A 70105-nucleotide genomic window follows, 5' to 3' on the forward strand; every position below is an offset into this window, starting at 1 on the left:
TAAAAGTCCCAAACAATATTCCAATGAAATTAGAAATTGTTAATTCTAGGTCATAAGTATGATGGTTCATCTTTAGCTGTTCTACCACCGAGAAACATAAGCGTTAACCTACTAAGAAAGGCTGAATCTGAATTGACTTGTCACATCAATCAACAATCACTATGCATCATCAAAATCTCCACCGAGAAGTGTCATCTAGCCTTCGAAATAAGGTGATGATTGTTGGCTTTAGGTCAATGAATAAGATGGTTCGTTTCAAACGGTTCTAATCGTGAAAAATAAAAGCAATACTCAGTCATGTTACCATACCAACTTAACAATGTGGTGGTATCCGCGGTAAGATTTTTGGGATATGACACCAAAAGTATACGTCCTCGAATTTACAGTACTACTAACCAACACTACGACACGAACTAAAAGGTCTTCACAGTTTCCTCGACACTCATAACAATCTAACAGTGAGATATCATCCCGCATTTCGATTCTAATGTCTACTTATGGAAGTGATCGAGAGGTGGTTAGTCAAAGGGTTTTCGTTTGCCTAGATAAGTGATAGGGTAAAAACAACAATCATGAGTTTACCGTCCTATTGCAAAGCTTATTCCTAAGCTTCCACGATCCTAATTTATTCGGCTCTAGCGAAGTAGTTCATTGATCCTAGGAGGATTTGATGATTGCTTTTTGGATTTCTACAACTCCCAGGATATGACAACTTACATTCGCAAGCCTATTCTCACCCATTTAATGAGTACAACTATAAAAGCAAAAATCTGGGAATAGCGTTGATTGAAAAATCTCAATGCTAGAAAAAGACCTTACTTAAGATCTACTTTCAAAAAAACTTCATCGACAGTTGATCTTCCTACTAAAGATCCAACATGAACACAAGTATGCTTGAAGATATTAGTGCTAATAGGGACCAAACAAATAATTATCCCTCAAATGATCTTCCGCAAAATGTTACTAAGAAATCAAGACTAACTAAGATTTCCAATCTCTAAATGATCAATACTAACGGAGGTAGGACAATGATAGAATTATTTGGTAATATCTCTGGTGATACATGATTATCAAAACATTTACTTAGGCCATCAACTTGCCTCACTTTTATACCTTTCCTCCACAAGGAAAATCTTCGTTTCAATTCTAAGGACAACCGCCAAAATGATTTTATAAAATGTCGTCAAGACCACAAAATTGTCCAAAACTGAAGAAAAGTTAACATATTTTTCCATATTCGACGAGGTGGCATCATTCGAACGTCAAACACAAAAACCAAGAGTGCTCACATCACGCGTGTGATGAACACAATACTGCCCAACATATGCTCTGATACCAGACTGACACACCCCGACCCAGAAAGTCCACTTGGACCCTGAATCGAGCTGTGCTGGCCGACACCTGGAAGGTGACGAAGCCATAAAATGTGATAGAGTGTAGAAAAAGTGAATAAATTTGAATCTAAAAGTGTCAAAGTACCAGAGTGCGCTATGAGTGGGAGCGAACCCATATCACACGCGATGTCAGAGCATAGGTAAGGTACAGTAGTGCGGGTAAGAATCATACCCTCAGAATTATCCATCAATACTAAGATTCGCCACAGATTCTTGTCGATACAAACTCAGCAGCTAAAACCTGGAGGGCACCAAACAGAAGGTGTGAGTAAGCAATAAAACCAAACTTCCCAAAGTTATTACCTCTCTAAAAGTAATGCCCCTAATTGTAAAACACGTATCGTTTTCCATAAGACAGTACAACATATATACATATATCCAAACCATACTCAGAAATGACCAAAACCACGGTTTGCCATCAACTCCACCATACATTAATAAGTAGGCCAAATGAACTAAATCAATACAAAGTGATATATCAGTCAGAGTCATCTAAAATGACGTGTACAACTTATCCATATCTCATCAATCATGGCTAGCATATAAGTCGGAATTACCTATAGTGACCTGTACGACTTATTCATATCTCATCAATCCTGGCTAGCATATAAGTCGGAGTCACCTATAGTGACCTGTACGACTTATCCATATCTCATCAATCCTGGCTAGCATATAAGTCGGAGTCACCTATAGTGACCTGTACGACTTATCCATATCTCATCAATCATGGCTAGCATATAAGTCGGAGTCACCTATAGTGACCTGTACGACTTATCCATATCTCATCAATCCTGGCTAGCCAATAGCTCAATAAGTATACCTGCACACGAGTCGGAACCACCTAAAGTGGTCTGTACGACAAGACTGGGTGTAAATAAATACGCTCAAGTGCTACGATCACGTGAAAACTGGGCGAATAATCGTGGGTCACCTACGAGTCGGAACCACCTAAAGTGGTCTGTACGACAGGACTGTGCACCTACCTTGAATCCAAGGTGAGCGTAAGGTGCGGGAGGTGAACATCACGTGAAGGACTGTGCCCTGGCCACGGGCGGGAGCACTAACACCGGGGTGCAGGTTTATGAGCTATACTATGTCTCAACACAATCGTACTCACTACCATCACTAACATCAACATATACTCACCTGAAGCTTACCTGGGTGTCTTGCGTCCACCTTTGCACTTGAAAGCATTCCCAATAATTATATGCAAGTAGTATACATATGGATATACCATGATGCAATCTAAAACTCAACCATGTTGTAGCATTTTCAATTATAAACAATACGGTGTGAAATGTACAATCAATAACGCTCTACTCCCGAACTACTTATTTTCAGGGATAATTATCCATAATAACCCAATTAACACTAATTAACTAACTAATTCACAAAACTAAAACTTGTCTTTATCAATTTCCTTCGCATTACTCAATTTCCCAAATAAGGCTTTTGTCTCAAACATTTTATGGCTGCATCTAACTTCTCGTTAGACTGCCTACGTACCCTAGACAGGGATCAAGCCGTTCGTAGTTCATATTGGTACTTCAAGCATTCACAATAATTATATATGAAAGTAACATGCCTAATCAATTTAAAAGTGTCGATAGAACTCTCAACAATATGTACGATAAAAAGGAAAATATGCACTCACCTGGAGTCCACGCTATGATTCTCTAGCGCACGCATCGAGGCGTACTGAATGATTGGCCCCTGCTACGAAGTCCAAAAGTGGACGGAAGATGGTCAATTTTGCCCACGAAGCCGGCTGGTGCCTAAAACTTCCCGACATCGATTCGTCGTCTACGGTGGTCCAACGGGGTCAAGGTTGGTTGGGTTTTGCTCCTGGGATGATGGGCTACAAAGCCCAAGTGGTGGCATCGGCCATTGCTTTGCCGATTTGCCGGAAAATCGAGAAGGGTGGCCGGAGCACCATTGATTTTCGTCAATTTTCGTGGCCTCAAACCGCCTCATACCATGTTAATCAAGGTGGTTCTTGGGTGGGTTTTGTAGAGGGGAATGAGAGCTTCAAGATGGTGGTGGTGGTATCGAAAAACTCCACCGGAGTTGGCCGGAATCGGCCTTGGAAAATGGATGGTCATGCATGTCGGGTCACGGTTTTGGGGGAGCTTTCCCATTTTTTTTTTTTTTTTCTTTTCTTCCTTCTTTTTGATTGGCTGCCAACTTTACTTCTTCTTTCCTCCCTCCATTTTCTGATTGGGTTTCCCCCACAAAGTGGGGATTTAATTTAAATAAACATTAAACCTTGAATAACCAATTTCGAACGTCCGTAACTATACCGTTATAATCCGGACTCGCAAACGGCTTTCGCCTCTGCGTTCACATCCACGAGTATTATGAGAATATGTTAAAAGAATAAGTCATACGTCTCTCTAGACGATGCTCAACATAAGTCAAAGCCCTTGCCTCTAGGGCAATTTAGTAAATTCACGCTTTTAAAATAAAATAAAAACGTAAAATTTGGAACGGGTTGTCACATCATCACTCTAATGTCCTTTATAATTAGGTATACAAACAGGGAAAACACTAGAATCATTTGTTATAAACCTTGTTTTGTTTTCCCTTCCATCTAGAGGAGAAATTGGATTTGCCATGAGACTAATAACTATTAATTAGGGAGTCTAAAAATTGCTCTTGAGGTTAAGTTAATTTTTGTTAAGATTCCATGAAATTATATGCACTATATATATATATATATATATATATATATATATATATATGTTTCAAAAGATTTAATATAAGATTATTTAAGAATAATCAAAACGGGTACTTAAAACCAGAGATACCGATTACTGATAAACTTTTGCAAAAATAAAAATACATTAAACAAAAACAAATATGTACCAATTAAACAACTAATTTCCATCACCCAACTCATAATTATATAGAATTATAATAACAAAAAGAAACAGATACTATATCTAGAAGCCAAATTCGTTATTTTGGGGTCCATTTTTTGTTTTTCAAAATCAAATAGTTTAATGAAGGATAATACTTGTGTTCCTCTTTGGGGGAATGAGCTCATTTCCCCACATGTGAATAAAGTATCTTCATTACAGAAATTTCATAATCGGAACCACTGAATTTTTTATTCTTCATCTGAAGATCATCCCTACAAAAAATCATTCAAATCGGAGTTCGTGTAATCATCCAAATGTACTAATAAATGGAGGGTTCATCATGAATATATTATTTGGTACCTACACTGTTAATTTATTTGATAAAGTCAGATAACTAAATGAACTCCGGTTCAAATTATTTTTTATAGGATGATCTTTAAATGAATCTTAAAGAATTGAAAGGTTCTGATTGTAAATTTTTTACAGTAAAGATACGTTATTTGCAAATGGAGGAATGAGTTTATCCTCAAAGCAGGAATGCAAGCATTATATATTAACAACATGATCTGTTGATTATAAATGATTTTATTACCAAATACCTTAAATGGTTTTCCTTTCTGTTATTCCAACTAACTTAGTATATGTTTGCATAAAAAATAAAAAATAAAAACTAAATATTATTGCCAAAATCTAAACCGTCTTTCAAATCCTTTCATCCAATGAATATTTTAATTTTTTTCTCCTAATACATGGCCCATTGGTAAGTTGAGCAGCAAATCGTGATTGAACAACCGAAAATTGATCAATTTTTTTTAATTCATGAGTCGGGGCATCCTAATTGGACTGCCGAACTTGAGCAGCAAATCTTTGGTATTCGTTTTTTCATGATAATGTCTTGCCTTGCCATTTGGACGGCGGTGACTCGACGTTTGCTATTCAAACTTTGCAATGCACTGATGAAGGTATAACATAAAAAGTACCAAATATCACTTAATATTACGGTCTAATTGTATTTCTCTTAACTTGTAAGTGAGAGATTTTAGATTCAATTTTCGCAGAAACGAATTTGAACCATATTATTATTAGCTTATTATGAGGCTTAACTTATTCCCCACTCTCTTAATGTAGATTATAATATTGTTTATTAAAAGAAAGTAACAAACAAATGTAAATAAATATAATTAATTAGGCTGAAAATATGCTAGTGATGGTTTGATTAGGATGTTATTAAAGCAAACAACAATTATTATTCATAACAACTTCTAACCCATAGTCCGCCCTTTGTTTCTGCTACCTGGTTTCTAAGCCTTCCCATTGTAATTCACATAGATTATTAGTCCCTACTCCCTATAGTTGCCGCTTTTCAGGAAAGATATAAATTGAGTTAAAAAAAACTTCACACATGAAGTCACCATTAACAAATGCATTTATGGGTTTAAAAAGTGATTAACAGACAGTTGTTCGTTGTTTTTCCATTTGTATTTGATGGAAGCAATTAATTAGTTATAAGGCAGAGTAAGGCGATGGTGATGGTGATGGTGATGGTGATGGGTCGTTTCACTCACTGCTAGCTCCCAGATTTCCTTCGCTGTTTTTGGCATATATTTTATTTGCTTGTTAGGTTTTGACACCTCACTGCGGTATATAGCTGCATTGATCCTCTCTGGCTTAGAGGTCTTGCTATTGGAAGAGTAGGTGGGTCTGTCAGTATCAAAGAAATTAGCAACTATGAAGTAACCCTAGTATTGACTATACTATATGTATATATAGTTTGAACAAAAATAAAGATAAAAATAAAAATAAAATAAACAAAAAAAAAAATTGGATCTATATATACAGATTCTTTAACAAAAAGGATCCTATTTTTTTTAAAAAAAAAAAAAAAAAAATAGGAACACCCTCTTAACCGTTAGATTTGGTTTTAATGAAATTGTGTGGTTGAGATTGTGCGGCCTATGATTTAATCTCAACCACATAATTTCATTAAAGTCAATTCAACGATCAAGAGGGTGTTCCCATTTTTTAAAAAAATAATGGGGATTCCTCTTGTTAAAGGATCCGTCTATATATGTGTGTGTGTGTGTGTGTGAAGATCTAGTTGATAATCTGAAACCAACGTTTCACAGCCCTAAGAGCATTTGCAGTCTTGGATGTATATACGTATGTACAGCATATAAATTTCGTTTTTGCGGGAAGCAAGTTTAAGGGATGAAAAATAACCATTTAGATCGAAAGGTGTAAAAAGCGATTTACAATTTACATTTTTTATATAAATTTAAATTTACATCTCATCAATTAGACCAAAAATCATATTTACGTCTCTTGAAAAAATAAATGAAATAATATATTTTTAACTTCTCAAATTTTGCATATTTTCATTGGAAATTTTCTAAGATTCACAAAACTGGGGAAGATCTAGTTGGAGAAATATGCTATAATTAGATTAGAATAAGGATACACTCCCTTTCACCGTAGAGAAAGCATAAAAAACCGTTTCAATCACGTGAAGAACTGTAGACTTTGATTCTTATATATAAAATATATTGTGTGATCCATTTCAGATTTTGCTTTAGTAAACCCCAAATGTAAATATATTGTTATTCTTTATTTGAAGGTCATTCTTGTTAAAAAAAAAAAAAAAAAAAAAAAAAAAAAAAAGGTCACATTTAAACTATTAAACCATTTAGTCGTTCTTGTAGAAAAAAAGTTAAATTTGAAACTATATTTTAAACCATTTAGTTATAGCAAAAAAAAAAAAAAAAAAAAACTAACATGATTATCAAGAAAACCAACAACTGTTAAATTGAGAGGTTCGAATTTGATGAGAAATTTTTTCAATATCTTTAAGAGACCAAAAAATTGCTAAAAGACAGTCGGGGAACTAGAAAGTACATTGCAGCGTGGGCATAAAGGGAATCCGCCGGATCAACTTATCTGAGGAACCCTTATAAGATCATCAAATAATTCAGGTCCTTTTAATGAAAGAGCTATTCACACTCCTCCATGCATTCACCTTTCACAGACGACGAATATCCAGGGAAACAGGATGTGAAGATTTGACAAGCTACCTCAGTCTTTCACTCAAAGCTCCATTTTTTTTTTTTTTTTTAAAACAAAGTTGAAATTTTACATTTCTTAACAAACTTTGTCGGATTCTAATATCAATGTGGTGAGATTTATCATTTTTTTTCATTAGAGTCTAATGTAATTAATGCTCTGAAATTGAATGTAATCAATTATCCTTGCATTATATACTTATAGTCCAGGTTAATTAAGATATTTATCCATGCATTTAAAACCATAACTGAAGTCCGGCCGGTCTCTCATTTGGCTAGAATGATCTGATTGATGCAAATATATGTGACAACTAGGGTTGGGCCACTTTGCTGGATTTAAGTATGGTTATGGGACGACAAGTAAGACACGATTAGATCCTTCGATTCCCAAAATCAACTATTACTGTTTTAAACAACCAAATCAATTCATGCTATTCTCGTATTAGCCATAGCTAGCTGAACACAGATAGAATAAGATGAAGAGGGAATTAGTTAAAGAATGATAGGAGCCACGTGGTTTGTAGTGGAGAGGGGGTTATTAGGGCATGTGAAATCCTCGTTTAAGTGCCCCCCACCACACCCAGCGAGCTATATATAAGCTAAAAATACATTAACAGTTGGGGGACAGTGAGAGGCCTGGTCCATGTTGACAACTAACATGATGCTCACGTTAGACCATTCCCAGGAGACATTGCCATGGACCATTTGCCCCCTTTTCTTCAATTACGTAGGTCCCTTTGTTAACCAAGCTTGATCATATGCAGAAGAAGAAGAACATAGCAGACTTAGAGAGAGAGAGAGAGAGAGAGAGAGAGAGAGAAAGAGAATTCTTAGAGAAGAAGTAATCTATTTGTTTTGATTATTTTCCTTAACTGTTTACATATACAACTAATGTTGCTTACAATATAAGCTAACTGTTTAACAAACTACTAAATGCTTGTCTAATCTTATGACACTTGTCAAGAGTATAGCCCTTAGATTGGTTACTCCTTACACCCTTAATTATTCATAATTTCGTAGTTCTTATATTAACTTGGGATACTCTTCTTCTCCTAGAATCTAAGGTTCAAAAAATTGTGGTCATTTACTGTTCGATATTAATCAAATCATAGAGCAGAAAGTGCGACAAAAAAGTTAAATGGTCACCTAACTACCATTGAATTAAGAGCAAACGGTGGGTGAACAGAATATGTCTGTGTGTTGATTTGTTACGTTCTAATCCATTTTTACATTTGCTTGTATATATCATCCATTTTATTATATGTTATAGTTTTATAATATTAACCATTTGAAGGTCAACGAAAGCAACGCATACCTGCCATGTGACTACACGAAGCAGAATGTACGTAATTCAACCCTAATGCGTAATGCGTACTTTGACACCAAAAAAATAAAAAAAAATAAAAAAACACCCTAGAGATGGCCAAACTGAATAGCCCAAGTCTTCTCCACAAATCAGAAAAGGAAAGAAAAAAAAGTGATCGAAGTTTTCTTGCTCTTGGGACCATCGACTTTAGCCAAAGTCATCAGCAATTGAAGGAGATGAACTGTTCTCAAAATTCAACTCGTTTTGATGTTAGATGCGTTGAGTGTAACCGCTTCAAAAGCACAACTTATCCGTTCATTGGCGCTCATAGTTGGGAAGTAAGGAATTGTTTTTAGGAGAAAAATTTATATGGATTATATTCACTGTCACTATAGCATTCTAGCTAGTTTAACAACGTAATGCCATGTAGAAAGAAAGTTACGTATGACATAATATTAGTGACTCAAGTTGTCATGGTGTGGCATTGAAACATATTCCATATAAGTTCTTGTTTATTGGGGTTCAGTTAATATATGAAATATTAATTTTTACTACTCATAATTTTTTTTTTTTTGGGTCAAAAGACAGATTTTATTAGAATCTAATTAGAATGTTTATATCGTCCGCTAAGATATTGAAAAGAAAATCACAATCAATAGAGTCCCATGTATGACAACCATCATACTTGTCAAATATAGAATTTATTAGATTCTAAGTCTGAGTTGTACTTCTCGATATGTGAATTCTGATAAGCACAACTCAGAACTCAGAATGGTTAATTAGTGCGTGCGTGTTATTGTGTACGGATGACTTTGCCGGCAAATTTGAGTTAATTAGATTCAAGTAATTAAGGCTGACTATTTCCGTTTTGACCATTGATTGCTACTTATCTAATTGGGTATGCATGACCGGAGCTAGTCAAATTAATCATCTGCTGTTGGTATAATCTAAATGTTGATCTTATCCCCATAAAATGTTGATTCAACTTATTGAGAAATTCAGGGAATCAAGGAAAAATATTTTCGGCTGCGAGAGGAGATCAAATTCACTTACACACATTCATGAATTAATAGTCCTCTTCATATATCTCAGTTACAACGTTAACGTATATATATGGTTAGCTAATTATCTCAGTTACAGGAGATCATATTCACAGTCATGAATCAGCTTCGTGTATATCTCAATAAAACCATACATAAATAGTTAGCTAATTATGTCAATCGAGTTAAATTTAAGATATACATATATATATATATATATGTGTATATATTTATGGATCTATCTCCTCCCATGCATGGCATGGACGTACGTACGTGTTCATACTCTTACCTTGCATGTGCATGCAATGTGATATACAGATATAATGGCGACAAGACAATTAATTATATGGTATGTGTGTCGCTACCCATTTTCATGCATGGTTCTCATTCTCTTCACCTGCATATAACCTGTATACGGTAGAACCTCAACTTGCTGTAAGGTTTTCAAGGGAATGTGAGTTATAATAAAACTATGATATCGAATATGTTATGAGAACTAGTTGGACTTATATTAATAACGGACTTACAAGTATTTTAATCATGATAAAATACATAAGAGGAAAATTATTAGAATTAAAGATAATGGAATAAGAGTTGGTTACAAACTCTTGAAACTACAAACACAATTGCTACCACGATAGGAGAAGTAGTTGTGATCTCCCGTAAACAATATAACTGCAGTATGGTCTCTCTTCTCGGACATGAGGTTTATATGCACTAGCCCTATCGAGAGCGAAACCATTATGAGTCCTAGAGAAGAGAAGATCGCTGCAAAAGTTTTGATACAGTAACTTTGCAATCCATTCAAAAGAGTTTGCGTTGGTTGCCTAATCTCATGGCTAATCCTCCAAGTAAGTCTTGCTTCCTGTATTTATATATTAATACTACATGTTGACAACGATATAATATATATAAATGTAGTCTTGTCTAGTGATCTAGTTGATCAAGTTCTACAAGTATCAAAATGCCAACACTGACATATGTTCACAATTACTGAGTGCATTTTGAACTACCGAGTTTTACCATCTTGAGGAGAATCATGTTCAGAGTATATCTCACTTACGTACGTTCCAGAATATACGATGGATTGCTAACTGATATTAGATCCTATGCTCTAAGATACAATAACCACATAGATTTCCACGTCATCAGGTATAAATAAATTAAAGGGTGACAATAGTTGTCAATTTTCCCTAATAGTTATAGGGAGGTTTGAAAGTAAAATAGAAAATGACCTGCACACTGATTTTCTTTTTCTCTTTCTCCGCACCCTGTTTATTCATATTCTTTGTTTTTTTTTTTTTTTTTTTTTTAATTTATTTATTCAATTTAAAGACTATATAAGGATGTACAAATGGACTAATATAAAGCGTGTGCCAAAATTATTTTTCAATTAGAGATGTGTGAATCATTTTAACGTTTTACTCGGATTAAAGGGATATACAAAACAAAAAAGGATTACGTGAAAGCAAAGAAGAAAGAATTAAAAAAAATAAAGGAATCAATTACGCCTCATTTAATATAGAAAAACAGGACTGAAATTAATATCCTACCTTTAAGTTGGCCATAATTTTTCATTTCTTTCAGAAAAATTTGTAACTGTACAATTGCTATTGATTTTGGGCACGCTTTTTTGTGCCTACTGAGGCCAATAGCCACCAGTTCTCTTTCATTTCTTTTACATACCTTAAAACTAGTGGTTTTTTCATTCCAATACAATCCTCTATGCCAAACAAGACGTTGTGTTTTTCTAAATCCAGTATACACTTTTGCCACTTTGAAGGTGTGTGAACATTAGAGTTAGGGTATTAACAAAAACTTTCAGAGTTATATGACTTTAATGCTAAGATATTTAGCTCACACATTAGGACTGTCATGAGTGTGGGATAGAATTATGATTCCCTAGTTGACATAATATTGGTCATCTTAGCTAAACAATAACAAAACTAGATAATAGTATTTTTATTAATATCAATCATGATGTATATGTATTCCTCTATGTCAATGTTGACTTATTTATCATAACTGACATGTCAATATATGGATTTCAACTAATTGTGACCCAGAAAGCAACCTATATATACACGGTTGACAAAAACAAATTAATCAGTAAGCATAGCTGGTATCATCCTTCATCCTCCTTGCTATATTATTAATTCACTCAAATCAAGTTATTCGAAGCGACACCCCCACTAGCAATAGCCTACATCTAACAAGAAGCAATTTATGATTTATGAACGCAGGACCACTTCATTTATGCTATATAGTCTCAGTCGTTCATGGTTCTTTCAGACCAGGTCAAGTTTTGTCTTGATAATTATTGGCCAAGTGGGTCACTGAAGGTAGCAGTCAAGCATGGAGTGTGCCTCAATTCTACATCAAAATGTCAAGTTTCATGAACAAGTTTTTTGTAATTATTTGCTATATAGCAGCAGAAATCCAAAGCATCCAAATAACCAGTAATCCCAGCGGCCCAGCCGAGTAATGCATGAGTTTTCTCCTTATTGCCTTTCAGATGGGGACTCTTCCAGCCAAGCTTTGAGAGTGAGAGTTGCTTACTTTGTTTTTTCCATTACGTCAATGTTTTGATAGCTGGCTAGCTAGATCGTACGTGTATATCCGCTCTTGTAATTTCTCTGACTTTGAAACAGGACTATTGCACGTTCTCCTCTTATGTAGATGAAGTACTGAATTAAAATTCGTGAACCAAAATTGTTGAATAACAAAAAAGAAATTGACATTGTATATCGAGCTATTACTCTCTAATTGGACATGTGTTGAAATAAGTTAATCTCACGCAGATGCTTTGGCTTCATTGAGGCATTTAACGGAGTCGAATCAACCTTTGGAGCCACTGGCTTTTGTCTGCGGTTGTTTCAACTTTTTGATACAACGATAATTTATATGGAAAGAGTGAGAAGTTTAGACTAAGACACACAATAATGGGTCAATCACAAGAATGTGATGTTGAACTAGCGTTGAACTGAAGAACTTTCAAGTGGAAGTGGAGAAGATAGCCACTAGAACATAGCGCTAGTGGCCTCTGTTTTCAGGTTTAATTTTGATCGTTTTGGAGATGTTGGTGCCCTAAGTTTATCTCGTAAGTTTCTCCTTCTAGAAAAGAGAGTTAAAAATAAATAAAAAATAAAAAAATAAAAAAATAAAAAAAAAGCCTTTGGGCTAATGATGATATGCTTGAAGTCCCCTTAATATACACTCTGGATTGCTGACGGGGGGACACTAGTATATGTTGTCTAGACTAGTAACCCTGAAATATATTCACAGGATAAGATCCCATAGACAACACTGGACCTCCATAATAATAAGTTTCCATTTCCTGCTCCTCAGGTGGTATGTTGAGGACGGTTGTTCCAGTTGGGAACTTGAAAGATGTTAACACTGATAACAAGATTCAATTTTCTTTGATATTCACCCATTCAATTTTCTGTACAAAGTAAAACTAAGGGGATATATTGAAACATCAAATTTGTTTAGCAACTAGATATCCAAGGCCCCCTATCATTTAAATCAAAATTAAACCATGCTATTGTCTTGCCATGAATATCATCATCTTGTATCTGCAAGAGATTAGAAACCTCAAGTGCTCGTATCGTAAAATGTTAAGGCCCGTTTGATAACCATTAGCATGCGATCACGTAGGCCCATTTGATGAGTTTTAGCACGCAATCATGTTGGTGTAAAGTAAAATGAAACATAAAGCACAAAAAACAAGGTTGATGGTGTTGGAAGTTTTTGAGTGGAAATTTCCTTTCATCTCATTTGTCCCACATTAGTCAAGTTGAGAAGTTTTACACACTTTATAACATCTTGTCCATCATACAAAGTGATTGGAAAGATGGACTATTTGGAGCAAATTTGGGCTTGAACCTTGGGTTTAGGCTTTGGGGAGTATTATGATTAATATATATTTAATTATCAAAAGATGGGCCTTGGGGTGTTATAATTTATATATATATATATAATATATTCAATAATTAATTTTTAAATTAATTTCAGATTTAATTTTAACAGACTCAATAATTAATTAATCTTTTTATATTTTAATAGACTCATCCTTTCAGATAAAATTTGAGAGCGTTTGAGAACGTATGAAAAAGTCTGAGAAAAAAATGAAGCCTCACACCCTTTGCATTGAACAATCGCCTCCCAAAAACATGCATGTTGCGAACATGCATATGATCACTATAAATACATGTATCTGCATATCATTCAAGCCACTAAAAATCATCTACCTTTCCATTCAAAGCATACCAAAAGAACCACAAAGATATTTGCTAGACTAGTTTTTCGATGTTGGAATCTTAACTTAGAAAGTGAAGCAAACGTCTATCGAACTAAAAACACAAAGTAGGAACGAAATCTTGTTTCAAGAACATTGCGGTATGCAAACCTTGATAATTGTTCTTACCTGTTTAAGATTAATTTTGTTTTGCTCATACTCTGCCAAAATATTAAGTTGCATTTGTTGTTTACTAATACATTCAAATTTATTTCTATATATAAAATTTGTCATTGATTGTTGATAAATATCCAACAGATGGTTGATGCTGCAGGGTTTCCATCTTAGTTGGATCTGCTTCTTTTGGATCTTCTTCGAAGTCATTGACAACAACATTTTCAAAACCTTCATCCTTAGACTTGCTCACAATGGTATCATGCATGTATTCCTTCTCCACCAGAAATAAACACTACAGTTGAGGGGTCATGAGGAGGTGCCACTTTCACAGAAACATCAGACTCAAGCACATGTAAAGGCATTTGAAGAGCAACTGGGGAAGTAGACCAAAAAACACAATCAATGAGTTTAGCTAACTCATAGTGCATGACCTTGCTCTTAAGAAACATTTTATGTTCCTGTGTTATGACTTAGCTAAACCAAAGAAGGCTACACATATCTACAAAGCGCAGAAACATAGATCTTCAAAATGAAAGAGGAAATTGTAGTAATGGTCACTCAACTTTAACCCAATTGGAGTAATGGTCCCTCAACTAAAAATCCATAAATATTGGTCCCTTAACTCATCAAAACGTGCAGCCATAGTTCTTTTCGTCAACTCTATTAAAACTTTTGTCAAAACGAATCACGTGCTATGCACGAGAGGTTGAATCAAGGGATAAATATGGAAAACCAGATGAGAAAAATTATAGCAATGGTCCCTCAACTTTAGCCTAATTGAAGAAATAGTCTCTCAACTTTAACCCAATTGGGGTAATGGTCCCTCAACTTTAATCTAATTGTAGTAATGGTCCTTCCGACATGACTTATTTTGACAGAATTATAACTAAGTTGACAAAAATGACCATAACACATTTTGATGAGTTAAAGGACCAATGATCAGGGATTTTTAGTTGAATGACCATTGCTACATGTGTAATTATGTCGTTTGGGATGCCCAAAAGTGAAATCCATTTCATATTTTCTGTAAAATTGCTCTCGCATCTGTACATTTCAAATCCTCCACATAATTCAACCAAAAGCATAAATGTACTTTTAGAATGTGTAGTGCCCTCAATCCTAGAGTCATCTTCTACACCAGCAGGTTCAGATTCAAATCTCTAGAAGTGAAGACACCATGGTTTAAGGCATTGTCAAAAAGTCCACATGTCCATTCAAGCAACCAAACAAGTCCATCTTCCTAATTAGCTCCTACAATGGCTTGATTTTTCTAGCCCTTTCTCTTTATGATGAACATTGGAAGTTTTATATCTTGATCCCTACAAATGGACTTTTCAAGAAGCTCCTTAAACCAGATTTTGGGTCGAAAAGAATTGATGAACTTTATAGTGATTTTGTCTGCAACTAAAGACTACAAGCTTGTTGTATGCGCCGGTTATTGGTATGACGAAGCAAAGAGGGAACCTACCTTGATGTTCTTAACAAAGCCAGTTCTTGGAAGAGAATTCAAGCCAACCTTAATAAAGAACTTGATGTCACAGGTGTTTTGTTAAATGAGGCACTTCATTGGAACTTGGACAACTATATCTATCATTGCTTCCAATTTGACAAAGAAACACCATGAAAATCCGTTTCCTACTTATGAGCACGAAGCCGATAATTCCGTCTGTTTCGCTTGCCACAGACCCTTTTTAGGATGGTAATTGTGTATAAAGTGTGTTAAGAACAATCATGTTGAATTTTGGATCATGAGAGAATATGAAGTGAACCATGTACTAAGTTCTTAAGTTTCTGGCTAATGAATATTTATTTCTCGTCTATATGGAAAGAGCTAGAGTTGTGGGCCACCATGTTGCGGATCTATTGGTAAGACTTGATCAGCGGGTTAAAAGGATACTTGACAACAATATCATTCGCAATGGCTAATATAGTCTCGAGCAAGTAAAATCTGTCGTTAATAAGTTTGATGGGACTTTACTTGATTTTAACGATCAAAAGACTTGATAAGATCTCATGATGCAAATATTCTCGATTGCTCTTGTTATTTATGTTCTTAATCAGAACCATTGATTTTTCCTTAATATTTATTAGTACAATACTTCTTTTTCTTCATATCGGTAATTAGTTTTAGAGTGTTTACTTTATGTTATTTTGTAATAATGCAGTAGCTATCAAAAATGTATCATCCACGTCATTGAGTCACTCCCTGTAAGTTTATGTTCATAGAACAATTTGCTCTTCTAGGTTTTCATTTATGACTGGAAGTGTGACAAACGTCCACATAAGTCAACACACAAAAACTAATTACCCAATGACTAAAAGAGAAATTTGTTATTTGAACATAAACATATCAAAAGAGTGACCCAATAACGTGAATAAAACCATTTCAATAGCTACTGCATCATTACAGAAAATGATAACTATATGTATGACACCAATCCAAGGAATAACAAGAACTAAACACACTAAAACTAATTACCAATTGAAAAATGAAAATATTGTTCTAAAAAAAGATTAAAGAAAACTCAATAGTTCTAATTACGAACATAAATAATGAGAACAAACGAGAATATTTACATTATACCATCATGTTAAGTCGAGATTATATTGGCTAGTGTGAACGATATTGCTTTCAAGTATTCATTCAACCCTCTGATCAAGCCTTACCAACAGATCCGCAATAGCATGGTGGCCCACAACTCTACCTCTTTTCATATAGACAGAACATAAATAAAAATTTGATTGTGTTATCAGTAGCATTAGCCACAAAATTAAAAAACTTAGTCTATGATTCACTCATTCATGTTCTCTCATGACCCAAAATTCAACGTAATCGTTCTTAAAGCCTTATACACACAAGTACCATTCAGAGCTCAAGTGGGGGAAATTGAAAGCATATCAACTTTGCTCTCATAACCAGGAAACATAATTTGATTTTCTCGATTCAACAAAGGTGATGACCCCTTAGCTTGGATCTATAAGGCCGAGCAGTTCTTCACATTCTATAACACTCATAACTCTTAGCATGTATTAACTACCTCATTCTATTTAGAAGGGGAGGTTTTACAATGGTCTCATTAAATGGATTGTGTCTATTCAACTCTATACTGGGATGATATCACTAAGGATTTGTGCAGGGAGTTTGGGGCATTGGAATTTGAAGACAGTGTCGAATCTCTTTGTAAATTGCCAGACAAGTACTCTTAAGGATTTTATCACTCAAATTGCACCGCATTAGTGATTCAGGTCCTAGTTTACTCAAAAGTTGTTTCTTAGAAGGGTTGAGAGAGTTGAAATTTGATGTTAAATTGTTAAAACATGTCATTGTGCATAAGGCAATTGCCATTGCTGTGTAACTTGATGCCAAACACATTGAGCTAAAAACACCTCAACCTAGACCATTTCCAGCCACTAAGCATCCATCTATTAGTACCACTCCTCCCTCCTGCACTGTACCTAGGGCTAGTAACTTGTTACATTATATGGAGCTTCGTGAGTGTGCTTTTTATGGCACCGCTACTAGGCAAACAGTTTAAACTATGAAAGTGGAAGGTATATTGCAAGTTTAACTTGTTACAATTCTTTTAGACTCATGTAGCACTCATAATTTCATTAACACCAAGTTATTGAAGCAATGTGGGCAACAAGCTCAATCTACATAGCCCTTTGAGGTCATGATAGTATATGGGGGGAAAGGTGAAAAGCTCTGGTTACTGCAAATCTATAGGTTTAAATATGGGTGAGTACAATTGATATACTGATCTATATTCATTACCCTTAAATGGTTGTGATATTGTCTTAGGTGTTCAATGGTTATCATCAATGTGTTTAGTGCTCTGGGACTTCTAGCTACTCATTATGATTCACAAAAGGAATCAACATTTTAAGTTGTCCAACAGTCCTCCAAAAGTCCCACTTATTCAAGAAATCTCTCTACAACATCTTGACAAGAAAATCTATAACTCCAATCTAGGTTTATTTTTGTACTGAAGGGAAGATAAAAAATTTGAGACATGTGACCTCAATTCATAGCAATTATAGGAATTGGAACACTTACTGGGAGATTTAAAGATTTTCTTTTTCTTTTTCTTTTTTTGCCCTCTAAGCCACCACCCTCTAGAGCTCATTACCATCATATTCCTTTTAGTGTTTGGAGCTAAACCCTCAAATATAAGGCCTTATCACTATGGGCATTTACAAAAATAGAGATAAATAAGGTTGTCCAAGAATTGTTAAATGCAGGATTCATAAGAGCAAGCCATATTCCTTTCTCCTTTCCAGTCTTACTAGTTAAGAAAAAAGTAGGTACATGGAGAATATGCATTGATTATAGGGAGTTGAATGCTCTCGCTACCAAGGACAAATACCACATTCCTTTGATGGATGATTTGTTGGATGAACGCTATGGTGCAGTTTACTTCTCTAACCTAAACTTAAGGTCTGGTTACATCAAATTCGTATGAAGTAAAAAGACATAAGCAAAACAGCTTTTAGAACTCATGAAGGATCCTGTGAGTTCTTGGTAATGCCTTTTAGGCTTTTTATTGCTCCTGCAACGTTCCAAATTTTGATGAATGACTTGTTTAAGCCTTATCACAAAAGATTTATCCTTGTTTTCTTTGATGATATCTCAATCATACAACAGAATCAACTCCACCTTGAGAAGTCTAAGTGCCTATTTAGTCATAGTAGTGTAGAATGCCTGGGGCACATTGTATCCAAGGATGGTGTTGCTACAAACCATCCAAACTTGAGGCAATTTAGGAGTGGCCTATACTAAGGAATGTCATAGAGTCAAGGGGTTTCTTTGGATTTACAGGATATTATAGGAAGTTTATACCAGGGTACGGTAAAATTTGCAACCTTTCTACAATCTTACCAAGAAAGATGGGTTTTGTTGGACATTGGAAGCCATTGTTTCTTTTGAAAAATTGAAAATATAATGGTATCCTTTCAGGTTTTAGCATTACCATATTTCTCTCATACTTTTGAAATAGAGTGTGATGCTTCTAGCAATGGTATTGGTGCAGTTCTACAACAAAATAGTAAGCCTATTGCATTCTCTAGTCAAGCTTTATGTCCTATGAACCAAGCTTTTTCCACTTATAAGAGGAATTCATTGCAACAGTACATGCAGTAAAAAAATGGCAGAACTATCTCCAAGGTAGGCATTTTGTGATTAAAATTGACCATAATAGCCTCAAATACTTCTTGGGGCAAATAGCTAATACACCCTTCCAACAAAAATGAGTTTTCAAGCTGTTGGGCTTTGATTATAAAATTCAATACAAGAGTAGTGTTAAGAATATTGTAGCACACTCTTTATCTAGAATACCCTGAGACAATCCAAGTTCCTCTTATGAAGTTCACATGTTCTTCTTTAGACTTGGCATCCATATCATATCCATACTTAGGGTGTTAGATAAGCTCAGAAGGTATAACAAGTACGATGATTAGATCACTGCAAAAACCACTAAGGTAATAAATGACATTCACAAAAGAACCTTCTATCCTGCACTTGAGAAATATTTTATTGACAATAGCTTCCTGTGTTATAAGATGATGGTAGTTTTGAGTTATTCTCCTCAATGGAGGTTTACAATCATGGAAGAGCATCACAACACTCCAATTGTAGGTCGTCAAGGAGTGGTTAAGAATTATCAGAAGATAAAATGGGTTTTTATTGGCAAGGAATAAAAAAAGACATTAGAAGTTTGGTAGTTGAACGTAATGTGTGCCAACAAAACAAGGTTGAAATAACCGCCCCTCTTGGATTACTACAACCATTGCCAATTCCACAAAAGGTATGGCCAGACATTATTATGGATTTTATAGTGGGTTTGCCTAATCACAAATAGAGATCATTCATTCTGGTGATTGGTTATTGATAGGTTGCCTAAGTATGCACACTTTATTTCTTTCTCACATCCATATAATGTGCCACTGTTGCCTACTCATTCATTGAAAATGTATTTAAACTTCATGGAATGCCAAGCTCAATTGTCAGTGGCAGATATCCAGTGTTTATAAGTACTTTTTGGAGAGAATTTTTCAAAATTCATGGCTCTCAATTATGTACAAGCTCTGGTTTTCATCCCTAGAATGATGGGCAAACTGAGGTCATGAATACATGCCTTGAAACCTACCTGAGATGTTTTGGAGGTGAACAACCAAGGAAATGAGTGTAGTGGTTACCATGGGTTGAATGGTGTTTTAACACTACTTACCATGCTTCTTTAAAGTGCATTCCATTTAAGTTAGTATATGGTCACCTTTTCTCATTGCTCTATATGAGTTGGGAATTACTTGAGTGGCTTCTATGGAACATGACTCTCATTGAAAGGGATGGATTGCTAACTGTTCTCAAAAGCAATTTGGAGTTGGCATAAAATCTAATGAAGGACAAGTAGATAAGAAAATGACTGATAGACATTTTGAAGTAGGTGACAAGGTGTACTTGAAGCTGATGCCTTATCAATTGCAGTCCTTAGCTAGCCATAATTATAAAAAACTACAAATTGGATTTTATTGTCCTTCTGTGTGTTTAGATAAAATTGGTACTGTGGCCTATAAACTTATGCTCCCAAAAGGTTCTAAGATCCATCCTATGTTCCATGTAAGTTTTCTTAAGAAGTAGGTTGGCTTTAATGTTGTTCCACATGTAGATTTGCCTATAGTTACAAAAGATGGACTGATTCATAATGTAATATTTTTGTAAAATAAGACAAAAACTAATTTTTTTTTTAATTAGTTTTTGTTTACTCACCAGTAAAAGTACAACAACACCACTGAGGATTGGTTGTTTGTCTTTTTTTCTCTTCTGTTTTTTATCGATTGATTCCATCAAGTATCTTGTTGTTTCCTTGGCCCAGTTGTATTGATTTATGTTATTGATGGAGTTGCAATTCTTAGCCAAACTCCAAGGGAGTTTCCCCGCTAAGCTCCCAAGCAGATTTGTATTGAGCAAATATAGAATTATAAGGCAGGCTGCATCTTGATCCCCTTTTGTTATCCCAATATCAAATGCAACTTGAATTGCTTGTGCAATTTCTCTTCTACTAATTCTTTGTCATTTCTGAGAAGTATTTATCAATAAATATGTTTTCTTTTGGCTTTGGGATTCTTAAGTCTCTTATTGACTGAAGGGCTTATATGCCTCAGTTTGGGATCCCAAATATGCGTTAGACATCATCAGCATTTACTTTGCAATATCTAGTTTTGAATTTCAACATTCTCTTTTCAATGTCAAACCAGTTCACTATATGTATAACATCTCAGTCTAATTTCTTCATTTGTAATTCACCTTTTAGGTAAGCTTTCACTAGTCTGTCAAAAGGTGACTTATATATGAATGCCAAGACTTCTGATTTTTCTTCAAGATTTGGCTTGAGCTCTTGTATTAGTTCTACAAAGGCCAAGAGATTCAGTCTTATTTGAGCATAGATCTCATCTGTTGCCCGACACTTTACGGCAGGATATTTTGGAGCAAATTTCTTTTTTAATGTAAAATGTTTTACTTTTGTCGTCATCTTCATAAAAAGAAAGTTAAACAATCGTGAGTATAATAAATTATCAAATAATAAGAAGTCATATAAATGACAAGCTAGATGCAAAGGGTGGATGCTTAGCACACAAGCTATATGCAGCATCACTTAGCACACAAGGTAGATGCAGCATCACTTAGCAAACAAGGTAGATGCAAAGTTGGTTGTTAACGCACAATATAGATGCATAATTGTGCAGAACCAATTTACAAATAGAAAGTAGAACCATAATTAATTTACAAAAATGCAACATCAATACAAAGTGCAGCATTAGTTCAAAGTGCAACATCGAAGCTAGAGGCTAATGTTTTTAGTCACAAAATTTGGACGCATATTCATTTTCTTTTTCAGATTTTTAAGAATCAATTTACAAGCAGAAAGTAGAACCAAAATTAATTTATAGAGTGCAGCATCAGCATAAAATGCAACATCAATTCAAAGTGCAGCATAGAAGCTAGACAGTTAATGTTTTTACTCACAAAATTTAGACTCATTTAGACCTGGCATTCGTGTCGTGTTTCCCGTGTTCATGTCGTTTTTGTGTCATACCTGATATCTTAATGGGTCGTGTCGTGTAACACTCGTTAAAATAAACGGGTAAAATGACCCGACCCGATAATATTAATGGGTAATATGACCCGACCCGTTACTCGTTAAAAAAAATATATTTTAAACCAATAAATAATTAAATAAAAAAAACATAATACTTTTTTTGAGTGAAAAAAAAGGTTGCACGCCCAAACTAATAACCCTAAACCATTCCTCAAATTTGATCTTCTACCAACATGTCAAATTGTGATAGACTGATAGTCTATAATGATAGATAATACGTACCATATTGTCACATCCAACCAAAACATAAAAACACATTTTTCTTTTAAGTATATATTTACATATCCAAAATAAGAGCATAATAAAAAAACATTAGAACATTACAAAATATCAAATGTTCAAAAGATTTGCAAAATTAAGGACATTGGAACATTAGAACATCTTGCACATTTTCTTCCAATCAAACCCTTCAATTTTCCTCAATCACCATGGGAAAAAGTATTGGAACTTTGGCTTGATATATTATCTTCAAGGGTTATATTGATGATGTTTTCATTGAGGTTTTCCACATTAGCACTCTCTTCCGCATAAACTAAACATAGAAAAATCAAACATTGTATGTAAACCATTCAAATTATGGGTACTAAAAATAATTATGAAAAGAAATAAAAAATAGTTCTATATTATATAAATGATATACTACCTCCTTTTCCAAAAAGCCAATCTCGTGTACACAGCAAAGCTGGAACCGTGTCTGGCAACAATGAAGTACGATATTGATCTAGCACTTTACCCCCAATATTAAAAGCAGATTCTGAATAGTTGAAATAGGAATTGTTAGCACATCTCGTGCTAACTGAGAAAGTATCGGATAATGAAAACACTCCATTTACCACCAAGAAAGAACATCTATATCTTGTCTTCTATCTAGTCTTTTATCATCCAAATACTTCTGTAATTCACCTTTTTCAACTGAGTTTGGACCATTGTAATTATTATCAAAATCCTACATCATAAAAATAAAAAATAAAAAAACATAAACATCATAAAAATTATGCATAACCCAATTTCTAATATAATATTAATAGTTTTTAAGTACTATGTATAAAAAGGAAAATACAAACTTTATGTTACCTCAAAGAGAGCATCTCCACCTTCTGTTTGATGATTAGGCGTCGAGTTCATTGGAATATTTGAATAATTAAGATGAGCAGATATTTCCGAGTACACATTAAAGAGAGCAGTCAATGTGGCATAAATATTTTTATATTCCATAGAATTCACGCCATAAAGCTTTGTGTAAGCCCAATCCACAAATGTAGCTTATAATGAGGATCCAAAATGATTGCAATTGACATAATCAAACTGTAATCTAACCAATACTTCTGAAACTTCAAGTGCATATAATTCCTCATCTTATTCATGAAACTATCACAGTCATCAATGGCTGCCTTAATTTGAAGCTGAATTACGAACACTTTAGGGAAGAATCAATTTGATGTGGGGTACTTTGTTCCAGAGAATAAGCATGTAACATCATAAAAGTACCTCAAAAACTTCGAAATTTTCACCACTTTATCCGACTCTTCAGAAGAAGGACAACTTTCAAAATTTGAATCACTCAATCATAAATTAATAAAAGCATATCGATAGAAAATGACACTATCTAGCATAAGATAGGTTGGGTTCCATCTAGTAGGGACATCTTGTCTCAAACCTCTCTTACTATCCAATATCCCTACTTGCCTAACACATTCTTGAAACTTTAGTTTCCTAGCCTCAAAACCCTTTACATACTTGATGTATTCACGAATTGTTACTACCGAAGAATCAATTTCTTTAAGTCCATCTTGGACTATCAAATTCAAAATATGAGCACAACAACGCACATGAAAGAAGTCACCGTTCATCAAGAGAAGACCTCTAATATTTAATTGATTCCTCAAAATGTTAACAAAACAAATATTTGAAGAAGAATTATCCAAGGTAATAGAAAATAACTTCTTCTCAATCCCCCACTCAGTTACCAACACACTTATTTTCTCACATAATGCAACACCGGTATGGAGAGGAGGCATGTGACAAAAACTTATAATCCTTTTATTCAATTTCCAATCATTGTGTACAAAGTGAGCAGTAAATACAAGATACCCATCAGTGCACTAAGATGACCATAAGTTTGATGTCAAACAAATTCTACCTTCAACCGAGCCTAACAAATTATGTAGTGCTTGTTTTTCAGTTTTGAATATCCTCAACACACAAGCTTTGACAGTATTTCGACATAGTAGCTTAATATTAAGAGATATATATGCAAAAAAAGCCTTAATTCCCTCATGTTCAACAAAATTAAAAGGAAGATTATGCTTGATGATTGCCTCTACTAATAAGCCACTAAATACCAGAGGATCAAACTTTTGGGAACACAATTAAGATGCCGACATAAACAATTCAACATTATTCTTTGCAAGGCATGTATTTAAATGTCTTTTCATATTTCATGTCCCATGATGACTATCATCTATCATTACTTTCTTACAATCTTTGCATTGAGCACGACATTTACTATCTTCAAAAATAGTATCCAATTTAGTAAAAGTGTTCCAAACAGGAAATCGAAGTTTTCGCTTACCTATATTGATTGTTCTAGCCTTTTTCTTTGCAAAACTTATATTTGTATTGTCTATACTTTCGCTTCCAAGATCTTTTTTTGTTCTCATTATAATCTCCACAGACTCCTCATCATTTACTGAATCTGAATCTTTAGCATTCATTGCTTCTGAAACAAAATGGGTATAAATTAATTAATAGCTTTTCAAACATGTAGGATATTATATTACTAACAATAACAATGGATATTACTAAGCAATAACGCATTCAGCATTAGACAAGATAATGTTCTGTGCAGCTGCTCCTTTGGCAGTGTCAAGGCTTAAAGGTAATGTTCGAAAGTTATTAAATCGATAAATTGAGCTTATTCTTTTCTCTGAGTCAAAATGGTCATACACACATGACATACCTTATTTCTTGAATCCAAATTAAAAAGAAGCAATGAAAGACAAAAAAATTCAAACAAAATGTATAAAAATAAAATAAAAATATATTACGATGAGGGAGATTAATCTGAAAGAAATTGGAATATGTAGAATTGGCTAAGCATTTAGTAGGCATACAAATTAAAAAGCAATAAAACTGGGGTTGAAGTTTTGCCAGAATTCCTCTTCCTAATAAATTATAATTAATTCATAATTAACCCGGACACTTAAAAACAATTTTCCAAGATTTAATTTCTATCCCTCATTTTCGTTAGGGTCACAACAATGATCCAAAATAGTACTCTCCAAAGCAGCCACTGCTTTCAATTCAGTTACATTTTTTTTCATTTCCATGAATGGAGGAATAAAGAGGAAGAAATACTTACGTAGAGAAATAAAGAGGAAGTAGCCGTACGAATGGAGGACGAGAAGATCGTGGCTGTCGAATTAAAGCTTTTTGGAAGAACAGACAACGGGAGAGAGGGGCTAGGAAGAACAGACGGCGCCGCGGCGGGTCAAGACTCGGGAGACACAGAAAGGGTTACGGGAGGGGAGAGAGAAAGGGATTAGAATTTACTATTTAGGGCTGGGCAGCCTAGGCTCAGTGGGCTGGCTTAGTGTTGTTAGTGACTTTTGTTTTTTTTTTTTGTTTTTGAAGACTACTAATGGCTTTTGTTTTGATTTGATCAGATCAGTAAGTCAGTGACCATTGAGTCACTGACCAGTCAAAGTCAGATGGAAATAATGGAAAATATAAGGGGTTTTTTGTCCAAAAAATTTCTAATAATATAAGTGAAATAGAATCCAACAGTACAGATTTACTCTCATTTATCTTACAGCTGTTATTTAAGTAAAATCTTTAATAGTTTTTTAATTAATGTAGAAGTATAAAAAATATAGAAAAATATATAAACGCTCGTAATAACAAGCTTTACCACTTTCGTGAAGAGCTTAACTTCGAAATTCGCCACTATAATCATATAAATTATAGATCAAAATATTTACGCTTCATTTTTCTCATCAAATTTTGTTTTTTCAAATTTTCTTTTTTGAAAACATGATCTATTAGAGGATGACAGAAGATGAACGGTTTGGATCGTTGATATTATGTTTAGAGTTTTACGGTTAGTGAAAATATTGCTTGATGTTTATAAAGTTTTTGCAGACTATATGACATCGACTCATATTTTAGTTAACCGTAAATTTCGAAACATAATATTAAAGATCTGAACCGTTCATCTTCTTACATCCACCAAATGATCATGTTTTCAAAAAAGAAAATTTTAAAAATGAAATTCAGTAATAAGAATAAGACGTAAATGACAATCGACGGTTAAATATAAATTTAAGGTTTATGGATTATAGTGTTGGATTTCAAAGCTAACCTCTTCTTGAAAGTTGTAAAGCTTGTCATTATGAGTGATTGTACGTTTTTTTTTTACATTTTTTACACTTCTACAATAATTATTATTAATTTTGTTAATTTTTCCCTCAAATAAAAAACATTATTCATGAGGATTTGGAGGATTTTAAAAATCTAAATGATAATGTAAGTGTAACCATTATCTACTCGTAAAGGAATAATGATGAATCACAAGTGTTTATATATTCTTTCACATTTTTCATACTTGTATGTATGTCTTCTTAGTTTATTTTAATTTTGGACAACAACATGTTAAGTAAAATTTATTATTCTAGGCTTCTTAAGGGTATTGAGGTGGGCCTGGCCCACGGTTTCCTTCTGGTAGGCCCGTTTGTCAAGACTGGCCCTATGATGCTAGTGGAGTTGGTTGACTCCTTGACTGCTGCTGGTCTTGTGGTCATCTTTTTAAAAGCACAACAAGTTATTACATGAACAAAAGAAAGATCCTTTGACCCAAGACTCAAACATACCTATTTCTTTTTTTAATTTTTTTCTTTTTATATTCTTTGGCACTTAATTAAATTAGAAAATAGGTTTTTTTTTTTTTTTTTTTTTTTTTTTAACAAACAATAGTAAGGGATAGAGAGGTGAGGCTAAGCCTCATACAGTCATACTAAGCCAACTATAATAATATGGTTCAACTTCGCCTTTAGCGAGAATTAAACACCTTTCACTTATAAATAAAGAAAAATACTATTAGATTGTACTACTAATACTAAGTGGCAGATTAGAAAATAGGGTTTTTTTTTTTTTTTGGGAAGACATTAGAAAATAGGTTTTGAATCGTAGCAAAAATGGTAGAGATCGCCATATCCATATGCATGCAGCATGCGCATGGTTTTATATTCAAGTGTGAGAACAAAGAAGCAGCATGTCTTAGAGAGAGAGAGAGAGTCATAACCCTTTGCTTGACAACCTATGGAATTTCCTCCTTCAAGGAAGGAGAGCTCCCTTATCCTAGTAATGATAATAAGGAACTCTCATAATAAAAATAAATAATGACAAAAACTTTTTTTTTTTTTTTAAACTTATATAGAATAATAATACAAAACTATATATTTAATATAGAATATATTGTATATATTAATATGACTATTGTATTTGATAATAAATCTTTTAGTAATTAAACTTTAAAATTATCAAAATAATTTTTTTTCTTAACGGGTCGAAATAGGTTACCCACATGTTACTCGCGTGTATACCCGTTATTAACGGGTCATCCGATAATGACCCGATAAGTTATCGTGTTGACCCGAAACCTGTTATTTTCGTGTCGTGTCAGAAACTGCCGGGTCTACTCATATTCATTTTCTTTTTCAGATGTTTAAGAATCAATTTACAAACAAAAAGTAGAACCAAAATTAATTTACAAAGTGCAGCATCAGTACCAAATGCAGCATCAGTTCAAAGTGCAGCATCGAAGCTAGACAGTTAATGTTTTTACTCACAAAATTTAGACGCATTTTCATTTTCTTTTTCAGATGTTTAAGAATCAGTATACATATAAACTAAAAAAGCCAGACTGAAACATCTAAAACACTGAAATTGTTTTTTCACGAACTGGAACACTGAATTTTTTGTAAAATCAATTCGATAATGCATGCATTTTTTACAGCTTTCTTTTGCAAAAACAAGTGCAAAAACACTTGATAATGCATCCAAAACTTTGATAATGCATTCGTTTGTGACAGAGTTTGAATTATAATCATGCAAAATGACGATTTTGAGTAGTAGAAAAACATTTGAAACACTGATCTTTCTAAAAATCTGGCTGAACTTTGTGAATCACTTGCTGAAAATCCAGCTTGAAAGTGTTGAAAATTTGAAATGATAGGCTTAGAGAAGAGGAACGCTAGTATTGAATAAGGGAAAAGGAGAAGGAACTGGTTAGTTTTTATGATTTTTATCATGTAGTGCTTAACGTGACCGTTTATTAACGGTTATAGTCGAGTGGCATATACCGTAATTTTAGTCGGTCCGTTTCTTTCTGGGTTGGGCTTGGTTTTCTGTTACTGGGTTTTTTGTCCCTCTTTGTAATGTTTTAAAAGGTGTGGAGTTGTGTGAAATATGGCATATATTTGTGTCTTTGTAAGTAAGGCTCCATATTTTCTATACAGCCCCGTGTATTCGTTTTTTGTTTATATTCTAAAGTTTCTGTGGTAATTACGTACAGATGGTAGTGCTTTGGTCAATTCATGATATCTTCTTTTTTATGATGCACAGGGCTTAACCACAGTGCCAAAAATTTGCTGGAATCAATTGTGTTACTATAAATTACCTTTATTGATAACAGTACAAAATATCTTCTGCAAACTATTATTTCAATTATTGGTAAAGATTAGAATACAAAAATGCATGCTAAATGTACCTATAACGGTGTTTAATTGTTAGAGAAAGAAAATTATGACAAATTTTTCTTTTTTAATTTTCAAGTTGTTAAAAAATTGTAGACAGGTAAAAAAAGAGTAAATGGGTGAAAAGGGGTAAAGGGGTTAAAAACGGTTAAATGGATACGCGGTTATGGGTATAGATATAACCTTTAGGCAATTACCCAATGGGTAAACGGTTATGCAGGTAAGAATTTAAACAGTTATGGGTAAATAACTGCGGTTACCCACCAGCCATAACTGTTGCCCATCCCTAGTCATGTGTGAAATGAAGAGAGAAAGTTTTTTTCTTGTTACAGCCAAGGTCCAAGAACAGTAGAGTCATTGGTGGTCTTCCATGTGTTCCTCTTTGTTTGAAATTAGATATTTTTTCTTGGTTCAAAGTTTTTGCACAATACATATGCACAACCATGGTGGTTTTCTCTCTTCCACCACTTGCCCAGACCATTGTGTAGTCCTCCGAGGTCCTCACAGGCCCTTCTTCGAACTTTTGGGTGGTCTTGAGACCACCCAAATCCATGAAAGGATGCCCCCTAGTTGTGGATCTCACACTATATCAAACTTCACTAATTGTAACAGTCTATTTTTGAAGTTGAACCTCATAGGTTATCCTTACAAAATATTAGTCAAATCGGGAATATTTAAGGCATCTAATTGAGTTTAAAGAAATTGACGAATATTATGTTTCAAGAAACATTGAAATTTATCATGACGGGTAAATAGGCAAATGATTTCGGATTGAATTGAATTTTTGCATGCATGATCTATGAATCGAGACATACAAAATAGACGGTTTAGATAGTTGAAATTCGATGTGAAGTGAGTCCCACGACTGATCCCTAAATAGAGATCCCTCCTCTTAAAGGATTGTGTATCTGCAATCAATTCTCATGATTTAATTAAAGAGTGGGTTACAATGTAGTTGCAACCCTACCAACAGATTTAATTAGATGTCTACCCATCTCACTACATATTTTTGTATATCTGAATAACAAACGGTTAGGACTAGTATGTGCAGTTTTTCTTCAATAATCCAGACTACTCAATTGTACAAAAAATGAATGGTCATGATTAAATTGACAAAATATTATTCAATCGAATGGATATAAAACCGGATTACCAAGTAGTCTGGACTATTAAAGAACTTACACTTGTATGTGACAACTTCTTTTCAAATGATTACAACCCGAAGAAGGAACTCTTCTCATTCTCTCATCTTTAAGGCCATATCCAACCGAATGGGCTATGTTTAGCCCTCGTCTAGATTATAGCTCTGCAAGACATTATTTTGTAACAAAACAGTGTCAGGCCATATTTATATACCATCTCCAACCAAATGAGGCTATTTTTTAGTTTCCTCAATAATTTATTATTTTAAGTTTGTTCTTTGGTTTTATTGGTTAATTGAATTAAACTACTATATTAAAATAAGGTTTCCAGACATATTTTGAGTGCCACTTGAAAATTATTGAAAAAATTAAAGGAAAGATTATTGTAAGAGGTAAGATAGGGGTGTGTATGAAAAGAGTTTCTAAGGTGAATAGAATTTGAAGAATTGAATAAAATGAGATAAGATTGTATGGAATGGTGAAAATGATGTGAAAAATGGTGTATGAATGTCTTAGTATTTACAGGAAAAAATTAGAATTTTTAATTTTTTTTTAAATTTCAACTTAAAAATAAATAAAAAATCCAACTGGGCCCAACTGAATGGGCTGACTAAGGATAGCCAACCTGCTGGCTATATGGTTAGATTTTGGCCCGGTGAGTCCTAAGGTTTTTTGGCTTAAACCTCCATCGAATATGAGTTTTGTGTCAAAAAAGACTATCATTTAGCTTGTGACCCTATAGTCGATCAAGTTGGAGATGGCCTAAAGTCTCCAAGACAAGGTGTGCTAATGTAATCGCTTTGGTCGTTTCCTTGCAAGTCGATTCATTTTATGAATATTTTGAAAGTAGCATGAGTTGTTGCATGGAACTGAATACAATTGTCCTAACTCTACGCTTTTGGAATTGACATGTTAGATGAACCAATTCTCTTGTAATTTGCAAAGCTTTCGCCACCTTCTGAAAACATGCATTGCCGACAGAGACCTCTTTACAGGCAAAGCCCTCCACGCACTCTACGTCAAGTCCCTCCTTCCTCCTTCCACATACCTTTCCAACCACTTCATCCTCCTTTACTCCAAATGCGGCCGTCTCTCCGCCGCTCGCAGCGCCTTCGACCACACCCAGGACCCCAATGTCTTCTCCTTCAACGCTATCATTAATGCTTACGCGAAAGAGTCGCACACCCACATTGCACACCACCTGTTTGATAAAATTCCTCTGCCGGACTTGGTCTCTTATAACACTCTCATTTCTGCTTATGCCGATAGGGGGGAGACTGAGCCGGCGTTGAGCTTGTTCGCTGGGATGAGAAGAATGGGCCTCGACATGGATGGATTTACCTTCTCTGCTGTGATCACGGGTTGTGGTGATGATGTCGGTTTGCTTAGGCAATTGCATTGTGTGGTGGTGTCGGGTGGCTTTGATTCATATGTTTCGGTGAACAATTCGCTTGTAACTTACTATAGTAAAAATGGGTTTCTGGAGGAGGCGAAACAGGTGTTCTTGGTGATGGGAGAGGTGAGAGATGAAGTGTCTTGGAATTCGATGATTGTGGCATATGGCCAGCACCGCCAAGGGTTGAAAGCGCTGGGGTTGTTTCAGGAAATGGTAAGGAGGGGGTTCGATGTCGACATGTTTACATTGGCTAGTGTTTTGACTGCATTTACGTGTGTGGAAGACTTGTTGGGTGGACTTCAGTTTCATGCTAAGTTGATCAAAACTGGTTTCCACCAAAATTCCCATGTTGGGAGTGGCTTAATTGATTTGTATTCAAAGTGTGCTGGTGGCATGGCAGAATGTGGGAAAGTGTTTCAAGAGATCCCTTTTCCAGATTTGGTTCTTTGGAACACGATAATTTCTGGGTATTCTCAAAATGATGAGTTCTCTGAAGACGCTCTTCATTGTTTCCGGAAAATGCAACGTGTTGGTCACAGCCCTGATGATTGCAGCTTCGTCTGTGTGATTAGTGCATGCTCTAATTTGTCATCCCCCTCTCAGGGAAAGCAGATTCATGCCTTAGAAATCAAATCTGAAATCCCTTCAAATAAAATTTCGGTGAATAATGCTCTTGTTGCAATGTACTCGAAATGCGGAAATCTTCATGATGCAAGAAGGTTATTTGATAGAATGCCAGAGCATAACACTGTCTCTTTAAATTCAATGATTGCAGGTTATGCACAGCATGGGATTGGAATAGAATCACTACAGCTTTTTGAACATATGCTTCAGATGGATATTGTTCCTACACGAGTAACCTTTATCTCTGTCCTTTCTGCTTGTGCTCACACTGGAAAAGTAGAAGAGGGTCAGAAGTATTTCTATATGATGAAGGAGAAGTTTGGGATTGAACCAGAAGCAGAGCACTATTCATGCATGATTGATCTTTTAGGTCGAGCAGGCAAACTGGGTGAAGCTGAGAGATTCATCGAGACGATGCCATTCTGCCCTGGCTCCATTGGCTGGGCTACATTACTCGGTGCCTGTAGAACACATGGAAATATTGAACTAGCAGTAAAGGCATCCAATCAGCTTCTTCAGCTGGAACCTCTAAATGCTGCTCCATACGTGGTGCTGTCTAATATGTTTGCTAGAGCAGGCAAATGGGAAGAGGTATCAACAATTAGAAAGCATATGCGGGACAGAGGAGTGAAGAAGAAACCAGGTTGTAGTTGGATCGAGGTGAATAAGAGGGTACATGTTTTTGTGGCTGAAGAAATTTCCCACCCGATGATCAAAGAAATTCATGAATACTTGGGGCAGATGTCGAGGAAGATGAAGCAAGCGGGGTATGTGCCTGATTTAAGATGGACCTTGGTAAAGGACGATGAATCGGTGCAAGGAGAGAGGGAGATTAGGTTAGGGCATCACAGTGAAAAGCTAGCGGTTGCATTTGGGTTGCTCTCGACGAGAGAGGGAGAGCCTTTACTTGTGGTGAAGAACCTGAGGATTTGTGGGGACTGCCACAATGCAATCAAGTTTATCTCTGCCATTGCTGGGAGAGAAATCACTGTGAGAGATGCCCACAGGTTTCATTGCTTTAAGGACGGACATTGCTCTTGTGGGGATTATTGGTGACAATGTGTGAACACCAGTTCTCTTGCTCCAGAAGATGGAAGTTCCGGCTTCTCCAAACACGATGTCATTGAATTTTCTTACAAAGCGACTTAGCGTATCAATAGAGGATGATTCTTGGGCCAGATTTTTACGAGATAGAAAGTTACATTCAGAGTCAAGGTCTTTTTGGAAGGGATTCCGTATCCCCTTTTTCGGGTTAAATGTAGCAACAATTGTGGTTACTTCTACTTGTACTGGAATTACTTTAATTTTTCGCTACCACCACATTGTATTTGTCATTACAGTTACATTCTTATACAGCTATACAACGGACCAGTATTCAAGCCAGACTAACGAAATTGCTAGTACGGAAATCAAATTCCCGGATACAATCATTTTATATCAAACGGAATACAGATTAGTTGGAGGCCGAATCCAAATCACCCTATGTATTCAATCAACTATGTCAATCAATAGCGACAACTATATCCTTCACAACAAAAGTTGATGTCCTTAACGACGTGTCTTAAAAAAAAAAATAAAAAAAAAACCCAAAAACGAAAATTAACCCAGTAGAGGGGTTGTTTTTATACGACAGCTAAAACAAAATTTCCCTTTATCAGCCAATGTTGCATACCAAAACTTCTGAATAAATGATGCTCTGATACGTATTAGTGGTATGAGTTAAGGTGAAACAATTGGCAGCTTGGCTGGTAAGATTCCTTTGATGTGGCCTGCTCGAACTTCTTGGTGGCAGCTTCGTTTTCTTCTAAACTGGTCTGGACAAAATAGCGTATCCACCAAGAGGAGCTCCGCATTTTGGCCTAAAAGAAAAACAAAGATATATTGGTCATAAGGTCAATCGGGCAATAAAATGTCACGACTAAACAACCCAAAACAGAACAGAACTTATGTACGTGGAACAATTATTAAAGATCGTTGCAATAACTCAAAAACCAAAGTGATCATGAATGCTCTCTCTCCAACATCTCCTTTAATTATTTCAAGTTAGAAAGAAGGATCAGGTCACTGCTTCATCTATCCGCTTCATTTACCAAAAAATAACCATGCGCTTGGATAGGATCATGCGTAAAATTTTAAACTCAAGCAAATAATAAGCATAACGAGTAATGAACATCCAATACAAACGGTGAGTGACAACATCCTATAGAGTAGTAGTCCAACAGTTATAAAGTAAGCATGGTGACATTATACAGGCAGCATATGATCACTTACTGGACGTCCGAATTTGGATAGCTCAGAAACCTTTGCTTTCTGTTGTCCAGGGAAACCTAAACATGAAAGTAAATGGCAATGAAATTAGAAATTATTATTACCAAAAGTAAAAGATCAACAAATGTTTATTAGTATCTACGGGAATATAAAAAATAAAAAAGTTAAAGAACATTGAGTCAACAGTAAATCATTATGGTCAGAAACACTTTGGTGTCAATGTATTTCTGATCCAGTATCTTTACTAGAATCTAAAGACAAGGGATGTAGAAAAGTTAATATGTTGACCGGGGATGTTCATGTGTCTCCAAGAGTACAACTGCTAAAAATCTCTAAATTCGTTGTGAGTCATAGCACCAACCAAACAGGGAATACTAGAGGGGACCAAATGAATGTGAATCTTTTGACAAATTTATTACATGAAAATCTAATCAGTTATGAACACAAATTCCTACTACCAAACTATATGAAGATTTTATAACGTTAACACAGAACATGCAAAAGGAACTATAAAGGTAAGTACCTGCAAAAATAACAAGACCATCAGAAGACACCCTTGCCAATTCTGGAAGAGTCCTGTTCAGATATTTCGGAGAAAGGTAATCTAAAGCATCTGACACAATCACAAGAGAAAAAGACTTTGCTTTATAGGGTAAAGGGAACTTTATATCGGCCACCCGCACAATGCCTTTGTGCACAAGACTCCTGCAAGTCCTATCAGCATCCTCTATCTCATATGGTTCCACACCCCATGCTTCTGTTTCCTCATCTTTCAACAATGCAGATACAACTGAACAAGTATCCGGGCCAATATGCAAAACTTTGTGCATGCTGCCACTATACGCTTTCTTTAGGAAAGGTATTGCTCTCTGAACTTCTAGCGTGCATGAGAAGTCACCTGATTATAGAAGCAGATGGCAAAATGCTATTATTACAAGTGTGTGAGAGGTAATTGCTAAACACTTGTAAAAAATACAAAAATCATCAAAGAAAAGAAGCGCACTTCACGCCAACGAATAAAGTCCAAAGTCAGAAGTGATAACATGTACAACACAAAGTGAAAAGACCAGCAGAAAAGGCCCCAAACTCACCTTCAATCCTACTAACTATGTTGGCACCCCCGTGGACACCTGAATTTTAAGAACAAACATTTCAATCAGCGCATTCATGTGTAAGTATCAAAATCTTAAAAATAGAAAGCAATTAAATTCCAAGAATCAACGACCTCTATATAATGATTGCATAGCTAGCAGATCAAAATTAACAAATTCACATCATTAAATGTAAATGGGGTAGTTAATAACTTAATACATTCAATATAACACAAACCTGATCCCTTGTAAATATAGCCGATAAGAAGAATGGCTCCCTGAAAATTCAACCAAAACCCAACAAAAAAACACAATTACAACGCGAAAATCGTAATCATTCGCATTCTTCATCATAATTTAAACATGATTTTCTGAACAATGTAGGAGCTACCCACTGAACAGAAACTTAATTACAATGAATTGGCATACAAGGAAATAGAAAAATCGAATCGGAAAAAAAAAAAAAAAAGTTACCAGCGAAAATCGTAATCATTCGCATTCTTCATCATAATTTAAACATGATTTTCTGAACAATGTAGGAGCTACCCACTGAACAGAAACTTAATTACAATGAATTGGCATACAAGGAAATAGAAAAATCGAATCGGAAAAAAAAAAAAAAAAGTTACCACGACTACAAGGCCAATGGATAACAAAGGCGACGACTTCGATTTAGAATTGAAGGCTCCCGAAAACGGAAAGCTCCCATTGCGGCGCGTGGTTCCCACCGCCCTCCTCGACATGAATGCTGCTTCTTTAGAAGGAAACGAATCCGAAAATTACTGCACAAAGACAACATTAATTAAACATTGTAGATTAGATCCATGTCCACTATTATGAACGTGAATCGAATCTCGAGTTCCAATTCGTTTAGGTTATTCTCACATTTTCCCGCGAAACAAACAGAAAGTCGAATTTTGCAAAATGGTGGAGAAATTGAATTGGATTTTGGAGTTACCTCAGATTCAGATCGACGAACGAGAGCAGCACACTGGGGATTTGATCAGCGGTAATGGCTTTGGATCTTAGATCTGCGGATTCTTTTTCTTTCGGAAAACAAAATTGTTTTGCTTTTGGCTGGAGAGAGAGAGAGAGAGTAGGAAGTGAGTGGGAATGTATCTAAATTTTATATGGCTGTATGGCACGCGGCATTGGCATCGTGTGTCGGCGGGGATCTTGTTTCTGTGCCAGCAAATGGTTAAGGATACCTTTGACCTTTTATTCTAAAAAATTTACAATATGGATTTGTTTACGTTAATTTGAGCGATATTTTAATTTAATATAATTATGAAATGGAACTTTGGATTTAGTTGTGAATTCAGATTAAACTGCCTACGTATCTCTAAGATTAAAGAATAAAATCACTAGTATAGTTTTAGAGGAGGAGTGGTGATGTGTGCAACATTATGAACCATCCTTGACGACTAACCTATGACAATACGTGTAGAAAATGCTTCTCCATGTCTATGCATATACGAACAACGTGTATGAGAGAATATGAGACAATTCCTTGGTAAATAGTATTGGATCATAATTGACTTTTTGGATGATTAAAGACACACAGAGATAAATTAGGGTATTTGTAGAAATCTTGAGATAGAGCAATCCCAAGTCAGGCAATAGACTATATAAGAAGGAAGTTAAGATAAGATATTCAATCCTCTTAGGATTATGATTACATTGCTTAATCTCTAAGTAATCCTAATTTGACTTGAATTAGACTTCCTTACTTGGGAGACAAGTAATATTCTTTAATTGGCTTCAAGCTAATGGAGTCGTGCCGGACTACCATGACCTGTAGAAGTCCAATATGGAATACCTATATAGCTCTGATCTCACTTTGAGGGTTTTCCGATCATTCTAACCACCTTGGTCAACATTTTGGGTGAACCAAAATTCATTCATTTTCTACTATACTAGCCTTTGAACTTGAAACCTTTAGGATCAATGGTAAGGAAAATTACCACAAGATTGGAAGAAGACTAGTATACTTTGAGGTAAATGACAACATCTCAAAACCACGCTTGACTTAACCACATATATATATATATATATATATATATGTCAACAAATATGAATAGTTTTTTTGTGATCTTATGGTTGCAAAACTTACAAATGCTTGAAAACCATGAAACTAATGGATCCCAAAAGAATATGGGATACAAAAATGACGTTCAAAAAGCAACATATAAACCTACTTGTAGATCATTTGGAGTTGAAGTTTGTTTTTAATTAAAGTCTAGATGATGCAATGTGAGTCATTGGAACATAGTCCATGTGCATCACTTAGATTTTGTTTTAGTGAGTTATATAGCTCATGCCATGTGTAAGAATCTCATAGGGTGATTTATTTGGATGGTTGGATTTGTTTGCTGTTGATGTAAGATAGAGAATGCTCTCACTTTTTAAAGTTAACATTTACTCATACACTTCGTGTGAAGAATCAATGAATCATCATCATACACTTCGTGTGAAGAATCAATGAATCATCATATTCTGTTAATTCTCTATGCACGTGGTTTCAGACTAGATCTTACCTAGAATTTCCAATGAAAACACCTTGAAGGGCTCTTGGGATATTTTGCAATAAGAATTCAAAGGAGACAAACAAGTTAGAACTGTAAAATTGCAAGTTTGTAGTTTCTTTGATAGGGTTTGAACAAAAGTTTGATGGGCATGCTAAGAACTCCATTGAAAATACATTCTAGACTAAATGTAACTTACAAGCATCTCAAATCTAGTGGGCCTTCTAGAAATCAAACAATTCAGAAGAACTGGTAGAACAAGGGAAAGAAGTGGGATAATAAGTCTAACTTTGTTTACAAGCAAACTGCTACTCAAGACAAAACCAAGTTTGCATTATGGAAAATGTTGGTTTGAATGAAAACCCAAATGCATAAATTGTGGGAAGTTTGGCCATATGCCTAGAGATTGCAATTGGAAAAAAAGGCATACAGAAGTTGAACTATGCCAATCAACTTGAGGATACTGGAACACTTTTCTATGTCTGCAATGTTGTGACTGAGATAAAAGTGAACATCTACTGGTACATTGACATTGGGTGTAGCAACCATATGACAAAAGATGAAGTTTGTTGATCAATGTGAAGAGAAATCTCACTTCCAATGTGAAAATGGGAATTAGAGATATTGTAAAAGTTGCTAGAAGAGGCACTCTACTGATTGAAACCAAACTTCACAAAAAAAAACACATTCAAGAAATGATGCTTGTTCCTAGATTAAAAGAAAATCTACTCAGTGTTGGTCAAATGATAAAGCATGGCTACTATTTGTTGTTTGGAGGAAATGTAGTGAATGCTTTTATGGGTGTTTTTTAGATAATATTGTGGTTAGAGTAAAAATGAGTGGAAATATATGCTTTCCTCTAAAAATGATGCCTGTAATTCAAACGGTATTGAGAGCTAGTATGACACATTGCTTTTAAACTTGGCACAAAGGTCACTTAAATGATATGAGTCTCAGATTGCTTCAAAAGCAAGAAATAGTTCATGGATTACCACAATTGGAGAAATGAAAAGGGTGTATGTGAAGGGTGCATGCTTGGCAAGCAACACAGAAATACATTCCCAACTGAATCCACATGGAGAGCTAAGTTCCCTCTAAAATTGGTTCACACAGACATTTGTGGACCAATGCAAATTGAATCAAATTATGAAAATAAATATTTCTTGATGTAAAGATGACTATTGTGGGAGGATAAAATCTGGCTTCGACTCACGAGCAATACCAATCATCCAAGGAGAAAGTGTTGTGAAAGGTAAAAAGCCCACAAGAAATATACGGACACAAGGGAACGTGCCTAGATAACTACCCCACTATGGAGAAAAAGTGGGAAAGGGCGACAGGTCGTGGCACTTGTTCCCAAAACATGCAGTCATATAACGGATGACCATTAAAGAAGTAGGGAAGAAGGACTGGTCGTGGTGCTTGATCCTTAAGCATGCAATCCTATAAATAGGGAGAGGAGCCAAAGAACAATGTACGTGAGGATAACCTGAGAGAATCCAGAGAAGTGAAATTAATCTACTAACTTGAGCATCCGAGTATCTTTCACAGGTACCTCGCCAGGGCAAGCCACGAAAGAGGAAGATTATTTTAGGACACCTCAAAGAAGGATTCGGCGAACGTGAGGATTGTGATTAACATATCTATGGAGGTATTTCTTCTCGTAGGAAATCTCGCTCCAACAGTTGGCGCCGTTTGTGGAAACGAAACAAAATCGAGCTACAAACATAATTGGATCCGCACAAGAAGTTCTGAATCATTCCGAAGATGCAGGGACTCGATCGGTATATGCAAGGTCTCAATCCCAAGGTAGTGAACCCAGTCTCGCCATGGAACAATTTAGAAGGCTAACAAGGGAATTACGTGAAACAAAAAAGACAGCAAAGGAGGCATTGAAGAAGACTGAAGCGAGAAACGCAGTAGAAGATGTAACCGGCACGAAGATACAGCGTGCAAAAGAGGAAGATAAGGAAGGTAGCTCTTGTAGCGTGCCATCCAGTAACCGTGTTGAAGTGACGAAAAATCAGGGCGAAAGGGGATCACAGGGGAAAAAGATCGAAAAAGGTAAAAGATGTAGATTTGTGAGAACAAATTGAGAAAATTGTGAAGGGATACAAGCCACAGACCCCGGCGAAGCTTGCCTTAGAAGCTGCAAGAGGGATTCGCAAATCGCCGTTCATAGAAGACATCCTGAAAGCTAAAAAACCTGCCAAGTTCACCCAACCAAAGTTTAGGCTATTGGAAGGCGCGACTGATCTCGTCGAACACATTTACCACTTTCAACAACAAATGACACTTGAAGGCCCTAAATCCACTTGTCAGTCTTCGTTCGTAAATCACCTCGTCCCTAAATCCACTTGTCAGTCCACTTTCGTAAATCCTCGTTCGAAAATCCTCGTGGGAAGATGTCAACCCTCATAACAAAGCAAGGACTTCAATAAATTTACCTTCATTAAGTTTATTCTTAGAAAAAGCAAATTCCACAAATTTGGCCTCAGTAAAAAGTGCTTCAAATTTAGCTTAGCTTAACGAGTGTAGTTTCAAGGCCCCATGAGATTGAAAAACTCAGTTTTCCCCTCTTTCACATGAGTAAAAAAGGGAAAAATAGGGCACTGGGAGGATAAAATCTGATTTTGACTCACGGGCAATACCAATTATCCAAGGAGAAAATGGTGTGAAAGGTAAAAAGCCCACAAGAAATATATAGACGCAAGGGAACATGCCTAGATAACTATCCCACTATGGAGAAGAAGTGGGAGAGAGCGATAGGTCGTGGCACTTGTTCCTAAAGCATGTGGTCATATAACAGATGACCACTAAGGAAATGAGGAAGGAGGACTGGTCGTGGTGCTTAATCATCAAGCATGCAATCCTATAAATAGGGAGAGGAGCCAAAGAATAAGGTACGTGAGGATAACCTGAGAGAATCCAGAGAAGAGAAATTGATCGACTGACTTGAGCGTCGGAGTATCTTTCGCAGGTACCCCACCTGGGCAAGCCACGGAAGAGGAAGATTATTTTGGGACACCTCAAAGAAGGATTCGGCGAACGTGAGGATTGCAATCAACATATCTATGGAGGTATTTCTTCTCATAGGAAATCTCGCTCCAACAACTACCCAAGAATGACATGTGTCTATTTCGTGAGACACAAGTCAAATGTCTTTCAGTGCTTCAAGAATTTCAAAGCAATGACAGAATTGCAATGTAGCTACAAAGTGAAGTGTCTCCGAAGTGATAGAGCTAGAGAGTTCATGTCAACTGATTTTATAAGGTTCTACAATGAAATAGGAATTCAAGGGAAATTGACAATAAGATATACGCCGGAGCAAGATGATGTTGTTGAAAGGAAAAGCAAAATTGTGTGGAAATGGCAAAGCCAATGCTGCGTTAGAAAAATCTATCATACCAGTTTTGGGCAGAAGCTATAAACACAACAATATATCTTCTCAATAGGTGTCTCACTAAGGCACTTGACAAGATGACTTCCTTTGAAGCCTGTAGTGGAAGAAAACCAAAAATTAGCCATCTCAAAAGAAGAAAACCAAAAATTAGCCGTCTCAAAATCTTTGGTTCTTTGTGCTATACAGTGGCGGATCTAGGATTTTAAACTCGGGGGGTCCCAATAATAAAGGTTAAAAAATTTATAGACAAAAATAACATTGAAAAGTTAAATATAATACATTTTATTCAAAAATCATTTGCATAACAATATTACAAGCTATAAAATCCTAATTCAAGCGTCCACGACGAGGTTTCATGGTCTGAAAATGTTCCATGATAGCTTCATTACCAATACATGAAAAAACATCTTTCTCAATGTAAACAACTAAGTTGTCACTCAACCATTGATCTCCCATTTTGTTGCGAAGTGGACCCTTAATGATATTCATAGCGGAAAATGCCCTCTCCACTGAAGCAGTTGCAACCGGTAAAACCAAAGCCAACTGAACAAGCAAATATACATATGCAAATGTTCGATGCAACCCTTTCTCCACCATTTTCTTAGCAAGCTCATTAATTCCCCGCAATTGAGAAAAATCATTATCAGAACGCACAAAATGAATGTAAATATCAAGTTGATCTTGAAGTGCCGATCTATCTCGATCCGTGAAATCTTTAGGATACATATGAGCAAGGCGAACAAGCTTCTCTTTATCAAAAGCTACAAATGAATCATTCGGACTCAAGCATGCCAAGCAAATAAGCAATTCGGTATTACCTTCAGCGAAGCGATCATCTAATTCTGTAAGTTGGAAATCAATGACCTCGAAAAAGAGCTCCACTTTGTAATGATGATGATTGGTCTTTTTTAGAGCCTTACGCAATGACTTCCCTTGAATGACATATAAATCATCCATATTAGGCACCTCAATTTCATGTTCAACACAAAATGATGATACTTTATCAACCAAAAGATCAAAATTTTCATCATTCCTCATGCAACGTAGTTGTTCTTTACATGTCTTGACTAAAGCCATTGCATTCACAATCTCTTGATCTTTTTTTTGCAATGCTTGTGACAAATCGTTTGTAACTCCTAATATGGATTTCATCAAAAAGAGGAGGAACACAAACTCAAAAGATTGTAAATCTTTTAATAACCTTTTTGCTTCACCAGCACTATCATTGTAGCAATCTTCAACAATCATGTCAAGCACATCCACCACAGATGAGAACATTGTAATCAAACTAATCAAAGCACCATAATGTGAATTCCACCGTGTATCCCCAGAACGTTTGAGACTAGTTTCTTGATTTAACCCTTGCCCCGTTTCAAGACAATCATTTTCAATAGCTTTCAAGAGATTTTCTTGTTGTTTCTCTCTAAGTGCATCACGACGCTTACATGAGCATCCAACAACATTTGCCAAACTATTAGTCAATGTGAAAAAAGCGGCAACATCGGAGTTTTTCTTTGCTACGGCAACAAGAGCTAATTGTAGTTGATGAGCAAAACAATGAACATAGAATGCACAACTTTCTTCATCCAAAATTTTTTTTTTTTTAAGGCCATTGAACTCACCTCTCATATTACTCGCACCATCATAACCTTGACCTCGTAGGTTGGAGTAGCTCAAGTCATGTAGTTTCAAGAACTCATCAATGGACTTCTTTAGTTTACTTGAAGTTGTTTCGGTAACATGTTGGACTCCCACGAACCTTTCAATTACTTGACCTTTGTTGTCCACATAACGCAAAATCACTGCCATTTGCTCCTTTGTTGAAATATCACGTGATTCATCTACCATTATAGAAAAGAATTTACTCTCTTTCACTTCTTTCATAATAGCCTTAATAGTTTCGAAGGCACATGAATTGACAATATCTTTTTGAATTGAAGGAGCTATTAGCTTGAGATTTCCCGGAGCATTTTCCAACACAACTTCCTTTATTTTCTCATCATGATCTGCAAGGAATTGCAAGAGCTCTAAATAATTCCCCTTATTATTCGAAGTGTCACTTTCATCACGGCCACGAAAAGGAAGGCCTTGTCGCAACAAGAACTTAGTGCAATCTATTGATGCATTCAAGCAAAGACGATATTTCATACACTCTTCTTCTGATTGTTTGATCACAACTACTTCAATATGTGTCTTTTGGTTCATTAGATAACTAGCCGCTTCTCTAGCTTTATTGTGGAAACTACCAATAGGACCAACATGTTTGTCAAAACATTCTCTTGCATTCTTCCATTTCTTAAAGCCTACCCCAGTGAAGGCATCGCTTCCTAATTGTGAAAAGTTGATTTTAAAGAGATAGTAATGAAGACAAAATGCCGCATCTTTAGATATACTATACTCCAACCAATCATATTCTTCAAACCACGAAACAACAAATCGTCGCTTTTTCTTTGCATGCAAAGTGTATGGGAACTCATACTTTATAGGCCTACAAGGTCCCATTTGCAAATATGCTCTGCGGACCTCATCTTGAATATTAGAAAGATAGTCCTTCATTCGAATTCTTTTTCCAGGGTCTCTCTCAAGATTATTAAAATCAATGTCACACTCATTTTGTCTTGAGCTCGAACTACCCGAACAAGTAGATGGTGCTATTGGCTTTGGCTTGAAAAATCTTTCCATATTTCTTATTTCTAAACTACACATTTAACCAAAAACACAAAACATATACCAATCAACCAATAAACAAAAATTCCATCTAAATTTCAATTATAAAATGAGTATACAAACATAAAACACATCAACAATCATATCAATAATAGACTAAAAATCTCCACCAATATCTAATATAATTTAATTGAGATTAGATTAGAATACCAAAAAACTTACTTGAATTTGGAACCAAATAGTGGTGGCTTGGAGAATTGAAACAAGTGGAGGTATAATATTGGAGTAATGTAATTATAATATGGGATTGGGTGGGATTAGAAATTTAGGGTTTTGGGTGAGTATAAGAAAGATGGGGGGATTAGGGGGAAAAGCAGTGGAATGGGGAAAGGAGAAGTGAAACGGACTTCGGGACGGGAAAGATGGCCCATGTGGGGCTAGACTTTCAAAAACAATATGTAATCATGTTGCAAACGGTGGACCAATTGCAAACGTTTGTCTCATTGGTTTAACAAAAAAAAAAAAAAAGGCCAAAACACTGCATTTTGGACCAATTTTTTTAAATGCCATGTTTTCTTTCTTCTCTCCTGTTTTCTTCTTCTCCGTTGCAACCTGCAACCTGCTGCTGCAGCAACACAGACAGTCTGCACAAGCCTCGTGTTCGAGTACGAGGGGTTCTCCGGAAAATTTCTAGCAACATCCCAGGACCCTCTGTAGATCCGTCCTTGGTGTTATATGTTAATGTTCCGTCAAACTTGACACATACTTGAAAGCAATAGCTACAAATGCATAGTTGTAGGCTATGACACAAGTGAGAGGCTACATATTATAGAATCTAGTCACTAAGAAGATTCTTCAATCAAGAGATACACCATAAATTCTTACTTGGATTGGAATCATGAGAATGAAAAAAATGTCAATGTTCCAATGATTGGTGAAATTGAAAGAGAAAGAGGTACATAAGTATGTTAGAAACTACATAATCTCTAGACACATTGTTGGCTACACCACAGACATGTCAACAAAGTGGCTCTATTCTATTTGTTACTGGTTCTACCTCACAAGCCAAATCAAGGATCTCTCATAGCCATGATCACACTCCATTGAAGTGGAGGAGTTTAAGTGATGTGCTAGCTCAATGAAATGTGTGCATTATGGAACCTGAGAACTATGAAGAAGCAACACAAGATGACTCTTGGAAGAAAGCTATGCAGTATGACATATAAATTATAGAAAAGAATCACACATAGAAGCTAGTTGATAGACCATCTGATAAGCCTATCATTAATGTCAAATGGGGCTACAAGACAAAGCTTAACTTGGATGGATCAATACAGAAGAACAAGCTAGATTGGTGCAAAAGGCTATTCTCAGAAGCTACTATGTCAAAAAGTCCAAAAAGAAAATCATCTTATTTTTCTTCAAGCTCTTCACTGAATCAAATACAAACACTACCAAACAAGTGGTCTATAGCTACTATTGTAATGCTCCCATTTTTAGTACTAACCAGATGCTATTATTACTATTCGGTGTACTTGTTTTTTTTTTTTTTTTTTTTTTTTTTTTTTTTTTTTTTTTTTTTTTATCAAAAACAACAAAATTTCATTCAAAATCCGGAGGCTAATCCAATACATTAGAGAGAAGACTCCCCTAAAATCTCAAATAGTATCAAGAGGTTCCTCGAATCAAGTACAAACACCATTGTTAACGACAGTTACTTTTGCCATGTGATGAGCAACTTTATTTGTTTGATGGCGTACATGGGACAAAGAAGCTCCAGTGATCAAACACATGAGGATGTTCAATTTATTTGGTCATAAACTAAGGATTTGAATCCCATCCGGATCCAAATTGTAGGGATCCTTAGGATCTTCACATCTTATCCATTCATCGTGCATCATGCAGTCATAAATTATTTGACTTTTTTATTTAGAATTAAATACAAATAGTTCTTGAAGAAAACTGGTCGTATGATGTACGACGAATAGTTAGGACGTGAATCCCCACAAAGTGGATCCGAAGAGAATCCTCTTCCATAAACTAATTCATTGCTTACGAAAATAGTGATTCTCTCAACGTTAGGCAAATAGAATAATCAACAAAAGAGATATGTACTTTGTTTAATCATCTCAAATTGATCGATCTTCTGTTGGCGTTTCGAATTTGATCAATGCTTCCAAAATTCTTTTCCCTAATCCCTGGCAATCAAGATTTTATAGTTTACACGCATATATATAATTTAAATTTGTAAGCTAATTTGAGCATAAACGTTCATTCTATAACCAGTTAATAATTTATCAGAAAATGATCCTGAAATGGAACATAGAAAAAATTCCACCGTAATAATCATGTTTGAGTTTGACTTATAATGTAAATCATCATTTTTCTTGTGATATTAGATCAAGCTTATGGATTATGAAATTGAGAAACTTTAAAGTGTACTAAGAACATGTTAACAAAGATTTTTTTTTTTGTTTTTTGTTTTTTTTTTTTTTGAAAAACGATAGTTTTAAAGGGTTAAATTTGTTAAATATTAGAGAAAATAGATGGTGGGGATCGAACCCACGCTAGAGTCTCCATAAATATTATTACTTTCTGTTACTATTTTCATAAGCACCAGGTGCATAGGCATTAAATAGAAAGAACAATAAGTTGCATGTGAGAAAAAGTGTGAGAATATTTAAAAACCTTGTAAAAATATTAATTTTCTGTTGTAAACTATTTTATTAATTATCTGTTGTATCCTATTTTACTGAAGGGAGAGAGAGGGTGTGGCGGGGAGAGAAAAAAGGTTGAGGAATTTTTGTGATACTTGCTTCCGTGCCTTTATTTATAATGAATTGGATAAAATTTCTTGCCCCACAAGTAATACACTCATAAATGGATGACATCTTCATGTATCCTAAACACAATCTACTAATAATTTTACACAATCACACATGCGTTATAATTAATACTACAACATTTTTGAAATGTTTGAGATTACTCTGATTCTAAAAATTACGAACTTTAGAATAAATATTAGCAACTTTGTTTCCAAGATTGTTAATATATATATAACTCCACTATATGTTTGTCGATAATAAATATATTTATATTTTTTAATACAGATGTACAAGATTGTTGATATTTTAGTTTCAGTGATGAGTTTGTTAAGGGAAGTCTCACGTTTCACTAATATAGGTATGAGGATGATAAATATTTATCGTGAATTCTTTAATAATTTACCATCATTGTCGTACATGTTAATTTGCTGTGGTAAAAATATTTATATATATTTTTCCATTAAAAAACACCAGAGAAATCAAGCTACACAATAATCTCAACTAATTAATAAAACACTTATTGACAATCAAAATTCTATGAAATTACCGGTTTAACCCTCTAATTAAAACTGAACATGAATAAGAAATATAAGGCAGAAATGCAATTTCACACAATCAAATTTTATTGTTTTTTTTTTCAAGGCCTCACCAACATGTAATCCTAACATACCTCTAATTAAAAAATAAAAAATAAAAAAAATAAAAAAAATAAAAAAATAAAAAAATAAACTTCTCACCCCCACATTCTCTAGCACTCTCTTCCTCTCTCCTTCTACATCAAAAACAAATGTGTGTGCCCATATGCTATTTAAAATAACAGAATGCCTATTAAAAACAAAACGCCCATAAAGATGTGCCAATTAATTACATCATCACTTAAACTATATAGCTTCTAATCCAAATGCTAATAGTTGGTCTTTGAGTTTTTCTTGTTAATAAATGTTTTATCCTTTTTGGATTAAATTTATTTTATTTGGATTCAATATCCTTTATCCTATCATTCTGTCCAATTTATTTTAACTACAGCTTAATCCGCTCATGTATATAAATTTAGCATGTGGATAAGACCAAAATTTTGACCTTTGTAAATTAAATAAAAATAAAAAATAAAAAATAAAAAAAACCTCAACCAGCTTAAGTAGTTAAATTAGATACAAAGAAGAAGAGTCAAACTGAAAGTCCTACCCAGTTACAATTTCAAATGATTTTAAGTAGCAAAACCTTCAAAGAAGTTGTTATATTGGCTACAGATACAGAGATCAGTTAAACTCAAACTCAAACTCTAATCAAATCCTTTTATCTTTATTTTCCTTATCTAATTTAACGACTTAGGGTTTTGCAAGTCTGCGGAGGGTTATAAATAGTACCTCTCATCCACCATTCTTTCACGTTGTTGTATATCTCTGAGTTTTCTCTTCTTGTTTTCGTTATTTCCAGTTAGCTTTTGGTTTTTAAGTCAGTTTTGAATAGATAGTAAAAGGTAAGCAGGCTACAATGGCTGGAGACGGTATAGCTACGACAACGAAAGGTGGAAAAGAATACCCCGGCAAACTCACTGGTAGGGTTCTTCTCACATGTATGGTGGCAGCTACCGGTGGTTTGATTTTTGGCTACGATCTCGGAGTCTCAGGTACATATATAACATGTTTTATGCTTATGAATCCTTTAACTTCCAGATTATATATCACGCCATTGTTATATAATATGAGCTGTTGATTTTTAAGTTTATGCAGCAACGTTTAGCGTCCTGTTATCAACGTTTTGAATTATCATATCGGAATATATTTCTTCTTCAGCTTCAATCATAAAAGATACCAACAATGCACTATACGAGAAAAACTTTTTAAATAAATTAAACACAATCAACCGAAATCACAGATAGCTTCAAAAATTTTAGAACTGCATGCCCTGAATTGTTCAATTGGAAAATTAGCCGACTGTACCTATATATCCACACTCAAAAAGTTATGATTTTGTGTTCGTATAAACTAATTAAAGTATCTGACATTGATTATTATGCAGGTGGTGTGACATCGATGGATTCATTCCTGAAAAAGTTTTTTCCAGCGGTTTATAACAAAGAATCCTCGGTCAAGCCTTCCGACAATCAGTACTGCAAGTTTGACAGCCAGATGCTGACGCTCTTCACATCGTCACTGTATGTAGCTGCTCTGGTTTCATGTGTTTGTGCATCAACTATAACCAGAAAGTTTGGTAGGAGACGTACAATGTTTTTGGGTGGAGTTCTCTTCTTGATTGGTGCACTCCTCAATGCCGGCGCTCAATACCTTTGGATGCTTGTTGTTGGTCGAATACTCCTCGGTTTTGGCATTGGATGTGCCAATCAGGTACATTATGAATTATGCCTTAATGTTTTTTCTTTCTAAGTTTAGTATGATCGAGGTCCTAAATGTGGTCTAAATTCAATGTTTTTTTTTAATGTTACTTAATTTTATCTTAAGTTTTATTTAATTGTTTCAATTTTTGCGTGCAGTCTGTGCCGATCTATGTCTCTGAGGTAGCCCCACACAAATACCGTGGTGCTTTAAACATGATGTTCCAATTGTCAATCACTATTGGAATACTTGCTGCGGGTGTAATTAACTATTTCTTTTCTGAGATCAAAGGAGGTTGGGGATGGCGTTTGAGTTTGGGCGGTGCTGCAGTCCCTGCAATTATGATCATGATCGGTGCATTAGTTTTACCGGAAACTCCAAACTCTTTGGTTGAGCGTGGTAAGAATGAGGAAGCCAAAACTCAGCTCCTCCGAATCAGAGGCGTTGACAATGTTGACGAGGAGTTTGATGACCTAGTTGCGGCCAGTGGTGCATCCAAGTTGGTAACAAACCCCTGGAGAACCTTGTTGACCAAGAAATACAGACCTCAGCTTGTCTTTGCACTTGCAATTCCTGCCTTTCAGCAACTCACCGGCATGAATGTGATCACATTTTATGCCCCCGTCTTGTTCAAAACAATGGGATTTGGAGGTAGCGCTTCTCTCATGTCCACGGTGATTACCAACGCTGTTAATGCCCTAGCCACCCTCGTTTCGATTTTCACTGTCGATAAGGTTGGAAGGAGGGCCCTTTTCATTGAGGGTGGTGCTCAAATGTTCATCACTCAGGTTAGTTCCTTTTCTCTATGTTGTTCATATTTTTTCTTTTCCACAGACAAAATAATTTAGCTGTGTTCTATTCTTTTTCTGGCATTAATAGGTGATTATTGGAATTGTAATTGCTCTTAAATTTGGGATTAGTGGCAACCCTGGTGTATTGTCTAAGGGGTTTGCTGATGGCTTGGTGGCCTGCATCTGTATATATGTTGCTGGATTTGCTTGGTCTTGGGGACCTCTAGGATGGTTGGTGCCAAGTGAAATCTTCCCCCTTGAAGTAAGGTCAGCTGCTCAATCGGTCAATGTCGCTACCAACATGATCTTCACCTTCGCCATAGCTCAAGTTTTCACCACAATGCTTTGCCACTTGAAGTTTGGTTTGTTCTTCTTCTTTGCGTTCTGGGTCGTGGTGATGAACGTTTTCATTTACAAGTTTTTGCCAGAAACTAAAGGTGTTCCGATTGAAGAAATGCACACTATTTGGCAAAAGCACTCCTTTTGGAAAAAGTATGTTATTGAAGACGAAGCTATTGCCGTCAAGGGAGGGCATCACGTCTAGACCTTTGCTCGGCTTTATTGTAGGATTTATTTTTAAATTTTTGTTTAGTATGAGGTTTAATTTCACTTTGGAACATTTTGTTGGATATTTATTGGGTTTATTTTCTGTAAGTTTTTTTTCCTAGTGAAATAATATTGGTTACTTATTATAGAAGTTTATTTGTTTCTTCAATTATTTGTTCTAATGGTCGCTTGCCATTGATGACCAATGGCCGAACATTATGAGGCCTACGCAATTCTCTTTGTAAAACAATCAGAGAGTGTGTGCAAATATTGTTTCTCTGTTTGATTAATAAGTGGTTAAAATTTTAATTAATACATCTAGCTCATTGGTTAACGATTTGATTAATGGTAAATTTTGGGTTTAGTTGGTTTTCACTAGATTGACCACAAACTGATCCTTTTAACTGTTCATCTAAATTCAATCCGTTAAGCTTATGGGTATAATAATTGTACGCGAAGTGACCTGTTCTATTAATGGGTTAACCATTTCACCAATTAAAAACAATTTGTCAATTTATTTAAAACGTTCAACTAGCAAAGATGTTAGTAATTGATTTTACGAAATAAAATCCTACCTAGAAAAGATCTTCTAAAAACTAGTAAACATAATAGAATAAGATAACTAGATCCAATTCGATTATGTTCTGTCAAACAGATTCAATTTTCGATTATGTTCTGTCAAACAGATTCAATTCATCTACAATATCCGAATACAAGGTTATGCTACTACTACTCCCGAAGTCGTTGAAGCTAAGTCGAAGGAGGGATCGGGCTTTTCACTTTGACGAAATTACAAAATCACCTTTTTTAACGGTTATATAACAGTTTCGCGGGTGGATCCTAAACCAACCATTAAGTGACGGATCATTAACGGGTCCAACCATGATCAACCCGAACCGTTAAGAACAACCAAATTATTGATTTTAGCAGGTGAATTGGTTTGGTGAACGGATTGCTGCAAATTGTTACCTCTAATGGTACATCCAGGATTCGGTTCTTAAATTGAAACAAAAATCACAGTCATTTCCATAGATAAAAAATCATATACGCATTGTCAATGTTTGCCACAAAAAATGACCGTAAACTGTTGCAATTTTTTTTTTTAACAACAATCAATAATTTATACTAAATTTATCTAAACTATGAAGAGGGCAGGAGTTGAACCGGGATTGCAGTGAGTTGAAGAAAAAAAACACTATCTAAAATAATCTCAACCATTTTTCAGTAAGAAAAGCACTTTAGTTAAAAAGTAGGTATGAACTTTTTTCCACAGAAGGCATCCACCACAAGACAGAATAGTTCACGGTGCTTCGGAGTAAAAGATTTTTAACCGTAAGATCTTAATCATTGTATATTTTGACTAGGATTCTAACAGTTAAAAAATCCTATAGCGCCATAGAAAATCACCCAAGGGACGTAGTATGTCTAGAGTCTAATTGTCCCAAGAAAAAAAAAGAAATAAACATGATCAAACAAATATATACATGTGAAATTTTGGTTAAATCAAGATGCTCGCAAAACCTTCTGAAACTTAGAATCTTCTCATTTTATTCTCCCATCAGGTCCAATATTGCTTTTGCTTCATGAGAAATTCCTATATAGTTGTCGAATACCTGTCAGCTATATATAGCCTATGGCTTTGCTCGAAGATAGCATCAATGAGGGAAAGAGTACCTTAACATTTATTATTGTTCAACTGCTGTGGCGGCCTCCTCTGTACGAGGGGGCCTCCATTTCCGATCAAATGTACCCCTTTCCACAACATTTTCCTTTGGGAGCTTCTTCAGCTTCTCATCAATGAGCTCCAACAACTCTTGCAAGCCAACTCCCATTAAGGCAGATGTTCTTACATGTGGACCGGACTGAACTGGTGATTGCACTTGCTTTTCTGTTCCCCAGTCCTTAGGATATTCACTTTGTTGGTCATCCGTAGTTTTCAAGGCTGTACATGACCCACCTTGCCCCCAAGGATCTTCAACATCTTCTGATGCCAACCAACCATCAGAGTAATCACCTTCTTGGTCATCGATAGCTTCAAGATTCTCCGATGACAGATCGTTTTCTGATCCTGAGAACTCACATTCCATATCTTCTTCTCCCAAGAATTTGCTAGTCTCACCATCTTCACCATCAACAAGACACTCGGAAAAATCTGCGCTGTCCTCCTCATGGTCAATCTGAGGAATTCCAAAGGATACAGATAATAAATGCATCAGCGTTTTTTTTTTTTTTTTTTTTTTTTAACTTTTAGTTCCATTTTGGTAAGTTTACAAGTGGAGAGACCAACAATACCTTATTCCAAACTTCTATCATGTTTTCAAGCTTTTCCTTGGATACGCCAATTTGTTCAAGAACTTGTAATACAGTCGATCGATGCTCATCAAGATTAGGTGCCGTACAATCCAACACATGCTGAAAGGATACAAACCTGAAATGTTAATCTCTCTGCTACTGTGTTTTATCTCTCTTTCATATCCTATCTGTTGATGTACGATACCAAACAGAAACTCAGAGACATATCATTAGCAGGAAGTTGATCACATCGTATTAATTTGTATCATAAAATTTATTTCAAATGTACATGTGGAAAAACCTGAAATGAAAGGACAAGTAATTAATCGTACCACAAGCAGATCAGCTTCCACAACTTCTTCTAAAGTTGCATGAAATGCTTCCACTAGCTACAAAAGTAAGTTTCTATGAGCAGTGAACAGCATTAGTGATAAGACACAAAATAAGTAAAGTAGTTTGGACATGCTTCTGTATACCTGCACTGGCAAATCTGATATAAAACCGACCGTGTCACTCACGAGCACTTTCTTCCTGAAGATTAGATACTTAGAATAAGCGCAAAATTTGTTCTAGAAAATCATCCAAGAAACAACAAATTATCAAAATTCCAAAATACAACGAATGAGAAGTAAAGTTATCATTGCCGGTTACCCTGAAGGAAGAACAACACTTCTCAATTTTGGATCAACTGTAGCAAACAATCTGCAAACAGACCACATCTTTGTCAAGATATTAAAAACCAACATCAAGGCTTAAAATACATATGGTTATACATGACTAACATGTTGTGTGAGTAGAATATATTACCGAGAATCACTGTACAGATCACTGTTTGAGATGGCACTAACTAATGTAGATTTCCCCTATCACAAGAAGTGAGAATTAAATGTTTAGATAATTGGTGCAAATTGAACAAGAAACAAATAACAGTTGGTTAGACCACATACAGCATTTGTATACCCAACAACAGCAACAGTAGGTAAACCTTGACCATAAGATCCTCCATGATTCTTGCGACCAGCGCGTTGCACAGCTCGAGTACGACGAACATCTTGAATTTGCGATAACAGACTATTCCTCCTTTCTGAAATTCTGAGATTATAGTCCAGTTAAGTGGAAGCCATATGCAATAATAGTCATCTAGACTCCACACCTTGATCAATAGCACTCTTTTTTATATATAAGAAACGAAGAGTAGCGACAAAACTTTGAGCTTTAATCTAGAAAAGAAAAGAGGTACCAAAATGAAACAAGTCAAAAAGAAAAAGAAAGGAAAAAAAAAAAAAAAAAAAAAAGGAAAAAGTAAAATGAAAGAAAATTGTATTAGTTGGAATCTAGTGGTTGATATAGGCATAAGACCGTTTGATAATGAATTGGCAGAAATATCACATAACACAAATTTTAGTAGCAGTAACTTGTCAAACCTATGCAGTTATGAAAAGCTAGTGCTTATTCTTCATAAGCTCAAAGAAATAGCCACTTGCAGTGAAACTTTCATAAAACTAGAGCATCCAGAAATAAAGAAACAGAACATATTAGAGTCAAGGAATGAACCTTCGTCGTTGAAGCTGAAGTTCAGTTTCTCCTGCACCACTGATGAAACCACGTCCTCCACTTCCTCTCCTGCAATCAAGACCTATCTAGTCAAAATCTTCTCTAAGTATGGACCGAACAACTAAGTAAATTCTTTGGTGTACTTAATTTTTTCAAATTTAGACAAAACATTACCCTCGGGCACTAACAACTTCAGCTTCTCCATCCATTCCAAAAGTAGAGCGTCCAGCTTTGCCACGCAGTCGTACAAGTCTTGTTTTCTTATACATTAGAGCCGCTAATTCAGCCTGTAAAATAAAATAAAAAAGGTGCCATGGATCCTTCAAAGCTCTTCACCTTCACTAAAATACTAACTCCTTAACCAAAGATAGCACCAATACCTGTAGCTTTCCCTCCTTTGTGCAGGCATGAGCATTGAATATCTCTATTATAAGACCCACGCGGTCCAACACCGCCTTTCCCAAAATTTTCTGCCATTCAAAACAGCATTAGTAAAGTTAATACCATTTTTCAATTTTCATCATATACACTTTGGTGTGGGACAAATAAGATCCAATTTTTCTCAGGCACGAAGAAAAACTGCATATGTACAATTCACTTGCCTCCAAATTCCTCTGCTGAATCCCAGACAGAATTGTATTTATAAATACAGCATCTACTTCACCCTGTTAAGATTACACAAATTTAGAGCGATAGTCTACACTAAATTAATCTAAACTATGGGAGCAATAAATAACTTCTCCAACATTCCACAAATACAAATGTAATCAAAACTGATCAGAAAAACAAAACAGAACAAAAAGAAAGTTCTTACCTTTTGCTCCACAGCATTCAGATGGCATTTCACAACATCCAAAGTCCCTTTTCCAAAATATGTATCTGCAAAATCCAAAATTTAATCAAATGGGGTTTACCATTTACATCAAAAATTGAAAAAATAAATACATTGAAAAAATAAAATTAAAAATAAGGACAGACCTGCGCGGGTTTGGCGTCGAACAATGGGGTTTTGAACAACAACATGGGGAGGAATTTCCTTATCGAAAAAATCGATATCGAAATACCCATCTCGCTGTTCTTCAAGAGAATTGGCGAGGCAGAGAGCTTCGTTGAGCTTGGCCTGCAAGAAGGTATCGGGGCGGAGGCGGGGCTGGACGACGAAGAGCTTGGGAGGGACTGTTGGATCTCTGTTGAAAACCGAAACGGCCTCGCTTTTTTCCTCCTTGTCTTGCTTCGACGACGACGAGGAGGAGCCGAAGGAGTGGGAAGTCGGAATCGAAGGCGGTGATGGGGTTTGGTTTGGCGTGGAAGTTGAAGTGAGAGGGGTTAGAGTTTGGGAGAAGGACCTCAGAGGATTCCGCGAGAGAGAGATGGTTCTCAGCATTTGAACCCTGTGAATTTTCCAGCTGCTGCTTCTTCTTCGATTGGTAAAAAAACCAGTGTGCTTTGAGTTTGATCTGCAGAAGTGAGCTCTGGCGAGGAAGACGGTAGTTGGGCCTATTATTTGGGCCAAGAGAAAGCACATTGGTGAGGAAGTTGGGCTCTTTATGATTGTTTCATCTCTCGTGGTTGTAATACATGAACGTTCCACGCACTTGAGCACCAATAATATCATCTTTATCAGCATTGGCGTAACATAGCACAATTGAACCTACTTGACATATCTATGTTCGGTAGACGCTTAACATAATATAGAGCAACAAATTATCCAAATCAAGAATTGTTAACCATTGGTTAACGTTGTCTTAGTTTTAGCCTTTCACTTAATAACATGATTTTGCTCGACGGATTCCCAATATTTTGTCACCTAAGCCTTATTTTTATTTTCTTTTTTGTTTCATTTTATACTTTGAATTGATTAAGAAAATACCAACATTTCGCCGCATAAACCCTTTTATTTTCTTTGTATTTATTTTTTATATTTTAATAGTAAAAATATTTTTTCCTTTTCTTATTTCTTAGAAAAAGTACTTTGTGCGGCGATATATACTTCATCGCCTAAACCCTATTTATTTTGTGTTTCTCAAATTGTAAAAATATATTTTCTTTTTTCTTTTTACTTTTTATGAAAAAACTTTGTGCCATGAAATCCTATTTATTTTCTTTTTTATTTCATTTTATATTGTATATTGTATAAGAAAATAGTATATATTTTCTTTTTTATTTCATTTTATATTTTAAATTATAAACGATAATCATTACCTATTTTAATTTTTTTTTTCCAAAGCCTTTGCGCTATGACATCCCAATATTATGGCGCCTAAGTCCTATTTATTTTCTTTTTTGTTTGATTTTATATTTTAAATTGCAAAAAAAAATCATTTCCTATTTTATTTTTTGAAAACCTTTTATTTTTTATTAATTTATATTTTAAATTTAGAAAGGAATTATTCTTATTTTTAATTTTTTTTTTTTTAACTTTGAGTGACAATATCATAATATTTCGTCCGTAAGCTCTATTTATTTTCTTTCTTATTTAATTTTACATGTTAAATTGCAAACGAAAATTATTTTATTATTTAAAACACTTTCTACGATGAAATTCTAATATCATGGATGATGTAATTCTAATTCTGATTTACAAAACTCTAGTACGTATAGGTGATAAAATGTAATTCGATTAATTAATGATTAACATTTACACATATAGTGCAACCAACATTTGTAGTTTGCCAATTAACTCCTCCACAATTTTCTCAATGTATTTCTCTATTCTCTCACCTTTCCTCTTTCTTTCCCTCTCTCCAAATCTGACCATCTCCCTCTCTATCGTTCTCTATCACACTCACTATCTCCTCTCACTCACACTCAATCTCTCTATCTCTCACTCTCACTAACTCACTCTCCCCTCTCTCTTTCACACCTCACTATCTTCTCTCTCTCTCTCTCTCTCACAATCTCTCCTATCTCTATCTCTCACTCACTCTCAATCTTGCCAAAAAGTATTCTCTCCCTAAATTTTAATTTTTTTCCATTAATATGAGTTTTTTGAGTTGATTTTGAGTTTAGGGGTAGGGTTTGGGGTCGGGTATAAGGTGATGGGTGGAGTTTAGGGTTGGATTTTGGGTGGGGGTGGGGTGGGTGTAGGCTTTAGGTTGGGGTTTGGGGGTGGGCTCTCGGGTTGGGTTGGGTTGGCTTCGGGGGTCGGCTGTGGCCTTGAAGGGTTGGGTTCTACGTAAGTTTTTTGTTTCAAGGGATAGTTGCTTAGTAGAATTAAGTTTTTATTATAATTTGGTTGTTCTTGTAAATGTTGGTTGGTTGCTTGAAATAAATTGATATAAATGTTCAAAACTTATGATGAATGTTATATTTTTAGGGAAAGTTCCGCCAATTTTTTTTTATAATTTTATGTTGGTTCTTGGTTATTTGACCATGCTTGTTTTCGCATGGGACTTTGAAGGTGGAAGTTGAGGAGTTGAGGATCAAGATGCTATTGCACCATACCCAACCCAACACCCCCCCCCCCCCCCCCCGGCCACCACCAGAATATTATTAAGATTTTACTATACCTCAACTATTGGTATCACGATACTTTCATACCTCATCTTTTTAAAATGATAATGTCATACCTCATCTTACGAATTTGTGCCAATGTCATACCTCCATCAGTTTTTTTGTTAATTTCTCAGTTAAATGCTGACATGGCTTGATTCAGGACCCACTTTCTATTAAAATATTATTAAAAACTAAAAAAAATCATTTAATATATTTTTAAATATTAAAATAATAAAGAAAAGTTAAATAAAATTAAAAAAAACTTCCCCTTTGTGCGCCCTCTCTCTTCTCCCTCATCTTCATCTCCCTTCCTCTTCTTCCTACCTGTTGCAACAAAGAAAAAAATAAAAAACAAAACTTTGATCCTCTCCCCACCCTCCGGCGCGCCCTCTCTCTTCTCCCCCATCTTCATCTTCTTTCCTCTTCTTCCCCTATTTGCTTCAACCTAGAAAAAAGGAAAAAAAACAAAAACAAACAAAACTAACCCCCCCCTCCGCGCGCCCTTTCTCTTCTCCCCCATCTTCATCTCCTTTCCTCTTCTTCCTACTTGCTGCAACCCAGGAAAAAGAAAGAAAAAAAAAATATACACAAAACTTTGTCCCTTCACCCCGCGCCCTCTCTCTTCTCCCCCATCTTCATCTTCTTTCCTCTTCTTCCCTCTATCTGCTGCAACCCAGAAAAAAGAAAAGAAAAAACCAATTGTCTTCCCCCACACCCACCCTCCACACCCAACCTCGCACCCACCCTTTTCCCTCCTCTTCACGCCCTGGCGAACGGGACCTAGGTTTTTTTTTTCTTCTTCTTCTTCTTCTTCCTCCTCCTTCTTCTTCTTTCTGGGTTGTAGGGGGTTGGATTTTTTTTTTTGGGGGGGGGGGGAGAGGAAGAAAATGGGGAGGTGGGGAAGAAGATCAGATATGAAGAAAATGGCTTAAGGCGAGAGAAGAACAGGCATGAGGAAAGTGGCTCAAGGAAAGACAAAGGGAAAAAGAAGATGAGGAGGCGGAGACATTCCTAAGATAGTGCCAATAGTTTTGGTCCTTATGGTGGTGCATGGACTCAGTAGAATATTTGTTGGCCCGTGGACAATAGTTTTGGATGGTTTTTTTTATTAAACTTTGAGCTATTTTGGTTAAATACATTTTGGGATGATTTTTGGTTAAATATTTGTTGGCTCAAGCCCTCGGGTTTTTGAACTTTAATCCTTGAAGAATATTAAAATTTAATAAAAAACTGGTGTTAGATTGAATATTAATTTTAGTCCCTTAATGTGTACTTAATTCAAATTTATATTATATGTTTATTTTAATATTTATAAGATATCTTATTTAATGTCATTACATTAAATTTTTAATTTATTATTATACACATTTTAATTCATTAATTTTATTTTACTTCTTCTAATTAGTGTACCTAAATGTCCATATCATAATATATTTTACTAAATTAGTGTACCAAAATATCCATACCTAAATACATTGTAATGAATTAGTGGCACATAAGAAAATATGCAAAAACATAAGTGTACTGAAAATTCCGTACCTAAATATATGATACTAAACTAGTGTACTGAAATGTCCGTACTTAATATATGATACTATACTAGTGTACCAAAATATCCGTACCTAAATATATTATACTAAAGTAGTGTACCGAATGTCGGTATCTAAATGTATTATACTAAACTAGTGTACTGAAATGTTCGTACCTAAACATATTATACTAAACTAGCGTATCGAAATGTTCGTACCTAAATATATTACAAATAATTAATGGTGCATAAGACAATATGCAAAAATATAAATGTACCGAAAAATCTCTATGAAAATATTTTCTTATAAGATACTTACTATAATGAGAATTAAAATTTATAATATAATCTTAAAATTTTATTTATGAACACCATAAAATTGTAAATAAAAAAAAACATTAATACATATATTGGCATTAAATAGAGTCTAGGGACTAAAATCAATTTTTAATCTTGTATAAGACATTTTTCTAAACTTCATCTTATTTAAGGATTAAAATCTAGTTTTCTATTTTATAAAAGTGGAAACACAGTGCAACTATTGCCCAAAAAAGAATTATTGCTGCTAAACGCCCTTTAATTTCTAGGCTCAGGCCAGTAAAATATAACAGCAAAATTAATAATAAAATGTTGTCATCTTTCCCTCTCAATGATAAATATTTTTCCAAATTAAGAATTGCAGATTCATTGTGCTCAGTTAACCAAATCTGTCAGCCAAACACTTAGTTGTACACACACAGCACTTGAACATTTTTATCCTTCTACATATCAGAAGAGTTTCTTCTTCTTATCCCAAGAAAACTGTATTAGGCTCTCATTGTTCCTAAACATAATTATCTTGCAGTGTTCTGGTATGGAGTCTCTTATATCAACAATATTTTCCCTCCTCCTTCTCTTCGGTTCAACATTGGGGGGACGGTACAAAGCAACGAAAAAAGCTTTGGAAAACGATGTTTCAAGAACCATCATAGTCGATAAGAGCGGTCGAGGAAATTTTACCACAGTGCAACAAGCCATCGATTCTGTACCACCAAATAACTCTCTGTGGATTCGTATCCTCCTTAACCCTGATGTGTATACGTAAGTAGTATTCTTTTTAATTTATTTTCAAGCTGCACATTAAAATCAAAACTAACTATGTATATGAAATTCTTATATGTAGGGAAAAAGTTATGATTCCAAAGGAGAAACCATACATCGTTCTTGAAGGAGACCCTAAATTTCCCGCTACAATCGAATACGGAGATGCAGGCAGTGTCATTGGCAGTCCTACATTCAAGTTGTTCGCAGATAATTTTGTGGCGCGAAGTATAATATTCAAGGTTAAGCATCTAAGATTGAATGGTGTGTGTGTGTGTGTGTGTATATATATATATATTGAATGTTATATACACACACACACTAAGATAAATTCAGGGTTAAGCATTTTAAGTTTGTAATTCTGGTTCTAATTAACAGAATTCATATGACCATCTTATCTTGCCGGATCCGGATGGAAGCAAAACTACTTGGGCGCCTGCAATCTTAATCTCTGCAGACAAAGCAAGTTTTCACCACTGCAGTTTTATTAGCTTGCAAGATACATTGACTGATGATGGTGGCCGTCACTATTTTTACGATTGCTTTATTGAAGGGGCTATAGACTTCATTTGGGGCAATGGCCAGTCAATTTATGAGGTTAAAAATCCTCTCTCTCTCTCTCTCCCTCTCCCTCTCTCATTATTTTAGCCAGAGATGCGCTAGGCCGGCTCGGTTGTCTACACGATCCCACATGAAACGGTTCATCGTGACTTACATTTCTACATGACTGAGCCTAGCGCTACTGATCTTTAGCACAATGTTCGTGTATTTACACTCGATTACATGACACATTTGTTTGCAGAAATGCCAGATATTTTCGATAACAGATCGAATAGGGATTACTGGTTTTATTACAGCACAAGGCCGTAGAGTCGCAAACGAAACAACTGGTTTTGTGTTCAAAGATTGCTATGTAAACGGAACAGGTACTACATTTTTAGGAAGACCGTGGAGACCTTATTCGAGAGTATTGTTTGCCTCCACCTTCATGGAAAATATCATCACCCCTGAGGGTTGGTCCCCGTGGCCGCCTGCTCCTGTGTAAGTCTATCTCCGTTTTTGTTTCAATACAGGATCTCGGGTGCAGAGATGAACGCTCTTAATCACTTCAACTAAAAACCGATATGTCAGATTACAATTAAACTGTCCGAGTGTTCTCCTTTTACGATACTGAACAGGGATTCGGTTGCGTTCTCGGAGGCTAATTGTCAAGGACCTGGAGCCAATTTGTTGGGTCGTGTCCCATGGGAGAAGAAGCTATCAGATGAAGAAGTGGCATATTTCACAAATCCAGCTTCTTTCATAGACCAAGAAGGATGGTTGAGAAGTCAACCAAATTAAGCCCTTGAGCTAGCGCCTTACCTTGTGTAACATGTCTTGCTAATGGAATAAAAAGTACCCTTCGTTTAGTATGAAGTTTGAATCAAATCAGCTTCGATATATTCAAGCACCAAATATTTTGTTCCGAGAGACGCCAAAATGTGGCAGAATTAAGCTCATACAATGAGAAAATCTTAGATGTAACCGGTTGTATCCCATTCCGTGATGAGATGGATATTGGAGCCGAAAAGAAATGGCTGCCATTTCTCATGTTAATGATGGCCGATCGATCTCTGTGATTTGGGAGCGATCATTGGATCCATATATTTCACAACTTCTCGTTCAAACTACAAAGATTTAGATTTACTAGGCCAACTTCTTCTTCGGGCCCTCCGTTTCCTCCCATCATTTTTCTCCTTTACCTTTTCCTTCAAGTCCCGCTCTCCTCGCCTTTTATACATCTTGAAAGTGATTTGTCTATCTGCAGCCATCTTCCTCACCTTCTCTGTGATCTCAGCTGCTATCTGTCGGTTATATAGTTTCCTTAAACCGCGCATGAGCTTCGCGAAAGTATCTGGCTGCGGCATTACATCCGCCTCCATCATGTCCAGACAGTAGGAACAAGCCTCCTTCACATGCCCCTTTGAAAACAGCGCATGAATCCAAATTGTCCATGCAAACACATTGAGATCACATCCTTTGGTCACAATGCAACTCCAAACATCTTTTGCCATTTCTAGCTTCTCATCTCTCAACAAAGCATTCATCAGCTCCTTCAAGGTACCATATTGTGGGCCAGACAGAAGACCTCTGCCGACCATTTCTTTAAAATAATCACAAGCATCAATCAAACAGCCTTGCCCAAGAAACCCATGAATCATAATGACAAAGGTGTCAAGCCCGGGACTAAACCCAGCTGCTTCCATTTCGTTCCAAAGTCGAACACCTTCTTTCACCTCCCCCAATTTGCATGCCAACCGGATCACCGTGTTGTAAATACCAAGATCAGGACTACAACCGATCTTTCTCATCTCCTCCATCAATTCCACACACTCCTCCAGCTCTTCCTTCTTCTCATGAGCTAACATAATATACATGTAAGTCATCTGGTTCGGCAAAAACCCTTTCTGTATCATACCATCCAAAATCTCGTAACTCCTCTCAATCTTTCCCCACTTACAAAACCCACTAATCAAAGTAGTGTAAGTCACAACATCAGCCTCACAACCACTCCTCTGCATCTCCACAAACACCCTCATTGCCTCCTCCATCTTTTCTCGACTGCAAAGCGCCTGAATCACAGTCGTGTACGAAGCTGCATTGGGCTCACAACCCTTCCTCCTCATCTCCTTCAAGAGCTCATTGGCATCAACCATCTTCCCAGCCTGAGAGTACCCGCTCAGCAATGTGTTATACACTACAATGTCAGGCTCAAAACCGGCTTCCCTCATCTGCACCAACACGAATTTCGCCTCCATGAGCTTCCCTTCTCGACACCAACCATACAACAACGACGTAAAATGCTTAATACTCGGAGTAAACCTCACACGCATATCCTCAAACAATGAAGCTGCATCTTTAACACTACCATTTTTACACAAGGCATCCAACAAACACCCGAAAACATACTCATCGGGTTCGCACCCATACTTCGGCATTTCGTCGAGCACCTCAACTGCTTTCTTCACCATCCTCGCCGCCGCGAACCGCCGCATCAGAACCACAAAAACTTCCTGGGTAATCAGCTGCGGATTCTCCCTCCTCATCTCCTCAAGCAGCGCCCAAACGGCGCCGAATTGGCGCATTTTGCTCAAGCTTTTAATCATGGCCTTATACACCTCGTAACTGGGTCTGTAATTCGGCTGCTGCGCAGCCCACACGAAGAACCTATACCCGAGGTTCCCGGCGTCGCCGCACCGGTTCAGCACCCGCTCCGTTAACCCCGACCTCAAAACGACGCCGCATTGGTGCAGAGCAAGCTCCAATTTCGGGACCCTGGTGTGGAATTTCCGTAGTATTCTGTAAATCTTCTCGACGTCGGCGGAGAACTCGCAGTGGGTCGGGTCGTCTGGGGATGTATCCGCGTCGGTGTCGAAGCGGGCCAGCCCGAGGCCGGATCTTCTCTCGGTGAAGGCATGGGGGTTGTGGGTTTGCTTGGTGGGTTTGTGATTGGTGTGGAAAAGGTTTGAGGGGGCGTTTGGTTTGAAGGAATGCGAGAGATGATGGTGTTTGGTGCAGAGAGATTTGGTTTGCTGATACAACCTCTGCATTTTAATCCGGTTCCGCAACCCAACCCAACCCAACTCAACTCAACTCTCTCGTATCACCATGTCCGTTTTCGTGAAGCTTTTTTCCTTTAAACTGTGCGTTTGACATTAGGTCAATTACATGTTCTAATTTGATCATTTCTTGTATTTGTTTTTTTTGTTTTTCTCTTTTTATTCTGCAGTGTGAATAATCTAAATTTTTTCTTTGAAAAACTTCCTTACGGTGAAAATTTTATTGAAACAGAAAAAAAATATTTGTGATTGTTAATAATTTCAGCTGTTTACCTTCTACTTTTTCTTTTAAAAATTTATTTCGTAATATATCACCCAAATCAAAATTCATTTAAACATTACAAAATGAGAAGAAAAACAAATAAGGTAGGGCATAAGGTCAATAGCACCCTTTTTTAAAATATAAGTTCGACGTTTAGTGATATTTGTTCTGTTTGTAGGTAGAAAGTCTTAAATTTAACTTATATAATAGCAAATTGAATACCAAATTATTGTTGGCCTATATTGTTTTGTCTCACTCCTCACCTTTAATATTAGGAAGTTTTAATGAAAAACTTACAGTACTGTTCACTTTAACAAAAAATCATATTTTTACACTAAAAAGTCAATCCTGGTACTATTCGCTTTACCTTTTATTTCGTCCTTATCATTAAAAATCAAAATTTTCAATCTTTCATTAGTTTTCCTTTAATATTATTATATTCAAAAATAAAATAAGACTTGGTCATTAAAGACCTCTTTGGGATTTATTCCATTAGGGATACAAGTGTTTTTTTTTTTTTTTGAGAATTGTTATTGGCATTCCAAAAATCTCATTCTACACTCCAAATTTTCTATATTTGGAAAGAAAATTACACTTGTGATGAGTGTAGAATGAGATTTTTGGAGTGCCAATAACACTTCCTTTTTTTTTTTTTACAATAAAAATCATTTTTCTTTACTGGTAAGTGAAACAATTCTCGCCAAAAGCAAATTTGAATCATATTATTGCTAGCCCATTGTGAAGCTTAGCCCATTCTCTCACTTCCTTAATGTAAATAATATCATTTGTTAAAATAAAAAAAAAAATCGTTTTCTACCAAGTTTGCAAGAAAATTTTAAGAAGTGCTTTTGGGTTGTAGAATAACCTCTATGTGTTTCTTTAGAGCAATTCCACCCCTAACACAAATGCGCCAGCACCTAGCGCATTTATCCACTCAGTGAACAGTGATAGACCTCAATAAACAGTATAGGCCAAATGTATCTCCATCCCTAACAAAAAATAGCCTAGTCCATTTTATTAAAATATGATTAAATAAAATGCATCTCCAATTGGACCTTTAAAATAATGACATTTTTCCCCTCATTTGACCAGTTCTCTCTCTTTTCTCTCTCTCTCTCTCTCTCTCTCTCTCTCTCTCTATTTATTTTCTCTCCCTGTCTTTCTCTTTTCCAGCTCACTCCCGTGAGCTCTCCTTCTCCTTCCTCTTCAAAACCTTCAACAAATCAAACACAAAATATTATTTTTGTCATCCCTAGAGCTCAAGGAACCCAACCATGGCCTTGCATGCGGCATCAATGCATGGTGCGAGGTCCTACCATTGAAGCCGAGAGCTTGGGATCTCAATCTCTAACCCAGGTGATGTTTCTATCGTTGTATTGTGTCATTGAGCTTTAAATCCTGTTGTGTTGCAATTTTTGTGGTTAATTTGAGGGCTTAATTCCCTGCATGTGATTTCGACAAAGGAAAACGGACAAACTCCAACGAGTTCAAGGTCCAATTCTAGGTGAAATCTCTTGCATTTCACCTGGGTAAGTTCTCAATCCTATTCTTATGGTTTCTAACTTATAAATCGTGTTGGAAACCTTTGCGTTGATGCAAACATGTTGTCGGTGCATTTTTTTTCTTCAGATTTTTAGACGAACTCGGGCCATCACGTTCAGGCGATTTGCCTTCTCCCTTCGTGGCTCATTCCCTCCCGACACCCTTTCCCGCCTCGACCAGCTCCGTTCCTCAGCCTCCACAACAACTCCCTCTCTGGCACAAAAAATTAGAAAGAAACAAAAGTGACTGACGTCAGCCTGCGTCATGTAGGCCGTCCATGGGTTTGTCGATTATGGGCCGGTCTCTTGCCTGGCTTGGGCTGGGTGCCAGCCTATGGCTAGAGTGCAAAGCTTGGGTGCCGGCCTATCAGTTCCCCGTTGGAACTGCTCTTAGGATGCACTACTAAGTGCTTTTTACAGAAGCAATCTCAAACGAGTCCTAAATTTATTAACCATTATGATCAAAATCGAACTTTCCATTCCAAATATGTCTAATTTCACCATTGTGTGTGCATGTGGAAGAGTAAAATGTCCTTTAATTTGGCTCTTAAATCAAGTCTAAAAGGAAATATTTACCGTTACAAGTGATGCACACATAGGATTGAATGCCTAATGTTTCGTTAATCACAATGGTATTATTAATAGTTGTTATCTACCTATAAAATTTGACTTATGTTCATTGGTGGTTGATTGGTATGGTTTGGCAAATTGTCCCAGTATATAACTGAAAGTTTGATAAATTAACGACATGGATATGTTAAGCCAAATGTGGAGGACGATATTGGTGAATTTCCAAATGTGATGAGGGACAAAAGCAAGAAGTCCGGCAAACATTCGGAATATTATTGATTAAACAAAAACGAATATATTGTCTTAGTCAATGTTTTAAAAGATGCTAAACACTAGTTAAACGTGTTGTGCCTTGGCTGATTATCTTCACCAACATACAAGCCCACAGTTGAATAGTTTAAAATACAAGAAATAAAGACACCGAGAAATTTACGAGGTTCGGCAAAAACCTGCCTACGTCCTCGGAGAGATATTGCTCTTCACTATGAGAAAAACAGTACAAGTTACACATGAGTTAAATCGACATAACCCAATCTCATATCCCTTGTACACCCTCTCACAGAATTTTCCCAAGAGCCTCACTCTACCCCAAGAGTTCTTTCACAAGAGATTTTTCACTCTAGCTCTCTAGATTTTTTCTCACCCTTGCCCCCTTGTTTAGCCAAATGCTCTCACCATCTCTTTTTATGCTTTTCTTCATCCTAGCCAAATAATTATGGCTTTGAAAAAGCCACAAAACAAGGAGCAAATTAAGCCACTAAATAAGCCACAAAACAAGCCACAAAACAAGGAGCAAATTAAGCCACAAAATAAGCCACAAAACAAGGAGCAAATTAAGCCACAAAATAAGCCACAAAACAAGCCACAAAACAAGGAAACATAATCCTCATCATGATGTTCCCTCATCAATTTTGTTTTGTTTCCTAGCCTAATTTGGCCACTATCCAACAATCTCCACCTTGGCCAAATTGTACCAAAGTCCATTGGCCTTACGTACCAGCATGCACACTCTGAATCAACCTCGTTGGTCCTATTCCGATTCAGTCACTGCCAATGCATGTGCAGCTGCTGCAAGCAAAAAAAAACATTTAGCTTCAGACAGGATCTCGACACATCCTCGTCTCCTCCAGCAGGTTTTCCTCCTCTTCATTGTCTGCAACTTGGAAACTTGTCAGTGCACCCATTTCTAGCAACACCCGTCGAGCCAGACAAACATTCCTCACACTTCTCATTCTTCAGGACCATCTCATCACCTGTGAATCCCATAGCTCCACCTGCTGCAAAACCCCTGCAACACTTGAGACTATACATCACCAGGAGATGTGTTGCTTCGAGTACCTAGAGGGCATACTCGAAGTCTTCCGCCACAAAATTGCTGCTACCTGGACCAAGATCATCCTTTCTTTTTCTCAAAGGACAATTTATCCTTTTATGCCCGAATTCTTTGCAGTCATAGCATTGTGGTCCCTTGCCTTTGGAGCTTGATTTGAACCTGCTGTCTCTCTCAAATCCTCATCCCAATTTTCTTCCATGATTCCAACCTTGAACAGCTAAAGCAGTCTCGTGCCCACCATCAACAATGGTCTTCCTCTTTTGTGTATCATAAGACACCAAAGAAGCCTGCACCTGCTCCAAACTTACTGTATCTTTTCCATGCAATAAGGTTGTCACAAGATTCTCATATGAATCTGGAAGTGAGGTAAGAAGTAAGAGGGCTTTATCTTCTTCCTCAACCTTAACATCAACTTTCCTCAATTGATCCAAGTATCCATTGAACACATTCATGTGGTCCATGAGATTCCCGCCTTCATCCATCTTCAGCTTGTACAGCTTCCTCTTCAGATGTAACTTGTTGGTCAAACTCTTAGCAATATAGAGTTTTTCCAACTTCTCCCACAGTGCAGGCGCAGAATCTTCATCCATAACATTGTTGATAATGTTATCAGCTATGCAGTGTCGAATCGTGCTAACACAACGCGACTCCAGCTCCTCCCACTAGTCATCTGTCATTTCTTTAGGCTTCCCATCTTTTCCCTTCAAAGCTCTAACCAAGCCTTGTTGAGTCAAGACATCCTTTACTCTCATCTGCCAGAGAGTAAAACTGCCCTTCCCATTAAACTTCTCAACTGAAAACGACATGTTTGTAGTCATCATGGTGAATAATAAATCTGAACCTTCAATGAACCAAAGCTTCCAACAAAGCTCTGATACCAATTGTTGTGCCTTGGCTGATTATCTTCACCAACATACAAGCCCACAGTTGAATAGTTTAAAATACAAGAAATAAAGACACCGAGAAATTTACGAGGTTCGGCAAAAACCTGCCTACGTCCTCGGAGAGATATTGCTCTTCACTATGAGAAAAACAGTACAAGTTACACATGAGTTAAATCGACATAACCCAATCCCATATCCCTTGTACACCCTCTCGCAGAATTTTCCCAAGAGCCTCACTCTACCCCAAGAGTTCTTTCACAAGAGATTTTTCACTCTAGCTCTCTAGATTTTTTCTCACCCTTGCCCCCTTGTTTAGCCAAATGCTCTCACCATCTCTTTTTATGCTTTTCTTCATCCTAGCCAAATAATTATGGCTTTGAAAAAGCCACAAAACAAGGAGCAAATTAAGCCACTAAATAAGCCACAAAACAAGCCACAAAACAAGGAGCAAATTAAGCCACAAAATAAGCCACAAAACAAGCCACAAAACAAGGAAACATAATCCTCATCATGATGTTCCCTCATCAATTTTGTTTTGTTTCCTAGCCTAATTTGGCCACTATCCAACAAAACGATGGGTTGGGACCTAGCGCTTAGGCTCCTAGATGGGAACTTAGGCAGATGGATATAAATAAATTTATTATTTATCATATAATTAAATGTCTATTTAGACTAAAAGTATGAGCATAAAAAACCCGAACTATTGCTAACTAGCAGCCGTCCCGTCATCCACCTCTACAATTGCAAATCTCTAACTCCTCTCTCTCTCTCTTCTCATAGATCTTCCATTTTCGTCAACTCCTCTTTTAGCACACCGAGAGGGAGGCCGACAAGACGCAGAGAAGTTTCTTTATTTGTGAGTCGCCAGTATCACAACAGGGCTTTTTTTTTTTTTTTCCACATCGCCGAGGCCGCTAGCCCGCCCAGATGTGTGCCTGACGCCGCTCAATGGTCTTCCTGATTTAATACACGATACTGGATTAAGCCCGCTTTTTAGAACATTAGTTCCGGTGTAGAACTGAAAGTTTGACAAATTGACGACATGGTTGACATTGATATGTTGAGCCAAATGTGGACGAAGATATTGGTCAATTTTCAATTGTGAGAGACAAAAGTAAGAAGGCCAGCAAACATTTGGAATAATTTATGATTAAAAAATGAATTAAAATTTTCCTTTTTTTGTGAATACATGGAATATTTTGTACATTAAGAAGTGGATAAATGATATAAAAAAGGAACAGTATTTACATATATGATATTTTATACGAATCTTTACGTGCTTTGACATAAAAAAAAATTTACCTGAATAATCGTTATTGACGAGAATTAAACTTAAATTTCATCACTTTCAAGCAACCACAAATACCGGCA

At 36.0% G+C, this 70105-nt stretch overlaps 7 protein-coding genes and 1 pseudogene across 8 annotated transcripts; 3 read left to right on the forward strand and 5 right to left on the reverse strand.

Annotated features, from left to right (window-relative positions):
* Positions 1-22649: 22649 nt before the first annotated feature.
* LOC148698651 (zinc finger BED domain-containing protein RICESLEEPER 2-like) lies at positions 22650-24248 on the reverse strand (annotated as a pseudogene).
* Positions 24249-30788: 6540 nt separating this feature from the next.
* On the forward strand, positions 30789-33458 carry LOC137748580 (Pentatricopeptide repeat (PPR) superfamily protein). The gene is made up of 2 exons (XM_068488749.2): positions 30789-30905; positions 31041-33458. The coding sequence occupies exon 2, from the start codon at positions 31041-31043 to the stop codon at positions 33198-33200; it is 2160 nt and encodes a 719-aa protein (XP_068344850.2). The 5' UTR covers positions 30789-30905; the 3' UTR covers positions 33201-33458.
* Positions 33459-33503: 45 nt separating this feature from the next.
* On the reverse strand, positions 33504-36692 carry LOC137748581 (putative pectin methylesterase CGR2). The gene is made up of 7 exons (XM_068488750.2): positions 36462-36692; positions 36133-36285; positions 35742-35781; positions 35504-35542; positions 34936-35310; positions 34416-34471; positions 33504-34003 (listed from the first exon to the last, which is right to left on the reverse strand). The coding sequence occupies exons 2-7, from the start codon at positions 36244-36246 to the stop codon at positions 33851-33853; spliced, it is 777 nt and encodes a 258-aa protein (XP_068344851.2). The 5' UTR covers positions 36247-36285; positions 36462-36692; the 3' UTR covers positions 33504-33850.
* A 4997-nt stretch (positions 36693-41689) lies between these two features.
* LOC137721130 (uncharacterized) lies at positions 41690-43922 on the reverse strand. The gene has a single exon (XM_088684842.1). The coding sequence runs from the start codon at positions 43634-43636 to the stop codon at positions 41759-41761; it is 1878 nt and encodes a 625-aa protein (XP_088540968.1). The 5' UTR covers positions 43637-43922; the 3' UTR covers positions 41690-41758.
* A 4355-nt stretch (positions 43923-48277) lies between these two features.
* On the forward strand, positions 48278-50740 carry LOC137746489 (sugar transport protein 1-like). Its single transcript, XM_068486510.2, has 4 exons — positions 48278-48553; positions 48946-49271; positions 49418-50047; positions 50139-50740. The coding sequence occupies exons 1-4, from the start codon at positions 48418-48420 to the stop codon at positions 50592-50594; spliced, it is 1548 nt and encodes a 515-aa protein (XP_068342611.1). The 5' UTR covers positions 48278-48417; the 3' UTR covers positions 50595-50740.
* A 1073-nt stretch (positions 50741-51813) lies between these two features.
* LOC137748254 (GTP-binding protein At3g49725, chloroplastic) lies at positions 51814-55960 on the reverse strand. Of its 2 annotated transcripts, XM_068488378.2 has the most exons (14): positions 55421-55960; positions 55257-55321; positions 55045-55107; positions 54823-54912; positions 54617-54729; positions 54443-54511; positions 53836-53980; positions 53696-53751; positions 53540-53590; positions 53365-53419; positions 53221-53277; positions 52889-53008; positions 52271-52773; positions 52119-52190 (listed from the first exon to the last, which is right to left on the reverse strand). In XM_068488378.2, the coding sequence occupies exons 1-13, from the start codon at positions 55824-55826 to the stop codon at positions 52282-52284; spliced, it is 1782 nt and encodes a 593-aa protein (XP_068344479.2). In that variant the 5' UTR covers positions 55827-55960; the 3' UTR covers positions 52119-52190; positions 52271-52281. The 2 variants fall into 2 exon arrangements, with proteins under 2 accessions (XP_068344478.2, XP_068344479.2); XM_068488377.2 differs by having other exon boundaries at positions 51814-52773.
* A 4358-nt stretch (positions 55961-60318) lies between these two features.
* LOC137748256 (putative pectinesterase 29) lies at positions 60319-61886 on the forward strand. The gene is made up of 5 exons (XM_068488380.2): positions 60319-60545; positions 60628-60787; positions 60924-61142; positions 61348-61586; positions 61724-61886. Exons 1-5 carry the CDS (start codon positions 60319-60321, stop codon positions 61884-61886), a joined length of 1008 nt encoding a protein of 335 aa, XP_068344481.2.
* On the reverse strand, positions 61337-64247 carry LOC137748253 (putative pentatricopeptide repeat-containing protein At5g65820). The gene has a single exon (XM_068488376.2). It carries the CDS (start codon positions 64133-64135, stop codon positions 62213-62215), a length of 1923 nt encoding a protein of 640 aa, XP_068344477.2. The 5' UTR covers positions 64136-64247; the 3' UTR covers positions 61337-62212.
* Between the last annotated feature and the right edge of the window lie 5858 nt (positions 64248-70105).

This window comes from Pyrus communis, chromosome 2 (genome assembly GCF_041283825.1).
Source record: "Pyrus communis isolate YQ-2024b chromosome 2, ASM4128382v1, whole genome shotgun sequence".
Lineage (NCBI taxonomy): Eukaryota > Viridiplantae > Streptophyta > Magnoliopsida > Rosales > Rosaceae > Pyrus > Pyrus communis.

What these genes read in the sequence shown, in the direction of transcription:
- LOC137748580 (XM_068488749.2), top strand. Translation starts at nt 31,041, where the DNA reads ATGAACCAATTCTCTTGTAATTTGCAAAGCTTTCGCCACCTTCTGAAA.
- LOC137748581 (XM_068488750.2), bottom strand. Translation starts at nt 36,246, where the DNA reads ATGTCGAGGAGGGCGGTGGGAACCACGCGCCGCAATGGGAGCTTTCCG. An exon ending in CCATTGGCCTTGTAGTCGTG is followed by an intron (nt 35,782 to 36,132) that starts GTAACTTTTTTT and finishes TTGAATTTTCAG; the next exon opens with GGAGCCATTCTTCTTATCGG. An exon ending in TATCCAAATTCGGACGTCCA is followed by an intron (nt 34,004 to 34,415) that starts GTAAGTGATCAT and finishes TTTTTCTTTTAG; the next exon opens with GCCAAAATGCGGAGCTCCTC.
- LOC137748256 (XM_068488380.2), top strand. Translation starts at nt 60,319, where the DNA reads ATGGAGTCTCTTATATCAACAATATTTTCCCTCCTCCTTCTCTTCGGT. An exon ending in CTTAACCCTGATGTGTATAC is followed by an intron (nt 60,546 to 60,627) that starts GTAAGTAGTATT and finishes TCTTATATGTAG; the next exon opens with GGAAAAAGTTATGATTCCAA. An exon ending in CGCGAAGTATAATATTCAAG is followed by an intron (nt 60,788 to 60,923) that starts GTTAAGCATCTA and finishes TCTAATTAACAG; the next exon opens with AATTCATATGACCATCTTAT.
- LOC137721130 (XM_088684842.1), bottom strand. Translation starts at nt 43,636, where the DNA reads ATGAACCAAAAGACACATATTGAAGTAGTTGTGATCAAACAATCAGAA.
- LOC137746489 (XM_068486510.2), top strand. Translation starts at nt 48,418, where the DNA reads ATGGCTGGAGACGGTATAGCTACGACAACGAAAGGTGGAAAAGAATAC. An exon ending in CTACGATCTCGGAGTCTCAG is followed by an intron (nt 48,554 to 48,945) that starts GTACATATATAA and finishes ATTATTATGCAG; the next exon opens with GTGGTGTGACATCGATGGAT. An exon ending in GCATTGGATGTGCCAATCAG is followed by an intron (nt 49,272 to 49,417) that starts GTACATTATGAA and finishes TTTTGCGTGCAG; the next exon opens with TCTGTGCCGATCTATGTCTC.
- LOC137748253 (XM_068488376.2), bottom strand. Translation starts at nt 64,135, where the DNA reads ATGCAGAGGTTGTATCAGCAAACCAAATCTCTCTGCACCAAACACCAT.
- LOC137748254 (XM_068488377.2), bottom strand. Translation starts at nt 55,826, where the DNA reads ATGCTGAGAACCATCTCTCTCTCGCGGAATCCTCTGAGGTCCTTCTCC. An exon ending in CTTCAGCTTCAACGACGAAG is followed by an intron (nt 53,981 to 54,442) that starts GTTCATTCCTTG and finishes CTATAATCTCAG; the next exon opens with AATTTCAGAAAGGAGGAATA. An exon ending in TATCAGATTTGCCAGTGCAG is followed by an intron (nt 53,278 to 53,364) that starts GTATACAGAAGC and finishes TTACTTTTGTAG; the next exon opens with CTAGTGGAAGCATTTCATGC.